This window comes from Uloborus diversus, chromosome 8, assembly GCF_026930045.1.
Source record: "Uloborus diversus isolate 005 chromosome 8, Udiv.v.3.1, whole genome shotgun sequence".
NCBI classification, from domain to species: domain Eukaryota; kingdom Metazoa; phylum Arthropoda; class Arachnida; order Araneae; family Uloboridae; genus Uloborus; species Uloborus diversus.
This window is the reverse complement of record NC_072738.1, coordinates 69,751,172-69,808,666: the sequence shown is the minus strand read 5'-3', so window position 1 is coordinate 69,808,666 and position 57,495 is coordinate 69,751,172. Positions and strand designations below refer to the sequence as shown.

The window sequence follows — 57,495 nt, the reverse complement described above, 5'->3', positions numbered from 1 at the left end:
GAATCAGACATTTTTCGAACGGTTTAGTCGCTGTTAAAACTAAGTTGGGATGGACACTCATGGGAAAGGACTCGAATAAAGCTAACGTAGATAATTCACTGTTACTGTTATCTCTTCATGTTAATGACGCTAAAATAAATGATTTGTGGAATTTAGATTCTTTGGGAATTCTTGATCCAAGTGAGAAAATAAATAAACAAGAAGCCCAAGAATTGGCGTTAAAGCATTTTAGAGATACAATAAGCAGGCAAGAGGATGGGAGATATATTGTTTCTTTACCGTGGGTAAAAGATCCTCATTTGCTAAATGATCATAAAAAATTAGCTGAAAAACGTTTGAAAAATACGGTAAAAAATCTTAAGTATACAGGAAACTTAGGGGATTATGAAAAGGTCTTTTGTGAATGGGGAAACAGAGGGAATAATAGAAAAGATTCCAATTTCTGAAAATAAAACTGAAACTGCTTCTCATTATCTCCCACACCGTGCAGTAATTAAGGAAAATTCGACTGCTAGAATTCGTCCAGTTTTTGACGGATCCGCTCATTTACCAGGAGGTTTATCTCTTAATGATTGCATAGAGAAAGGGCCTAATTTGATAGAATTGATCCCTACCATCTTAAACCGTTTCAGGATTGGAAAATTTGGAGTGGTTGCTGACATTCGTAGAGCTTTTTTACAGATAGCTTTGCAATCAGCCGATAGGGATTTTTTGCGTTTTTTGTGGTGGGCAGAGGGCAATCCAGAAAAGACACTACTTTATCGCCACGCTCGTGTCGTTTTTGGCGTAAGTTGCAGCCCTTTTCTTCTGGCCGGTACACTTGCTTACCATCTCGATCAAGCCCCAGATGAACTTAAAGAAATTGCTCAAAAACTTAGAGATTCTCTTTATGTGGATAATTGTGTGGCCAGCGTAGACAGCGTAGCAGAATTAGAAAATTTCCGTGAACATTCTTCTAGACTTTTGTCATCTGCAAAATTTGATCTTAGAGGTTGGCAAAGTAATGCATTAATTCCTGAAATCGCTAACTTGGAAAATAGTGAACCGGTGTCGGTTTTAGGACTTTTGTGGAACACCGCTGAAGACACGCTGTCGTGCGATGTCAGAAAAATAACAATTGATGGACCAATCACAAAAAGAACTATTTTGTCCGTTACACATCAAATTTTCGATCCGATTGGTTTTACTTGCCCAATAACTTTGATACCCAAAATAATTTTACAGGAATGTTGGAAAATCAAAGCTTCGTGGGATTCTCGGCTTCCCGATGAATTAGTGAAGCGTTTCGAAAAGTGGAAAAATGAGATTACAAAATTGTAGTCTAAAAATTTCCCGACGTTTATCCAAATTGCCATTTACTCTTAAAGACATAACTTTACACATTTTTTGTGATGCTTGTCAGACATCTTATGCTACGTGCATATATTTTAGAGTGGAACAGGTTGGATCCCCAGTAACTTGTCAGTTAGTTGCTGCTAGAGCTAGAGTTGCCCCTTCAAAAAAGGTTACGATTCCTCGTCTTGAACTTTTAGCTTGTTCGATTGGAGCTAGATTAGCAAACACCATCATATGCGACTTACGTCTCGAAGTCGTAAAAACTGTCTTTTGGTCAGATTCTATGGATGTGCTATTTTGGATAAAAAAGGAATGCCCGTGGGCAACATTCGTAGAAAATCGTGTTCAAGAAATCAGAAGACTGACAAAAATTGAACAGTGGAGATTCGTACCAGGAGTAATGAACGTAGCTGACATTCCGTCCCGAGGATGTATGTACCTTTAGGAAAGCTATTGCGTACGGAATGGCTGTGCGGACCGGACTGGTTGAAGAGATCTGCCGAATATTGGCCGAAAGACGAATTTCTGCCTGACATGGAAGTAGTGAACGCAGAAAAGAAGAAAGTTATAATCACAGCTACTAACTCCGAAGATAAGGGAAAATACTACTACAGATATTCTTCTTACGTTAAACTACTACGAATCACCGCGTGGATTTACAGATTTGTAGAAACTTGTAAAAAATCCAAAAAAGATAGACGATTTGGTGTTCTTGACAGTAAAGAGCTTCAAAATGCTGAACAAGTAATTTTAAAGCAAATTCTATCCGAAGCTTTTGGAAGAAATCCTGACGCAAGATTAAGATCGATCAATACAATCTTAGGCGACGATGCCTTGATTCGAGTGAAAACGAAGATATTTTTTAGAGATGATGACATGCATTTTCGGCTTCCAGTTGCACTTCCCTCCGAACACCCGGTTGTCCTTAGTCTCATTCGGTGGAAACATAAAGAGTTAGGACATTGTGGCGTACAACTGCTTATGTCAGCGCTTCGAGAAAAGTACTGGATTTTGAAGAGCCGGAAAACCATTAAGAAGGTAATCAAGTCCTGTATTGTGTGTCGAAGATTCAACTCTAAACCGCCCGAAGTTCAGGAAAGTGTTTTACCGGAAAATCGTGTAAAAGATGCATCAGTTTTTGAAATTCTAGGAATAGATCTAGCAGGACCCTTGATCCTCAAAGATAACTCAAAGGTTTGGATTTTGATTTTCACCTGTGCTGTTTTTAGAGCAGTTCATTTTGAGATGTTGACTTCAGTGTCTACAGATAACTTTCTTTTGGGGTTGAGGAGATTCATCGCGAGAAGAGGCAGACCGTCAATTATCTATTCCGATAACGGTAAGAACTTCGTTGGCGCAAAAAATCAATTTAGTAGGATTGATTGGAAAAAGATTCAAGATGAAACTACTGCTTCTTCTATTGCTTGGATTTTTATCCCCCCTTCTGCTCCCTGGTGGGGAGGATTTTGGGAGAGGTTAGTAGGAGTTTTGAAGAGAATTTTAAGAAAAGTTTTGGGTCGAACATCGTTGAATTATGAAGAGATGTTAACAGTCCTCTGCGACTGTGAGAGTATCATAAATTCGCGACCGTTGACTTACGTTAGTGATGACGTTCAAGATCTTACCCCGATTACCCCTTCTATGTTTTTGCAAGAGATTAGAGAAATCGATGTTCCAGACTTAGATGCGCTGGATCATCAGAAATTAAATAAACGTCACGCGTATACACAGAAAATACGAAAAGATCTCCGTTCGAGATGTCGAGTGGAATATCTCGGACAGTTGCGACAACCTGTGACTAATAGAAATAATTCTCCAGTTCTAAAAGTTGGTGATTTAGTTATAGTGTGGACAGATAACTGTAAAAGAATTGACTGGCCACTCGGAAAAGTTCTGGAAGTGTTCACTATTAAGGATGGATGTGTGCGAGTTGCTAAAGTCAAGATAAAAACGGGTGTCTTCATTAGTCCTGTTAAAAAGTTGTGTTCTCTGGAGTTGGGAGCGGTGTCATCTTGTGAGCTTCAAAAGTTAAAACCCCCTCCTGTGACTGTTCTTGAGGATTTGTGTTGCACCACCACCAGTTCATCACCTAGCCTGACAGCATTGAATTTGAGTTCCGGAGTATTGAGCCCTGAACTCAAGGTGGGGAGTGTGGAAAACGCCCAAGAACTGAACTGAACTGAGTAGTTAAGTTTCGATAAATTAGCCGGACTCGCGCACCTCGTAGTAGTTCTTATCGCAGTTATCAGTTCTTCACATTTCGCGCGAGTTCGTTACAGATATCTTCATTATGTTGTGTTTATTAATTAACAAGTTTTTATTTGCAACTAACATTGTAGTTTATTTTGCTATAATTAAATTTTTCTAAGTTAAAAAGTTCAAGTGTTTGTGTCACAATTTCTACACGAAGGAATGTCTGAAGACTACAGTACAAATGATTTCATTGCCCCGCGACTTTTGGAAGCGTTGAAGAGGTTAAATACATGGTAAAAGTTTTTGAATTTAGAAACTTACTTTGACGCGCAACACATTTAAATGAACATTTCATTTACTGTAAAATATTTTTAATGGGAAAATGTACGTAGATTTTTTTTTTTTCATTTAATCATTTTTTGGTTTGGGTTGATTTTCTTAAAGGGTTGCCTAATTTTATTTTCTATTATCCTATATTCCCACTCGTTCTCATAAAAACCATCTCCTATTTTTCGTGCCTGTGATATTTCCAGATTGCAAAAGTTCAAGCTAAAAAAATCCAAAAATCAAAAATAAATACATATAGTGTACAAACACATTCATTTATATGTATAATTTTCTTAAATAAGAAAATAGCTGCTTTTATGATCGTGTTCTTGAAAATAATAAAATAGTTAATGGGATAGTTCATGATTTTATTTTTCTTGTTTAGAACGTACTTTCTTCTTCTTTTCAAACTGTAGTGTGTTTTAATTGTTCTTTCAGCGTCATGGCATCTTCAAAATTCTACGAAATACGAAAAATGGGATAGTTACTTTTATCACTTCTTAATTCTCTTTCTGAAAGAGTACAGTCGTTTTAGAATAAGAAAGTCCTCCAAAGCTATAGGTTTTTAAAGGTTAAGCTAACTTTCAGCATCTGCTTAGATTTTTCACTTTCTTCTCTGACAGATCAATTGAAACACCCAGCTTTTCTGCATTAGTTTCGTTCGTAAATGATCTTATGATTTAGTTCTGCTCTGAAATTAGTTCGTTTACTTTTTTTAACAAAATTAACTTTATAATTACTATTTTTCATTGTGTTTGGTCGCACTTAAAAATTGTATTTCGAGTATTGTTTAGTTTTCTCGTTGTCTGTAGTAGATTTTCTTCATTTAAATACGCAATTTTACGGTGAATATGCCAAAGTCAGGCACAGAAAGAACAAGAGCGTGACGAGAGTGAAAATATACGTGTGAAGTGACAGTTCATACTGAAAAATATAACATGTGTTTCAATTCTTCACGTGTCTTTACGATACACAATGTTTTTTCTTTTTCTTTTTTTTTTCCATCTTTATCTGTGATGTGTTCATCAAATTAATCATTGTATCTAGTCATAAAATCGGCAGACACTGTATATAATTTTATGTCATATTGTCGTACATGACTACATAAAATTGTATATGTTTGTGTTGGGTGTATATGGAGTGCCCGTTAAACTTCAATGTAATCAATCTCAAAGAGGACCATCTTGTGTCAGATAGGGTTTTACATCCAACTTTTTAAAAATAAATAAATAAAAAAAAGTAGCACTGTAGCAGAGCCAGGTGGTTTTCCTTGCATTGACAGTGCCCTGACAGAGAAACCACTTGTACAAAAATCATCTTGGGGGGGGGGGGGGAGAGACTGAATTTAACAAAGGGGCAAAAATCGACGACCGACGTTTCAAGAAATTCCCTAAAACCTACTGCGCGTTTTCCTTTCCGTTTCGATAGTCACCGACTTTTATCAGTAACCCTTCAAACACAACATGTTCTTTTTATGTTTGTTTTTAATAATATCCCTCTCTCCGAAGAGTAACTTTTTCCTTTACATTTCTCAGATACTGGTTCTCTGAATTTTAGGTAGTTTTGCTTGGGTTTATTTAAACCAAATGTAATAAAATAGAGGCATCATTTTTATTTATATTTTGACATTATGCTTAAAGTTTTCAGAGCAGATAAATAAATACCTTTGGGTTGAAAAGTAAAGTAAGAAATAACAACGTCAAAAAACACAAATTGCAGATTACTGCAGCAGACACGTGTTTCGGCATTACAAGGAACGCCTTTTTCAAAGCAAAGAGTAATGAGCTTATGGATGAAAAGCTTTTGTCGAATGTCTTTTCATCCATAAGCTCATTACTTTTTGCATTGAAAAGAGCGTTTCTTGTAACGCCGAAACACGTGTCTGCAGTAATCTGCAAATTGTGCTTTTCGACGTTGTTATTTCTTACTTTACTTTTCAGGGCACTTAGCTTTTGTGCACAGTGATACCTATACCCCCGGTAGCAAAAACAGCGCGACGCTGCGACGTGCATCACAGATTCTTGAGATCTGCAGACTTAGGGGAGAAAAAAGCTAAAATTTTTAAATAGAAAAAAGTCTTACATTTCAGCTAGTGAAGATTTGTATCGTGTTTTCTGGGATATTATCCATAAGTAGCATGTATTTTTTTAATGTTATTGTTAAGCGTTTCTCAGAGCTGATTTGAGTATTTTATTTATTTTTTTTTTTGCGTCTTAGACTCCTGAAAAAAATTCTGCTGCGGACCCATACCAACAACTACTAACTCCAAATTACACACGAATAAGAGGAGGATGGTTCATCCGAAGGATTAAAATAAGACTTCACAGCATGACAAATGTTTCATTGTCAAAGAAAACATGCGAAGGGGTCGCTGGAAAATGACCAAAGTCCAATATTCGAACAAAATAGCTGTTTCTACAATGACAATTTCAAAGGGGATACAAAAATTTAAAGATAATTTTCGATAAAAGTGTGCTTAATTATGAATATTAAATTTGTTAAAACTAACATTTGTATTATAAATAGAAGAGACCAAACAAAAAACAAAGTTTTCATAAAGAAATGGACAAAAAAGTTTTTTCTCCGGACCTTTCAAATAGAAAATATTGAAGTTAATTTATGATTTTTTTAACGAATTGATTTCTGCTTGTAATAAAACTTCTTTGCGAAAAATTATGACGAAACTTACTTCTGAAGCATCTCTCTAAGAAATTGCAGGTAAAGCTTGACCACGGTTACATGGCGAATGACCTTGAAGCGAAACATTATTTGTAATAGGTAGAATCCATAGACTAATAATAAGAATAGACCGAGCTATGGCAACCCTTTTGCTGCTTATAAACCAAACCATGTGACTGGTGGATATCCTAGCAACAGCGGGCGTTGATAGTAGCAGACGATCGTAGCCGGCGAAAAATAAAATAAATAAAATTGATGAAACACGGAAGAATGATCTTTTATGGAGTCTGATTTGTAAATTTGTTATTCTAAGTTGTAAATATTTTGTTACTATAGTGAGTTTTTCGTTTAGATAGTATTGTGCATTTTCTTTATTCAATTTCAATAACTCTCTAAGCAATTGAAGATGCAAGCGCACAAAAAGAATCGGCAAACGGTAAGATTTTTACCTACAATTTCAATTTAAGATACTGATTAGTACATTTTTGCTTTAACGCAAAACGTTTACGCCATTACGTTTACGCCAACGCTGACATGTAGTTCCGAACGAAATAAAAGTTACTGAAAACTGTGATCAAAAACTAATTACTAATGTCAAAATCATGCATAACTGAAAGAAAAACAGTTCAATCTCTGCACCTGGAAAAAAAATTATAATAAAAACACATTAAATCTTAAAATACATGTCGAGTGCCGAACTATAGATAATCCTGCCATCTAGCAACCATGCCGAAAAAGTTTTCGCCAAGCCTTCCACTAGTCACATGATGTATCCATGAACCAATTTTTTCATCAGCAAGTCTGGGAAAGCTCTGTCTACTCTTATTACTAGTCTATGGTAGAATCAGCCAGAAAGTACCGAATAGTAAGAGGTACGGTTCCGCTAATCTTATAGCTATTCAAAATAATGCCAAAAACCTATTACAAATGATATAAAGAATGTTTTTCCTTCAAGGTTATTCGCCTTCTTTTCGTGGTCAAGCTGTATTGAAAGTTAAAAACAATAAGAATCATGCAATATGATATTGTTTCATGAAGTGTTTTCGAAATTTTTGTAGTGTTTTTGAACTTACAGTACAGTTGTTCAGGGAATCTTTGAGCCAATTCATAATATTTATACTATACGCAGTACATTTTAAAATCATAGAGGACAGAATTCTTGTTTTATGACCTCGCTAGCAAGAATGCATCACTGGGACTTTTAGTTTTTTTTTTCTTCTAAAGCCAAATAAAATCCGATGAATTACTTTATACAAGAAACAGAACCGAGTCTCACTAAACAGTCTTTATTTTAGTTCCGTGTGTATTTTAAAACAGGCCAGTTCTTCATCTGTTTCGTTTTGCTTCAAGCGAAACTCCGTCCTATACTTGCCCTAAAAAATGGAAAAAAATGTCAACATTTCAGTCAATTTAACGATTTCTTTATTTAGTACAACTAAAGCCTTGAATCGTTTAATAAATCACGACACGTCCATCATCTTGGGTGCTAAACGGTACTTTCTTCTTGTATCTACTATGGTGAAGTAGCTTGTTTTGCTTCTTGATTGTGGTTTCTTATTAATTCTATGTGAATTCACAATCAAGAAGTAACACAATCAAGAAGTAAAACACGTTACTTTATAGAGACAAAGGAAGAAAGCTGTATTTAGCCCAAGATGGCGGACGTGTCGCTATTTAAGCTACGATTCGCAATATACACTATCCGTTTGGAAACTTAAGAAGTTCCAGAGAACATTACTTAATTCGAGGTCCAAACGTTACATGCAACCCGCTAAATGTTCCATATCTAATCTGAAATCATTTAAAAAGAAAAACCATGCAAAAAATTTAAATTATGCACTAAAATGTAAAGTTTACACAAAAGTGTAATTTACATCTAAATTTAATATCCCTGACCCCCTAAATTTAATGTCCCTAAAAGTAGTAAGAACGCAAAACTTACTGTCTGCCTCCGACAAGTTGAGCTATGGCCTTGAACAATTCCACTTCTTTCAAGAGAGCAATCAGTCAGAAGAGGAATTGTTAGGTGCAGAGTTGGGCTACCATTGCAACCCTTTTATTTGGCGAGAAAATCCTGTACCGTTTATTACTTCATACCTGAAAGTAATATTGTTCACCAAATGGGTTTTATTCACCCCTATTTCAACTAATGGAATCGTTGAATCGGCCGGGCAGCGGAGCTCAACTTACCAGAGGTGGACATTCATCCCAGAGTACAGAGTTTATGGAGTAAATAGATAGAACCGCCTAAATGTCGCATCAAAACATCAGGGAAGATGAAATTCATAACCAAATATTCTTAATAACCTTCCACGTTGCAAGAAAAATGAGGGCCGTCCAGATGAGTATTCACTGTGACATCTCAAAAACTCTCCTCGGCAAATTGGGAGACAGTATTGCAATATTTCGATTTTTTCTTCCTTTTTCAATGATGCTTCGGATACCATCGCATTAGATATAAAGTGGATACGGTATGTCTGTATGCTAATATTTTCACCTTCGATAAAATTTAGAATTTCATTTGGTAAAAAGAGAATTCCCCTCCCTCTAAAAAAATTAACTTCGGGACGCCCCTGAATAAAACTATAGTTGAAACCAGTTACTTTGCATTAGGAGATCCAATGGCGAGGAAAAGAAAGATCACTAAACTTTAAAAACAATTTTTCTTTGTATCATGTTCAAACAGTTATGACGTCTATAACATTGTTTAGGAACACGTGGAACTTTTAGTCTTCACTCATCAAAAATTCAGTTTCAAAACTTACAAATGTGGTAATAAAGTTTGTTTTCACCAGTCTAAGTTTTCTGTTCCTCCAACTAACCCTAATCAAATTAATTTCTCCTCACATTAACTATTTCTATAAACAGGGCTGGATAAGTATTTTTGAGGACTCTGGGCTCTATCTTTAATTTCTGCCTCCCCCCCCCCCAGACACCCAACCCTCTCCCTGCCATATTTTACAGCGAGGTGAATTATTGTCTTTCCCAGTCTGCGCTCCTTTTGATGCATTTTAATTATTGTATGCACGCTTTTTATGCATGTTCGCCCCTTTTTTTACTTTCTTTTTCAAAAAAGGAAGTATTGCATACGCGAAAAAATTTTCACTCAAAAATCGACCTTCATTTCCGTTTTACTTACTCCCGAATGAATATTGAGGGTTTTTTTTTTTTTTCGACTCGATCACACGTGGATAAGTGCCTAGGAACGTATAGACACGCAAAATATCCATTTTGATGATTCCCGAGTAAATTACAACGAATTTTGTCATGACGTCTGTATGTACGTATGTATACAGGGTGAGTTCGATCGAATCTGCCATACGAAAGGGGGTGATAGAAGAGACCAAGCGGAGCATAGAACCACCCATTATCGTGTCTAATCCTTAACCGTAACCGAGTTTTGGTAAATTTAAGGAAAATGAGTAAAAAAACAAAATTCTGAGAAAACGACTGATTTCTGAAATTCCTGTAGGACCTACAAAGAAAATAAGTACATATTTGGAAAGAGCAGACTAAATCCTACAAAATGATACCTTTTGCATTAAGATAGTACTTATATAGATTTTACTGTGAGCTACAAGCTTTGAAACATTGGACACACTCAGAATTAAAATGGTGCCAACGTTTTTAATCGACATTTTCAAAAACAACCGTAAGAGCTACAATCGGGCAAATCTACCAAAAACTGGCCCATTTTATTGGCTTTCAGATGATACAACAACAAATCATATTGGGCTTCAAGTTCAGCTGAAAGTCAGCTTTTGTTTGAAACAGTGTAAAAATCTGCATTCGTTAAAAAAGGAAAACCAGCAAAGAGTCGCACTTTTCTGTTTTGAATTTTCTGTTTCACGATAGCATGTTGCTTTCTTTGTTTAAGAAAATGATATTTTTATATAAAAATAATAGTTTTAACATTTAATTTGGAGAAAAAACACATGAGATAACGATTCGTAGAAATAAAAGAAGCATTACTTTCCCGTGCTTTTCACAAAGGGAAAATCAATAACAAAAAAATGTTACACCAACATCGATTAGTACATTTAATAAACCTGCAAAATTTACAATAGCTGCTGAAATTGGTCGCCGCCACATCTGATACATGCTCTTGCCTTTTTGCGAACGGAAACAACCGTTGCTCTTAGAGAAATTTCATTCCTTAGTTTCCCTACTGCTTCAACAAGCCGGTCGCTCAATTCTTTCAAACTTGCTACTTCTGTTTTGTAAACTTCTTGTTTTAAGAATCCCTAAACAAAGAAGTCCTCTGGCGTCAGGTCTGGGGATCTAGGGGGCCAAGGGATGGGGCCCATACGACCAATCCATTGGGGATACTGTAAAACATACGTAAAAATCAGCTCTCGGAAAATAAGGAAAGTTCTAATTTTTTTGGGCACATCCAACCCCTGCTAGCAAGCATGCGCATATTCAAAGTGCATACTAACTCTATTCTATCTCTTACAATTAGTTAGAAAATAAGTATGGTCTGGCGGGCCTGAACTCTCCGACTATCAGATTTCTTTCTTTCTTCACTTTTTCTCCACCAATTTCACCAGTATTGTTAAAAACTGCTTATTATTGCGCATCAACCCTACGAATTGAAAGAAGGTTCATTTATGGGCATGACCAAATTAGAAACAGGAGCATGGGTAACGGCCCCTAAACCCAAGTCTGTGTTCAAAGCTTTTTAAAAATACTTTTCAAAACCTTTATTTCCAATTTTCAAGACATTTTGAAACAAAATTTTTTTTAAATGGCATCACTTTGAAGACCGCTTTTTTCACCTTTTCAATTGAAAACGTCCGATTTAGAGTGAGTGAGTTGATACGAAGGGCTGGCGGCAAGAACGTGATAACTTTTGAAAAAATGAAAAATGATTTTTTTTCTTCTAAATGTTGCTTTGATGATTGAAATAAACATGATAATGGATTATGTCATTGACAGAAAAACTTATCTGGTTTTAGCATTGCAGAATATAGAATGTATAATATCTGTAAAACAATTTTTAGAATTTTTTTCAAAGGTTGAAAATTGGCCTACCGGAAAAAAAAAAAAAAAACTCATGTGCCATATCACATTCTTGACCCGAGCCCTTCATACGTTTCGTTCATTGTAAACTATAGTTCAATTATGGACAGAAACAAGATGATGTGTGCATCACATGACTTCCTTTTATTCCAATTAAATGTCATTTCCCCATTACTGGCAATTTTAATGTGATTCATATGTCACACACACATATGAAACACATGTTCATATGAAACACATTAAACCATATATAATGTGATTTAATGTGTTTCTCTAAATATCACCAACAGTGGCCAAATTGAAACCAAATTTAACATTAAAAAAAAAAAATCGCAAAACAACTTGGAGACCAAAAGACTGGTGATATATCGCCAAGTGTCAGCCAAATTATAACACCACTTGAGTTTACATCGAAATTAACAATGATTCTCCTCCCCCCCCCCAAAAAGGGGCAAAAGACCACTTTAGAAACACTCGAACGCAACCAAAAGGGGGAGGTGCACAACGAGACCCCACTGGGAGTCTACGTAACGAATTTTCACTTTCTAAGACTTACCGTTCTTGAGTTATGCGACATACATCCGCACATACACACATACATACATATACAGGGTGAGTTCGATCGAATCTGCCATACGAAAGGGCGTGATAGATGAGCCCAAGTGGAGCATAGAACCACCCATTATCGTGTCCAATCCTTAACCGTAACCGAGTTTTGGTAAATTTAAGGAAAATGAGTAAAAAAAACAAAATTCTGAGAAAACGGCCGATTTCTGAAATTCTTGTAGGACATACAAGGAAAATAAGTACATATTTGGAAAGAGCAGACTAAATCCTACAAAATGATACCTTTCGCATTAAGATAGTCGCATTTTACCGAGAGCTACAAGCTTTGAAATATTGGACACACTCAGAATTAAAATGGTGCCAACATTTTTAATCGACATTTTCAAAAACAACCGTAAGAGCTACAATCGGGCAAATCTACCAAAAACTGGTCCATTCCATTAGCTTTCAGATGATACAACAACAAATCATATTGGGCTTGATGTTCAGCTGAAATTCAGGCTTTTGTTTGAAACAGTGTAAAAATCTGCATTCGTTAAAAAAAGGAAAACCAGCGAAGAGTCGCACTTTTCTGTTTTGAATTTTCTGTTTCACGATAGCATGTTGCTTTCTTTGTTTAAGAAAATGATATTTTTATATAAAAATAATAGTTTTAACAGTTTAATAAAAAGAAAAAACACACGAGATAACGATTCGTAGAAACAAAAGAAGCATTACTTTCCCGTGCTTTTCACAAAGGGAAAATCAAGAACAAAAAATGTTACACCAACTTCAATTAGTACATTTAATAAACCTTCAAAATTTGCAATAGCTGCTGAAATTGGTCACCGCCACACCTGATACACGCTCTTGCCCTTTTGCGAACGGAAACAACCGTTGCTCTTAAAGAAATTTCATTCCTTAGTTTCCCTACTGCTTCAGCAAGCCGGTCGCTCAATCCTTGCAAACTTGCTACTTCTGTTTTGTAAACTTCTTGTTTTAAGAATCCCGAAACAAAGAAGTCCACTGGCGTCAGGTCTGGGGATCTAGGAGGGGCAAGGGATGGGGCCCATACAACCAATCCATTGGGGATACTGTTCAGTTAGAAATTCCCGAACGGCATTTGAAGAATGTGCAAGGGCTCCATCGTGTTGGAAAATGATTTCCGCTCTCTCCTGAACAGGAATAGTATCAAGAAGGTCAGGCAAATGATGTTCACTGAACTCTAAATATGAACTTCCTGCATTATATGACCTTAAAACGTATACAGACCCATCAAATGACTTTCGATTACGATTTATGATTGTGAAAAATATCGTCTGAAAATAAAAAGCATTTGTTTAACAAAACAATTAATGATAAAAACCAAACAGAATTATTCATTTGTCATAATATTTTATGTATCGTTTGCTTCTTTCTGATATTTTGTAAATGTGTTTTGAAAATTGCTAGAATTATGATTCTTTTTACAGTAAGTCAGTAGAGAGTGTGTTTTTAGTTTTTGAAAGTTTTCGTTAAAGTTTCTAAAGATAAGTTGCTATATTCTTTTCTCGATTTTTACTTTCTTCTATCTATATATATAAAAATCTTGTGTCACGATGTTTGTTCGGGGTAAACCCCGGAACTACTGACCCGATTTTAATGAAATTTCACAGCTATATGTATTTTGGTCCAACTTAAAAGATAGGCTACTTTTTGTTATTTGTTATTGCAAATTAAAAGCTAATTATGCAATTATCGTGTGTATTGATTGTTTAGTTGCATGAATTCTTAATAGATGGCGCTCTAAGTTAATTCATCCTCAAAACTTTTTATTCTTAAGTTAATTAAAATCTACAAATGATTCTATGTTACGGATATCGATGGTTATCAATAATATCGCCGTAGAAAGGAGGCGTATACAGGTCACACTTTTCAATGTAAATGTCAAATTCTACAAATCAAGTTAAAATTGATAAGCAGCGGGTCGTTCCATACTTACCACTGCTTTTAAAAACGCATGAGGCTCATATAAATGTCAAGTTTTGCAGTTCCATGAGATCCATTACATACTTTGTCAAATGAACGTTAATAAACGTCATTATTAGGTCGCATTAGAGGTACGAGATATGGACAAACTTGACGAAATAAAACGATGAGTGGATATATAAGCAGCAACGACGCTATCTGGCATAACTTAGTTTCCCCGTAATACGAAAGAGATCCTTCTGTACAGCATCTTGCAGTACTATCACCAAAACGACCGTGATTTTTTTTTTTTTTTTTACATTGTCAAAAATCTAATGTGTATGGTCCGATTCACAGAAAAAAAAATTATTTACCATTGTTCCATGCTACTTTACATGCACTTTAAACAAATCCGAAATGTCACTGATTATTTCCGTGGAACACGTTGGGATTTCACAAGTCCTCAACAATTTTATTTAGAAATCAAGTATCTGCTTCAAAAAGTTTCCTGAATTGCAACAAACGTCATGAATGCAGACTTCTCACTATTGCGCAAAATATTTTAATTTCCAGTTTAAAGATTAACTGAGCGTATTTATTAAGTGCATCGGCTTCTGTTCGATTACGTTGAGTCAACATTGACTAAGCCCTCAATGAGAGTGAATGAGCCTTTAGATTCCGTAACGTTGCACGAATCGTAGGCGAGTTTGACTTATGGTACTTGCTTGCAAATCTGTCTTATCTTTCGCCATGCGTGCAGCATTATTCTTGGAGCTTTCTTGGAAAAATAAAGAGGTGTCAAGCTTAGTATTCAACTTGCCTAAGTATTTTCTGAAGGTCCATCGACACGACTGGCTTTTAGCCAGGGAGATTATTGAATTCTTTAAAAAGATTCCAAGATGAATTCAGGAAAGTTAATGAATTTTAGTGATGAACTGACTTTACTACCGTCGTCGCTTTTAGTACTTTCTTGGTGAGTCGAGAAATGTTCCAAGCTATTACTTTTAATCTTACTTCGGTTCTCTCTTAAGGTTTCAGAGAAATGATTGTCTCGAATCGGAGAGGTTTCGGAATTCTTCAGAAAGACTTCAGGATAATTTTAGGAAGGTTTCTGACTTTTAGTGGGATATGTTCCTATTTTTGAAAGATATGTTACTGGCAGAAATTGGGCGTATTCGCTGCTCATTATTTTTCAGAACGTTTATTAATTCTTTTTAAAGTGCTGAATAGAATAAAAAAAATTATGGAAGTCACGCAAACAAAACACACAACATTAATCAATCTCGGGCAGAATTAAAAATTTAAGCCAAGACATTGGGACTAAAACTCCATCCAAAACAAAACTGCATCCAAAACAAAGTGAATGAAGTTTTTGCATTTGTTTCCGTTAAACATTCCCGAACAGATGGAAATATTTGCGAACCGTTAATTGTCGAGTGTTTAATACATATCACGATGCCTTTCGCGAATTGTAATTATTGGTAGCACACAATCATTGGGAGTTACATTTTCTAATGCAGGTTTTGCATAACGAGAAACAGAATTCGTCAACTGTTTAAGATACTTTTGACGACATAATATCCAACACAATCATCATTTCTGTGGGGGAAACTATATAAATTTTATGCTTGAAGATGTAATCCATAGAGTTAAACAAACACACCGACATCCAAATCTAGATTTTACACCAAAGATGTATAATGAAGCTTTAGTGTTGATTGAAGATTTATGCATTTCAATTTCAAATTTGTTGTTTATTCATTATGGTGTAATATCACTTGATCGATTGGTCATCGACTTAGTTAACATTGATTTACAACGAAAAAACAAGTGCAATGACGCTGTCTTAGCTACAATGATTGTAAATAATGAGCCATTACTGACAGCTGAAAAAAAAAAATCAAAATCAGATTGTGCTGACCGTTGACGCTGAACAAGACTATACAGTTGTCGATGAAAACAAAGCCGTAAACATTCCAACTGAATTTCTAAATTTCTTAGATGTACCAGGAATCCCACTATACGATTTTCGGTTGAAAATTGGTTCACCAATTATTTTTCTTCACAGTTTAAACCCACCTAGATTATGCAACGGTACACGTTTCTTTCAAAATTTCAACAATTTTGACGGAAAGGTTCAAAGGAGAAATTTTTGTGTTGCAATGTAATCCATTAATAGCGTCATAATTTTCAAACACATTTCGGAGGCTTCAATTTCCGATTTGTTTAGCTTTTGAACAGACCATAAATTGACCTCAAGAACAAACAATGTCTACTTTCGGTTTGGACTTGAAATATGCATGTTTCTCTCATGGGCAACTATCTATCGCCTACTCACGAGTGGGAAAGTTATCATACCTATTTGGTTAGCAAAAGACAGGTTAAGCAAAAATATTGTGCACAACTTAGTGCCTAGATAATTTTCAGTTTTCAAATAATAGAAACTATAGATCAAAGTCAATATTAACTACCTCATTTATAAAATTTAATTTTTATATGTTTCTAATTTAGTTAATGTATTTTGTAAAGAAGTTATTGATTAGAAACTATAGAGAAATCTGAAATGAATAAAATGTAATGTACATTCTAAAAAGTGTATGTCAGTTTATGCTTAATTTATACTTTCCGATATTTTACTATCAGTTTCGATATTTACTATCACTTTCAACTTATTTTGCTTTTATTTTTGAATGAAGTCATACTTGAAAAATTTACTAAGCGTAGATATAGTGCTTTTAAAATTGAAAATTTAGTTAGTTCTTACTAAAATCCATAAGTACTTAATTCAGCCTAACACTCCCATTATCAATCTCACATGTTTTAAAATTGGCTATAATGTTTCTGTACCTAAGAGCCAGAAGGGACGTAAGTCACATTATGATAATTTTACAGAAAAGGGGAAAAACTTTTTTCTGGCTTCTGCAAAGGATGGGACAAGCGCTCTTTTAACCCTGATAAAAAATTAAAAATGATTAAAGAAATACGTTCACATGGCTCGATTTGGAATAGGCTTCTACATACAATGCACTAATTAACAGAAAATCGCAATTTTTGAACTTACGTCACTTTGGCTCTGAGGTAGAGAGTTTAAGCTTTACTAAAAATATTAATTAGATTCGATCAAAATATTGAGCAAAAGAATATTTTAATCTAACTACTTCTCGCCACAGCAACGCGTGGCTGGGTCAGCTAGTATCTAATATATAGAAGAAAGTATTGGATTCGTGCAAATTTTCGAATTTAGAATTTTGACGGATTCGAACGTTTTGAGGTGTGCTGAGTCCATTTCGGCTATTTTTGGAAAATGTCTGTCTGTCTCTGTGTGTGTGTATGTGTGTGTGTCCGTGTGTGTGTCACGTCTGTGTGTGACCAGTTTTTTGTGGCCGCTCTACAGCAAAAACTACCGCATGAAATCGAACGAAATTTGGTACACATATGTGCCGCTATGTGAACTTGTGCCCATTGGTTTTTGGCGCGAATTCCTCGAAGGGGGGGTGGAGCAATGGGACGTTTTTTGAGTTACGCGTGCTTGCTATTCCTCAGGAAGTAACTGGCGGAATCAAACAAAATTTGGTCCATATGTTGCCCCTAACAGGAGCAGGTGCTGATTCAATTTTGGTGTCAATAGCTCAAACGGGGGTTGAGTTATAGAACGTTTTTTGTCGTCAATTGTGACTGCTGTATCTCAAGAAATAACGAACGGAATCAAACAAAAACTTTTTGACAAGTAGCCCTTAGTGGGTTTAAGAGCTGATTTTATTTTGGTGGCAACAGCTAAAAAGGGGGTAGCGCAATCGCCCGTTCTTTTTTTCCATTGTGAGTGCCCTATCTCAAGAAGTAATGCTACGTTCTGGTTGAAATTTGGAATATATGTGAATCCATACGTAAACAGGCTTTGGTTCAATTTTGACTCCAATCGCTCCAAGAGGTGTTGATTTTTTTTTTTTTTTTTTTGCGAATAAAAAAAAATAGTTTTATTAATGCAACAATAAGAAAGATAAATCGTAATAGATTGTCGTCTGCGAATATCTCGTGATTTTAATTGTATGGAAATGATCGGAAATATTATCTCAATGATTTAAAATTTTTAACTGTTGCCATCTTATGTTTGTTAATAAATAAAATATTTGTAATTAATTCAAGTAAGGCTTTTAAAGTAACTTTCAATTTTCGCTCTTTGTTTTGTTTTTACAATAATTCAGGCATTGGGATGGTCGTCAAGTTTTTGCATGTGTAATTTTGTTTTTGTTAGGAATATTGCTTCCTCGTCAAGCATGGGGGGGGGGATCAGAAAAAGGAAAAAATATAGAAGAAAGTTTCGTGATGGCCACAACATACTAGTTGGGTATGTCTCGGTTTTTTAACGAAGAGTATGCTGATATGCATTTCGTGTACGGATTTTGTGATGGTAATGCTCGCAGAGCCGAGAAAGAATACCGGCTCCGTTACCCAAATCGTTCTGCATCTAATAGATGTGTTTGCCTCTATACATCGAAAGCTCAGAGAGACAGGTTCATTTGGTACGTTGTTCGAGAGGGGGCCAGGATCACCGTTCTGCCAATGTTGAGGAGTATGTGCTGGACCGAGTAGTGGAAAACCAAAGTGTGAGTTCACGCTCGATTGCTATAGAAGGTGGACTATCACAACGCAAAGTGATGAAAACATTGCACCAAAACAAGTATCACCCGTATCATTTTACTCTAGTACAAGAACTGCGCAATTCAGATTTAGAAAAGCGGGTAACATTTTGCAGATGGCTACTAGCCCGAGACACGGAAGATCACCATTTTCTAAGAAAGATATTGTGGACAGATGAGTCGTTGTTCACTAGAGGGGGCATCATATATTTGCGTAACTGGCATCATTATACTGAACATAATCCTTTCTTAACCCAAAACTCATCATTCCAAACTCGATTCAGCATAAATGTTTGGATTGGCGTAATAGGAGATCATTTAATTGGTCCGTATGTGTTTCGAGGTAACCTAAAAGGAAACAGATATTTAGAGTTCATTGAACATCATTTGCCTGACCTTCTTGATGCTATTCCTGTTCAGGAGAGGGCAGAAATCATTTTCCAACACGATGGAGCCCCTGCACATTCTTCAAATGCCGTTCGGTACAATACTGGTGAAATTGGTGGAGAAAAAGTGAAGAAAGAAAGAAATCTGATAGTCGGAGAGTTCAGGCCCGCCAGACCATACTTATTTTCTAACTAATTGTAAGAGATAGAATAGAGTTAGTATGCACTTTGAATATGCGCATGCTTGCTAGCAGGGGTTGGATGTGCCCAAAAAAATTAGAACTTTCCTTATTTTCTGAGAGCTGATTTTTACGTATGTTTTACATCGGTAATTCATTAAAAAAAAAAATACTGCCAGACACTTCCAGTGACCCGAAGTTGCTGCCAGATCCTCAAAAGTTCGCAAAAATAGCGTATGTTTACCTATTCCATTCCAAGTAAATTAATGCCCCCCCCCCCCCCCGCCCGACTATCTCCGAATTGAATGAAATTTTATAGAGGTGTAGACATGCCTTTGAAATCAACATATGCATATTTCCAACTTCCGAGATCCAAATTCTGAAAATCCAGAATCCTTTAAATGAAGAGTTCCAAAATGGCGGAGCTATGAAACGAATTGTCATGTCTCGTAGTCGTAGGAGGGCATTAGTTTACTTGACATGGAATAGACACGCTATATTTGCGAGCTTTGGGGCAGCAAATTCTGTCCAAGGAAAGTGTCTGGCAGTATTTTTTTTTATTAATTATTGACAATGTTCTGTAAAACATACACAAAAATCAGCTTTCAAAAAATAAGTCCTCTTTTTTTTCTTTTTTTTTTTTTTTTTTTTTTTTGAGCACATTCAACATAATACCTGAAAAACTGACCTCGGCTCAAGCTAACAGGCATGCGTATATTCAAAGTGTATACTAACTCTACTCTATCACTCAGGATTAGTTACTCAAAAAATAATTAAGGTCTGGCGGCCCTAGCCTCTCCTACTACTAGACATGGCAATTCGTTTCACTGCTCCGCCATTTTGTAACCCTTCATTTAAGGAATTCTAGCTCCTCAGAATTTGAATCTCTGAAGTTGGAAATTTGCATATGTTGATTTCAAAGGCATGTCTACTTGTATGAAATTTCATCCAAATCGGAGATGGTCGGGTGGGGAGCATTAATTCACTTGACATAAAATAGGCAAACATACGCTATGTTTGCGAACTTTTGAGCGTCTGGCAGCAACTTTGGCCCCCGTGAAGTGTCTGGCAGTATTTTTTATAAATTATCGATAATGTTCTGTAAAACATACATGAAAATCAGCTCTCAGAAAATAGGTAATATTCTTTTTTCTTTTTCTTTTTTTTTTTTTTTTTTTTGCGTACATTTAAACCCCTGATACCTGTAAACTGGCCCTCGGCCCAATCTAGCAGACATGCGCATGTTCAAAGTGCTTACTAACTCTATTCTATCCCACACAATTAGTTACTCAGAAAATAAGTAAGGTCTGGCGGCCCTGGGCTCTTGTACTATGACTACAGTTGGCACAAATCTAACCTGGCAGCGTCTAATGTTGTGATAAGGATCTGCGTAGTCTTCACAATGCCGCCAGGTTAGGTGTGTTCCTACTATAGTAAGTCTTAAAAGAATTTTTATTTCTCACCTTAGTGATAAACCTTGTTAAAATAGATGTGTCTCCAAAGGGTACTTCTACGTCCTGTCCCCCATAAATACCAGCTTTGACCGGACAGTCGCAAGGACGCTCTGGTGGATAAAACTGACAGGATGCAGATTTGAATCGTTTAAGATACTCGCAGAGAGGAAAAGTGCTGGGGAAAAAAGATTCGAATCAAAGTTAACTTGCACCTGGTACTAAAATATATATTGGTTACTCGCATTGAGAGTCATCTGGGAAAACTGTTATTAAACGCTGCCTCAAAGCTTAAAGAATATATGAAATGAAATAGTGGTTGATCTTATACGATTTGCAGTAAAGCAGTCAATAATTTTATAACGGAATTTTTCAATATGTAAGGCTCAGCGAGACTGCTATGCTTAAAAGACGTCGTAAATCTAGATGTGGATCTTGAATTTAACCCTCTTTGGAAGCACCAGTCTAAGATTTGTTGTTTCTGACTGAGTTATCCTCTATGGTCTTGAGAAGACGTTCAACTACCCTACCTTCTTTGGTTTTGAGAGAACGTCTAATTAAAATTTCTTTGGTCCAAAGAGGGCTTCCTATTGGTGCATTCTAGTCTTATCCTTTGAATTTCCTTCCACTCTTGAGAGAACTAGAGATATTTCTAGCGTAAACACAGACCAAAAACCTGAATTTACTACTTCTTATACAACTAGATCAAAATAAAGGTGTCCCAAAATAGACTTCGTTTTCAAAATTTATAACAGAAAAACGGTTAATGGTAAAAAAAAAAATTCTTGCAGAAAATTCATGTGGTGGGCCGCAAATTGTTTTCCACCGTGTTTTAAGTTTTATTTCAAAAAGTTTTCCATAGATGGCGCTGCAGATAGTAAACCTGTAAGTCAAAAGGAAGAATTTGAAGTTCACTGATTTTTCCTTCGATTGCGACATGTGATTGCAGGCGACAACGGTCGACAATTTTAAGAAAATGTTTTGTACTTTTTTTCATTAAAAACATTCTTCGAAAATTATGATGTTCTGTTCAAGTTTTGTTTGATTCACGGGCTTACTATTTGCAGCGCCATCTATTGGAAATTTTTTGAACTAAAATTTTCTACATTGGAAGGTAAAAATTTACAGCCCGCCACATGAATTTTCTGCAAGAATTATATTTTTATCATTAACCGTTTTCCTGTAATAAATTTTTCAAACCAGTCTTTTTCAGGGCACCCTGTAATTATGTTTTTGTCACCGGCTATGAAATAATGATTCATATATTTTTAGAATCTCGATCAGGAGACAGTAATAGAAAACAGCTGTGATATTTGGTAAATGAATCAACTTAAATTTATTTGTTTTCTTAGAGTTTTAAAATCAGTATTTCTTTTTAAAAAATCTTACCAAGAACCGAATCTTCCGAAGATACAGGGAATAGGGATTTCGACTTGCATTCCAAGTACCTTTCGCAAACGATAGTAGCGTGTTTCTAAAACCGCCGAAGGAGGTATGTCTCTGAACAGGACACCTTGGGCGGAGATGCTCATATTCTTCGTCATGTCCACTGGATCTGGATCTATGGTAAATGCAGATACTCTGAAAACACTCTCTTCTTGGCCTGGAGAAATAACAATGTTGCTATTTAGAGAAAATCAGCAAAATAACCTGGCATTCAGCACGACAATGCTATTGTGAGAATAAATTCAGCTATACGTGTTTGGCAATCAATCGGAAAATTTTATTGTAAAAATCCCCTGAAAGCGAAACTTAATTGCATTTTTTTAAAAGTATCCGGTCTTTTTGCTGAGTAATATACATCAAAACAAGCACATATTTATGTATCACAAAGTAGTATTTCTTATTACAATCACAAGGTTTGAATTTAAAATACTAATGCAAACAAGTACGAGTGGGCTTGCCAATTCACATTTTGGAATGAATTTGTGAAAAAAATTAATGCCTCCATTTTAATACCTAAGCACCTACAAAGCTTAGTAATATTAGTGTGTTTTAAAAATTTTTTTAGTTCCACTGAATCGATCAGGAATTGTAGAAATATCTTCGTCTTCAGAGGCGGCGAATGGGACTGAAAAGTGGGGGGGGGAGGGACAAAAAAAACGACAACTAAAAACCATAGTATTTTCAGCGGCAGCAAAAAAATAAGGAAAAAAAAGTACAAAGCTTAACTCGCGTTTTTCTTAAGATTTCGATGAATTATGTACACAATAACTTTCCCCAAAGAAACACTTGGACATGAATTAGACTTACGTTATTTACCCCAATGCATTTTGAGATGTCCCAAACACTTAGTAATCATTTCATTAAGCAAGTGTGGCTTGTTTTAGTTAAACTATTGATTTACTAATATCTAAAAAATGAATACATAAACTAAAAGTTGCTGCTTGGTCTAAATAATGTTTCGTAAACAGATATACAAAGTAAAACAAATAATTATTATCTGAAAGTTTTGACACTTCTGCTTTTTTATAATTTATAGTTTTGGTTTCTAAATTGGAAAAAAAAAACTTTTTAACAAAAAAATTGAACCGCCGAAAAAACTGAAAAGCAAAAAATAATAAACCATTTTAATTAAACCTTAATAACTAAGTTCTTAAACTGATGTAAGTATACCTAAGTATATATTTTTTAAATAATTTAGAGTTTTTAATTAACCTTAATAACTCAGTTCTTAAACTAATGTAAGTATACATAAGTAAAGTCAGACCAAACAACGTAAGTAGAAGCACAAATTTATAAATTACAGCAGACACGTGTTTCGGCGTTACAGGGAACGCCTTTTTCAATGCAAAAATAATGAGCTTATGGATGAAAAGACATCCGACATCTTTTGTCGGATGTCTTTTCATCCATAAGCTCATTATTTTTGCATTGAAAAAGGCGTTCCCTGTAACGCCGAAACACGTGTCTGCTGTAATTTATAAATTTGTGCTTCTACTTACGTTGTTTGGTCTGACTTTACTATTCAGCACAAAGGTATTTATTTATCTTATACATAAGTAGTTTTGAGTCGGTGCCAAACAAGCAAATTAATTATTTTTGTAAAGCGTGAGGCGCAGCGGTGGCGTATGGCGACACGCCCCTTCGCCAGAAAATGCCGAGCGTTCACGAAGTTAAACCCGAACGTCGTCGAGTGGTCTCGAAGAAGCACGTGTCGAGTATTTGGCTGCTACTGAGCTTTTGCCTCATATACAACAGTCAAAATGTTTATATCATTGTTCATCATACTGAAGAAGGATTTCTCATCTTGTTAAAAGCTCAAATAAATGGTTTTGTGGGTCATAGTATTATTCAGCGTAAGTATGGCATAACAACTGTAGCCGTTAATTGCATACATGATCCTGAAGATTTTTCTCACTGGTTGTTTGCCTCTCTCGTGCGAGGTCCCAAAGGTTTCAAAGCTCCAACGAGAGGTACTTTTTGTTGTATACGATCTACTAGTATTCATGATTTAATGATGGCGTGTGGAGGGAGCATTTTTTGAAACATTTATGTTTATCGCCGGACATTTCACATTACATTGCTAATTTTATTTGGTTATTTCTTTAAATTTAGGTAATTTAGGGATCTTTGTTTATTTATTGTTTGGCACCGACTCAAAACTACTTAGGTATACTTACATTAATTTAAGAACTGAGTTATTAAGGTTAATTAAAAACTCTAAATTATTTTAAAAATATATACTTAGGTATACTTACATCAGTTTAAGAACTTAGTTATTAAGGTTTAATTAAAATGGTTTATTATTTTTTGCTTTTCAGTTTTTTCGGCGGTTCAATTTTTTTGTTAAAAAGTTTTTATTTTATAATTTTTTGTGGCTATAAACTACTAATGTGGCTATAATCTGTATGCTTATATTTTTGATTACTTTTAAAATAGCTACCTACCTTACTTTAGCTGTTAACATATATATATATATATATATATATATATATATATATATATATATATATATATATATATATATATATATATATTATATATATATATAATCGTATTTTAACAATTATCTGTTGTGTTACTTCAATAATTTTAAAAAAGCAGGCATTATGTACTAACATTGATAGGCCTACAAAAAATGCTGCTCGGATGAGGAAAAGATGTTTAGAAGAATCTATTAATGAGAAAGAAAAAAGGTTGGAAGCAAACAGAAAGAGAATTACATTAACACGTTCACAGGAGAGTTTAGGTCAGCGCGAGGAAAGACTGTCGAGAATGAGAAGCTACAATAACGATAGGTTATTGCAAGAAGGTGATAAGCAGCGCGCTCGTCGTTTATATATGATAAGAGAGCGACTTTCAAATGAGAGTGAAGAGCAACGCGCTCATCGTTTAGATCTGATAAGAGAGCGAGTTTCAGATGAAATTGAGGACGAACGTTTGCTGCGTTTGGATGCTGCTCGTAACCGTTCAGCAATGGTGGTACTTCACGAATCTTCCGAGGAGAGAACTAATCGTCTGAGCGCCATGCGACAAGCAGCTCGCGAGCGAAGAAACCAGTGTAACGCAGAAAACTTTAAGAAATCAATTAATGTTTATGCTGACTTGTCGTGTTCAATATGCAAAAAAAAATTTGTATCCTCAGCAACGTAGGAAATTGCAAACTAAAAATTTAGGCTCTGTTTTGCCTAACGAACTGGTAGCTTTAGGTAATATAATTACTTGTTCACGATGCTCAAACAATATTAAAAAACATAAAACTCCACCTCAGGCCTATTGGAACAAAATGTCGGTAGCTGCAATACCTACAGAAATTGATGAGTTATCGGAAATTGAGAAACGTTTTATTTGCAGAGTAGTGCCATTTCTTAAAATAATAAAAGTTCAAAATCGTTTGAGCCAAGACTGGTGCAAAGGGCAGGCAATCCTTTTTGCTCAGGATGTGGTCGAGCTGGCGGAACAACTTCCGCTTGAACCTAATCAAACTGGATTAGTGCTCGTAGTAGAAAGTCGTGAAAATTTAGAACATTCTAGGGAGTTTCAAATTGATATAGGTAAACTTCAAGTGGCATTGCAGTGGCTCCTAAAGAATAATGCACTGTATAAAGATGTTCGTGTGCATTTTCCTGTGATTCGAATATTGCCGACCGTCAAACAGGTTGACGAATACAATGATAAGATGACAGCTATGAATTCAAAACGAAATCGTGTCTATACAATCCGTTCCATAGATGAGTCTCGTGAAATTGCTACCTATGGAAAGAAACCTCCAGATAATGTTGTCCCGAAAGATGTGAACAATTGTGGTGGACTTTTATCAGAGGTAAAACTTGCTGCCGAATCTCGTGTGATGTTGAGACGTAACATATCAGTATCTGACGGCCTCGTCAATGGTGCAATGGGTATTTAAAAAAAAATAAAATGGCCATCACTACGTAGGGATCAACTAGAGGAAGGAGAATTACCGGACTGCATATTAGTTAAGTTTGACGATGAAAGCATAGGAAGCAGACTAAAAGATAGCGATGGTTGTGTCGCCATACCTCCAGTGGTTGCAACTTTTCAAGGAACGAAAGGTTATGGTGACATTGAGCGCAGGATGTTGCCAATAATTCTATGCTGGGCCGTCACGGTACACAAATTGCAAGGTACGACCCTTGATAAAGCTGTAATAGACCTCGGAAAGAAAGTGTTTGCTAAAGGACAGGCATATGTGGCACTGAGTAGAGTAAAAACACTTGAGGGTATTGCTTTATCTGATCTAGAGCCAAATAAGTTACTACACAAACCTCACGATGAACGAGCTTTAGCAGAAATGCAGAGACTGAGAGCTCTAAATCAAGAGACTGACAAATCAAAAGCTCATTCATCGTGAGTTGTTTTTTTTTTTTTTTTTTGTAATACACAACTCAGTAATAAAAAATCTGTGAGCGAACAATAAATCACTCCTAATATCTCACCTTTAGATAAGGAATTTTTTCAAATTTACATGGGACCAAATTCTAGGTATACTCTTTCCAATAAAAAACAACTATCGAAATCAGACTATTCTGTAAAAGTTATGCGTCGTCTTACACGAAAAAAAGTAAAAAACCTGTGAGTGAACAATAACTCACCCCTGTTTTCCATCCTTTAGGATAGGAAATTTTTTTCCAAATTTATATGGGAACAACTTCAGGCTATACCCTTTCCAGTAAAAAAAAGAATATTCTAAATCGGACTATTCTGTAAAAAGTTATGTGTGGTCATATATAAAAAAAATCTGTGAGTGAACAACAAATCTCCCCCTTTTCCCACCCTTAGGGTAGGAATTTTTTCTCCAAATTTATATGAGACCAACTTCAGGGTATAACCTTTCCAATAAAAAAAGAATTATCAAAATCGGACTATTTTGTAAAAAGTTATGTGTGGTCATACATTAAAAATCTGTGAAAGAACAACAAATCAACCCCCTTTTCCCACCCTTAGGGTAGGAATTTTTTTTCAAAATTTTTATGGGACCACCTTCGGGGTATACCCTTTCCAATAAAAAAAGAATTATCAAAATCAGATTGTTCTGTAAAAAGTTATGCGTGGTCATACATTAAAAAAAATATATATACGTGTCGAATTGAGAACCTCCTCCGTTTTTTCGTCGGTTAATAAAATAAATAAATGAACCATAAAAAGTGCTTTCTCCCCCCCCCCCTCATCGCCACCCACTGTTCGCTTTTAAAGGGTTGAATCTCAAGGATGTCAAGGTAGGAACTCCAAACCAACACTTTTTGGATATGTTTATAAGAACACAGTCATCAAATCTAGTGAAATGAGCTCGGAGATGTTGAAGTGCGCTTCAGAGTTTTGGTAGGCAATTAAAATAATTACAATGAATGCCGAAATATCTTGTAATAATCATCTAGCAATTTGATTAGTAAACCTTTGAAATGTACTTTGAAATTTTGACAAGTGATCTTAACAAATCACGCAGCACCTCTTGGAGCCAAAAGAACCCGAGCTCGAGTTTCATCGTTTTTTTAGTTGCTTTTTGCAATGAGATGGTGACTTGGTAGTTTCCTGGTTTTCCCCCCACTAATAACCCAAATATAAAGCATCTATAGCTAGAAGCCCTTCAGGAAGCTAGTTATCCCCTAATATTAGATGCTTAAAGTTACAGCTTTAGAAAAGTTACATGACGAAGTAAACTTACTAATTGAAATAAAATATGATTACGCTCAATTTCCATAGAATTTATCAGCCTCAGCTGTTGAAGTAATTCTTTTAAATTATTGATATCTGCTCAATAGCAAACGGTGAGGTTAGTCACGTGGTGATTTCATTTTCATTACGGCGGTGATGCAACTCTTGTCTCAAGAAATTTCCTTCGTTGCTGGTATAGTAACAACCGCATCTGAAGAAATGTTTTTGACTATTTTGATAGTTTTGTATATATTTTAGCATATATATTTAAAAATTAAGTACATTAATTTTACATTCAATTACGGAAATAATAATCTTTACTATTATTATAAAGAGAGAGGGCGGATTTTTGTGTGTTTATATGTTCGAGGTAATCTCCGGAACCACTGCACCTATTTGAAAAATTCTTTAACTATATGAAAGGTGCTTTTTTACTGAGTAACATAGGCTATAATTCGAAAAAAATCCGATAAATAGTTCTTTTTTTTATTCAAATTTAGGCCCGAATTTCACGTAAATTGTATATTGTTGGCTATTAAAGGGGTGAAGAATTACTTGCACATATAAATATTATATATCGTTAAAAAGAGTAGAATTTTCTGCGTTCAAAACAATTTATTTCAATGCTCTAACTTAATTATGGCGGGAGTAATTTGCGTTTTTAACTCAAAATTTTTTAGGCTTAGCTGAAATTTAGGCACTGCTTTCTTCATTAAATCTATCAATAAAAAGTGAAGGAATTGTCCCACAGTTTTCTTTTTGACAGCATTGGAAAAAGCGAGATTTTTTACTCCAGATCTCTCTCGACCGTTGGTCGAAAAAATTAGCTTCTATCTTCAAAGAAAAAAAGGTTACAAGCGTTTTTAAATCAATTTCGAAATACGTATGTCATTTTGATTCAGGTTGTCAACCATTTTATTTTCGCGTTTCCATGGTTACGCTTTTTGAATCCATAGTGTATTTCCTTATTTTGCATCTGATTTCTTAAACTTATTTCATGTTTCCATGGTTACGCTTTTAAAATCCGTCTTTCGCATTTTAATTTCTTAAAAGTATTTTAATATCTGTCGTCATTGTTTGGAAGGGTAATTTTGCATAGTGTTTTTTTATCTTTTATTTAAGTTATTCATTAAGTTATTGAGTTATTCTTTTAATTAATTGTTGAATATATGTCACGGGGATATTTTGATAATTGGGAATCTGGCGATCTTTCTTCATTGGCATCAATTGTTTTAGCTCCAGCGCCTCTGCGCGAGAGGTATTTTTCCTTGCAAATTTAAAACAAAGAGATCGAAAACATCTATTCACACAGGGTTACTATAAATCAGCAGGGTTACCCAAATAAAATTATTTACGCCAAAAATTAAGCGACCGCGCCAGATTCTCAATCATCGAAATATCCCCTATGTCACTTGACACAATTTTTGTTCTCAAGGTAGACCGGGCAAAGCCGGGCAACGCAGCTCTTAATATATACAGATTTGAAAGCTACTGTTAATATGATTTTATACCTTTTGTTTGTTTGGCGAAACATTTTTTAATGCCAAAGAAAAAACATCCGCTTCACTGGCAAAAGGGCTGGGTTCCAGTAGCGTGGTCGCTTGGCACTTTAAGTGCTGAGCAGTTCAGTCTAGGATTATTGTTTTAAGGCAACCGTTAATGTAATTCATTGTTTTGGCGATTTGTTTTGAAAGAAAAGAAATTTTTGATTTGTTTTTTTGTTATGTACGACATTTTCTTCTTTTCTTCTGACGATGATTTTTGAATGTTGTTCCACGGGATGTTTTTTTTTTTTTTTTCGTTAGACGGATGGATTATGATAGCGTGGTTGCTGGGCAAGTTTGGCGATAAACAATAAAGCTACGGAATTATTTTTACATTTAAAAGATATTATTTGGTGTATTTTTTGTTTATTTGGCGAAATATTTTAAATTGCCGTAAAAACCGCTTCACTCACTAAATAGAGTTTTAAAGCAACTGTAAATCTAATTTAATGATTTGACAAAAAGTTTTAAATTCCAAAGAAACTTAATTTTTTTTTTTTTTTTTTTTTTTTTTTTTTTTTTTTGAAAAGGTTGTGTACGCATTTTATACAAAGAAAAACGATCATTTCACATCAGATGAGGAGGGGGCGTCAATTTTTTTATCCAACGGACTTCCATTAAATTTTCAGCATGGGCATCGCTGTGCGGGTACTGCTAGTGTATCTATAATTGATGAAAACCTAACCTGGCGGCATTGTAAATGCTACATCGATCCTAATCACAGCATTACGATGCTGCCATGTTAGGTTAGCACCAACTACAGTAAGAAACATATGATAGTGGAGAGCCGTACAGGATAACAACTACATACGCCCCTGTTTTTTTTTTGGGGGGGGGTTAATTTTATCTTTCCAAAGTGGTCATAGTGACCTAACCATTGAGGATGAACGAAAACAGATCATAATAACTAAGACCAAGGCTGTGAAGTCGAATGATTTTGAGGTAAAGGAGTCGAAAGGTTAAAAGTTTCAAGAGTCGGCGTCGGAGTCAGTCATTTTCCCTCAAAGTCTGCAACTCTGTCAGTGTTTGCGGAGTCGGACTGATTTTAGGGTACAGAAGCCGGAATCGGACTAATTTTAGGGTACAAGAGACGGAGTCGAAGTTGGAGTCAGACTGATTTTAGGGTAAAGGAGCCGGAGTTGAAGTCGGAGCCGAAGTTTCTAAAATTCCCGGAGTCGGAGTCGGTCATTTTTCCTCCGGCTCCGCAGCCCTGACCTTTCATGCCCGCAGCCTTTCATGACCTTGTCATGAAAGAAAAGCTAGTTTACATCACAATGACCTACTAATATGCGTATAAGATAGGTATATTTTTCATTTCGGCTGCATTTTAAGGGTTTAAGACCTGAAGAAGAAAATCATGTGCTTCAATGTATCACTTACGAGCTGTATAAAACCAGGAATGCCCTAAACTTTAATTTTGGGGAAGGAAATTCCCAGTTTACCAAATGAAAATCTAAATTTTATCGAATCATAAAATACGTTCATGTTCGCATACCTACATCAAATAAGAAGCGACATCAGACATCATTTTTAACAAAATAATAAGAAGAATACTGTTTCTGCAATATTGCAATACTGTTTCCAAATTTGTCGAATTTTCAGAAAAAAAATTTCTGAATAAAGTAATTTCTCTCCCATTGAGGCGTCCTGAACCTTCAACAATTGCAAGTATCAGAAAAAAAAGAAATGCGAATAATAAGTTAGAACAGGAAGACAAAGAACTTGTGAAACATAAAAAGTTCATAAAAATGCATATTTAGAGGTTATATGGCAGGCAATATCACAAAAAGTTATTAAGACTTGAGATCTAATTAGTAAGACCATAATCAGCTTTATCATTTACACCTAAACCTGTTTTTATGAGGTCTATCTCTCTCTATCTTTTTTTTTTTTTTGAGCAATCACATTGCTTATTGTTCTCATTTGACTGTTTTGAATTCCTATGATTTTATTTTCCCCCCGCCTCCCTCTGCAGCACCACCGTTGACCGGCCCCTCCCGATGCTGCTCCTCTAGCCAAAATTCTCCAGGTTGCGTCCATATCCTACACATACACAAGCATGCACACACACACATATGCACATACACACACACTCATGCCTGCACACAGACACAAACACACACGCCTGCACACAGACACAAACACACACGCCTACATACACACATACACACTCGTGATTGCGAAAAACATAATATGAATTCTAGAGGTCAAAATTCCTTTTTTTTTTTTTTTTTTTTGTGCGGTATATAAAAATTTCAGTCAGATTGGGAATTAAGTGGCAAAATTAGTTTTAAAACGACAGCGACGTAGTATCTTCCAAGTGGTGACATAGGCACCCCGATGGGAAGTTACTGTGATCTCCCAAAGATTTAGTCCAGTCAATAGGTAGAAAAAAACGGGCTTGCCTTACAAAAAATGGGGTTAAAGATTTTTTTTTAATTTGTATATACTAATGCCAATATGAAAAAACCAAGTTATCCAACACGAAAGACCTCGGGAGAAGTTTTGGGGGCCGAAAAAACCCCAAAATTTGTGACTTTGTGTTATTCTCAAAATATCTCAAAAATGGTTAAAATTACAAAAAAACTTCCAATACAAATGTTAAAGAGCAGTAAATTTCCTTCAACTGTTGTCATTACAACATTTTTGTAGCATGAAAAGCAAGCGAGTTACAGTTTCTTGAAAGTCACACTTTTTCTGAACATTTATTAGCGAAGTGCGTGAAAGCGCATCGGATAACGGAGGAAAAAAGGAGAAACGCCGGCAATCTGACCTTGGAAATCATTTGTCTTTCGCAGCTGAGGGTCAATGCCTCTGTTCCGTTTAACTTAAACAAAACACCTTCATTCTATCCCCCCCCCCCTTTTTTTTCCAAATGCGATGTATCGACTCAATAGTTGCTACTCATGTTGATCACTTCAGAGTTCGAGCAAGAGTATGTTTTATCAATCTGTGTGTTCTGTATTACAATTTTTTTCCAGAAATGATTACGCCTGACCAAGGTTTTTTTTTTTTTTTTTTTTTTTTTTTTTTTTAAATTTGCGAAATCAGTTTGAATGAACGCGAAATAAAGATTGTCAAGGAGAAGGGAATAGAAAATCTTCAAAGATGCAGCGCAAAACGTCAAAATGAAGAACATCAGCGTTTTTTGTAGGACTTAAAAGAAGTGACAATTCACACTGCCTGTCACAAATGCTATATCAATGAGCAATCAATCTCTTCCCTTGAAGTAATGGTTAAACCTAACATGTTAACTAAATTCCTCAAAAAAGATTTCTGACAAATTATAACAAGAATCGTCTTATTCAACTTCTTGAAACATATGTATTTCGAAGAGTGTGGCATTGAAGTCAGGCAGACTCAAGAAGATTCCGACTTACTTACTGTTCTTTCAAAGGCGAAGGAAATTGAAAAGGTTGTTATAGTGGGCGAGAGGATATAAATCTGCTGGTGCTGATGACAGCTTTAGGACAGCTTTTCAGCAACTTGTTCTTTTTAAAACCTGGAAGAGAGAATGCTTGAGATTTGTTTTTTTTTTTCCCCCACTAAATCCTTTAAGTTTGACACCAGCAATATTCTTTTCATCCATGCATTTAGTCGGTGTGATACGATTTCGGCAATCTTTGGCCAAGGGAAAATTAAGCTGTACAACATAGTCAAAAAAACTCCTGAAATTAAGGAAGCTATTGAAGTATTTATGAACCCAATCAGTCATCATGATGTCGTAGCTGCAGCTGGAGAAAGCATTTTGAAAATATTATACACAGGTGACTTAAAGTATTTGAACCTATCTTTGGATACTTTGCGATTTAATCATTTTATAAAACTAGTATACAGGGCCAAAATAAATCTTGCAGGGCTACCTCCAACTTTCGAGGGGGTGGGGGATGCTGGAAATTATCACTCATATCGGTGCTACCACCAAATTCAAAGTTGGTTGAGCAACATAATTGATCCAGAGAAATGGGGTTGGGAACGCAGAACGCAAGGTCTAATGCCTGTTGACACGAAAAGGGATTCAGTTCCTCAGACTCTTTTGAAGATTGTACCTTGTACCTGCAAGAAAAATTGCACTGGAGCCTGTTCTTGTCGCAAGGCAGGTTTAAAATGCTCCAGCACGTGCAAACACTGCAGTGGCACAAATTGTGAAAATGTTGCAGAAATTTCATCTTTGGATGAGATTGCCGAAAAAGATGATTTGTTCCAGGAGCTTTAAGAATCACCGCAACAAGGAGATGAACAATTAAAGGGCCACAGCTTCTTTCTACCCCCTACAGATTCTGAACCGGGAGAACCTGGACCTTCAAAACGACTTCGAAGAAGATAAACAGCGTATTTTGTTGTCATTTCTCTATTTGCTTTAAGGTCGAATGAATCTCTCTGTAATTTAGATATATGTATTAATATTCTACAGTTGAATTTTCATTTTGTAAGGTAATTCTTTTGGGTTTTCCATGCCTGAAAAAGTCAGTTTCTGCAGAATTTTTTCAAAGTGTTCATTACGTATTACTATTGTACCTTTATTTATTCATTATTATGTCTATTGTTTGCTTATTATCACCCTAATATTTATTCATTCACATTTATATTCGAATATTGCATTTTCGCTTGTAATAGAATAGATGGTACGAATTATGTGCTTTAAATGAATGAGAAGATTATGTAATTCAATTACAAACTGCAATATAATCATATGTGATTGGAGTCTGACTGAAGACTACCTCTGTCAGACTAGAAATATTAGTTCGTGAGCGGTGGGGGAGGGTTTATTATTATTATTGTATCAGAGCATAGGATGCATGACTGTGTTGATTGTTTGCTTATTAGCTGCCTAATATTCATTTCTTCACATTAATATTTAAAAATCGCATCTTTGTTTGCAATAATTAGACTAGAATGTACGAATTATATCCCTCAAATGAATGTATATATTGTGTAATCCAGTTACAAACAACAATATATCATCTTTTATTGGAGTCTGATGAAGACTACCTGTGTCAGATCAGAAAAGTTAGTTCGTGAGCAGTGGGGAAGTTTCTTTTTTTTATTATTGCATCGTCGTATGTGCTTTAAATGAATGCGTATATATGTATTTCAGTTTCATAATACATCGTTTGTTTTTGGAGTCGAGTGCGGACTAATCTGTCAGCCAGAATTGCTACTGTGTCCAGCGGGGGGGGAGGGGGGAGCAAGAAACTCAAACTACTCTAACTGTCGATAAACTCTCTGAAACTAAAGTTTCTATTCAAGTTCTAATAATTATGACGCCTTGCTTTCAGTGTGAAAGCTTTTTTTTTCGGAGTGGAGGAAAACTGCCTATTTTCAAAGAGCTATAGCAAGCTTGTTATTTGTGCTACAAAAAGTTGTAAATACAAAAGTTGTAGGAAATTTTATGTTCTTTAAACTTTACATTTAAAACTTTTTTCTAAGTTGAACCATTTCGGAGATATTTTGGAAAAAACAAAAAAAATCATAAATTTTTGTGGTTTTTCGGCCCTTAAAAGTTCTCCCGGGGTCTTTCGTGTTGGATAACTTGGTTTTTCCATGTCGGCACCAATATGTACAAATTAAAAGAATAAAATCTTTGACCCTATTTTTTGCAAGGTAAAATGTATCTATTGACTGGACTAATTTCCTTATTCGGGAAATTTTTTCCTACTACTCGGCAAAAATTATCACTTGGTTTATTTTGATTTCGTTTAAATATTACAATTTTGTAAGTTTTTGAGTTATTTTCTATGTGAGACTTTTTTTATGCGGTCCCCATCTACCGCATAAAAAAAAATTTTGTTAACTGTGTTGCGAAAACAACTTTTTAAAGGTACTCGTGAAGCTTTTTTTATGCGATTTTTTTATGTGGTCCCTATCCACCGCATAAAAACAGGTTTCGGTGTACATAATTTCAGTGATTAGCTTTTAAATTTTTATTATGCGCTTCAATATTTGCTAAAACTGCATGATTAGAATTTACATTTGAAAGAAAAACGACAAGAACAGCATTATTCAGATGAGTGACATTATGGACGATAAATAGTTTTTATCAGGGATGCCCACGTGGGAGAGACACATGGCGCATACTGCACAGTTAGATGTTTCAAGGGGGTTATTATTAGGAAGACTTAGTCTCATTTTTGGGGGCATAGTTTTGGAGCTCCGTTGCTTTTCAGGGGAAAAACCATAACTCCTTTAATCCGGACCTTAATAAACCGGACTCCGCTTAATCCGGACAATCATTTAGATGTACATACTTTTTGTAAAAAAAAGCAAGGTAGCGCATCAAGGAATTTACTTCCAGCTCGGTTATTCAGTTTTCCAGCCTGATGAGCCATAACAAGGATGAATCTGCAAGCTCTTTATGTGGTAACCGAGCTATCGGCATAATGCACGCATTTGGTATTTTTGTAATTTTCTCTTATGCAGTTTTATATTTCATTCTCTTGTGTTCAAAATACAATTTCTACTTTCTGCAGTAGTCTGTTCATGTACCTTGGCTCAATTTATAGCTTATTTTGTTTTATTCGGCTTTCACTAAAGGGGGTCCGTGATACAAAATTGTCAAATTTTGGAATTTTTTTTTTTAATTAATTTTTTTTTTTTTTTTTTTTCTGCTTAAAAGGTTGTTTGAATCTTGCTTCTATCCTAACTAGAACGAAAGATATAATCATTTTTTCTGCATACATTTAACTAATATTATACTAACTTTAAACGCGATTTTCTCATTGATGCAATGTTTCCCGATTTTTTGCATTCAAACTCTTATCAGTCAAGAACTGATAAAGATAAAGTAATGAAATTTGAAGTATATCTTTTTCAAACAGTTTACTTTAATTTTTATTCTGCAAATTTGAAAAAAAAAAAGACGTTTACTGCAAAAAATAATTTTTTGAAAAAAAAGTATTTTCGAATTTTTCTTCAAATATTTTCTAGTTTTTATCGGATTAATAATTTTTAAATCGTCGAATAAAAGTTAAAGCTTAGCTATTTAAGCACAATTTTTTTTTTTTTTTTTGAAAAAACTTTGGAAATTGACCAAGAATATTTTGAGTTTCAGCGATTTAAAAACATCTTTTTTTTAAATAAATTAAATTTAAATAAATTTTTTTTAATATTTATGTAATGATTTTGCACAATAAATAGATGGTGTGTCAGTGCAAAAAAATTTTAAAACTCTAAACTCTATTATTTATTTATTTATTTATTTATTTTCAAAATGTGTCCCGGACCCTTTTAACCGGTTTAATGAGGTTCTACTGTAGGGGACAGTGTTGTACCTTGGGACACTTTTCATATTTTAATTTTTCACGTCAACTATTTGAATCAAATTTAAAATCTAAAAGTCACATTAAAATACCCCAAAATACTTCCATGCAATCTATTTTTTAAAATTCAGACCGTTTGAAAATAAAATCTTGCAGCCATTTTTAAAGTAAAAGGTACAACATCCTATTGTACCTTGGGACACATCCTGTTGTACCATGGGTAAATCTTCATAATTCAGAAAACAGCCAAATACTTAAACCAACTTTGCACCAGAAAACAAAAAAAAAAAAAAAAAAAATTCATGGTAGTGAATTAAATTATAAATACTTAATAATTAATTATGAATTATTATCTAACATTAAATGTGTTTAAAAGAATACATAAGATTAGAACATTGTTCCATGTTCCTGAACATATCTTAATTATTAAGAACATGCATATGTCGTATTTTGGAACTTGTCCTAAGGTGCAAAATGTTTGGCTGTTCCAAGGTACAATCACCACGTGATTTAAGAAAAACCAAAATAACGGTCAATCTAGAAGCACTATCTTTATTTTCTCATAAGCAAATTATTTAAAGTGCTTCTCTTTTAATATAAAATAAAATTCAGTTGATTAAATTTACAAATACAGAGACAGAAAATGAAATAAAAAGGTAGAAAATTTTTACTTTTGAGTCATGAAATTTTCTTTCTCTCACAAAATTGTCAATTTTACTCATTTGATGCTAATTGTTACTATGACACCATGAAGGTTACTATTAGAGATTACAAAAACGTGGCTGCTAAAAAAAGGTTCTTAGAAATTAGCAGTGTCCCAAAGGAACAACAATCTCCCCTATACCGGCTGAAAGAACCAACTAATAAATTTGAACATCATATGAAAACTGTTTCTTAAATTTTCGAATCTCACCCATTTCGAATGAGTGCGACTGTACTTTACTTACAAAAATCTTTCTTCATTTAAATTCTCGCAACAATAATTAGTTTCTGGAGCAAAAGGTTAAAGAAAAGTATCAAACTTACCACAATCTTCAAACTTGAAGAATTTTGTTTCCACCATGACCAACAGAAAGAAAAACACGTTTACAGTATATACTGTTGATACCATTTCTACGACGATGTCGGAATTCAGCAAAATCTGACAGATGGCCTACTTGACATGCTCCCTCTTCGCTGCGACTTCTGCGCTTCTGAAACAAAATATTCCTTCTTACAATCTTCGTAATTATAAAAAAGCTAGCTTATTTTTTTCTGTATTCATTTAATGAAGTAGTGAACCAGTTAAAAGTCATCGGAAGATGTTTGCGTTAGAAATGAAAAAAAAAAATGTTTCATAATGTAAAAGAAATAAGATGAGTAAAGCGTAAAAAACGTTGACACATTTATTTTTGATGAATGTAGGGTATGTACTATGAATGCAAGTTAGGACAAAGGTTGTGCAAATGTTTTTCATTCATTTATTTTTAGTTTTTTCTTTTTTGAGCAATCACAAGTTCTGTTTGCTCTCATTTGACTGTTTTGAATTCCTAGGATTTTATTCCCCCCCCCCCGCTTTCCTCTGCAGCACCCCCGTTCTCCTCCCTATGCTGCACCTCTAGCGAAAACCGTCTCCAGGTTGTGTCTACATCCTACACACACCGCGCATGCCTACACACACACACACCTACACACACATACACCTACACACACACCTATACACTCATACACACAAACACACACACTCGTGATTGCGAAAAATATAATTTGAATTCAAGATGTTAAAATACAAATTATTATTATTTTTTTTTTTACATTTGTTTTGGTTTGTTCATTTTTTTTTTTTTTTTTTTCGAAACTCGAGAAGGTTTTTATGTTTTGTATTATACTGTAGTAATTAATCACCGAAACAAAAACTTTACTTTATGAAATAAGAATGGATTACGTTTCATGATTTATTACTTGAGCAATAAATTGCACTAACCAGGGATAGTAAGTATCTGAAATACTACTTCTTTTCATTGCTTATGAAATCAATTAGTTATGTTTTTTCCCTATTTGGTGCCTTTGGCCCATTTAGTGTTTTTACTGTTTGCCAAGGACCCAAGCAGTTTCAGAAATTTTTCGTACGTTTTAGGGGGGGGGGGGTTAAGAGGCACTAAGTCACAGAAATAAACTTAGCCAGATGATGAGATTAAAGTTGTTCTTTTGTGATGATTTGCAAAACTGGGCTATCATTAATGGGTTCAGACAATGAAAATTTCTTTGTCAAAATCTCAGTGCTTTATTGTTCTGGATGAAGTATAAAAAACTGAATAAGATGGTGTTTAAATCTCGATTCTGATAAAAATGCTTGTAACGGCTTAAACATCTCTGGAACAGGTATTTTCGAAAGAAAAACTTGCAGAAAATACACATCGGTGTAGTTTTTCCCGTTAATTATTCCGAAATGCTTCTCATTAACTGCACAGAAAATCCTAGTGAAGAAATGTATGAGCATTGCTTCAGGTAGCAGATTGGGTTAATTATTATTTCTAAGATTTCCTCAAAAATAATGTATTTATACGTATATTACTGAAGATTAATTGCACCAAGGTACAGTAAACTCCCGATTATCGGCGGTCGGTTTATCCGCGGCTCGGATTATCCGCGGGTCTTTTCACTATTTCTTTTCAACAGTCGTTAAATGTTTTTTAAACTTTTGATTGGGTTATTGTTCGTTTTAAACTTTTACATGTGTATGTTTTTTATATCCCATATTAGTAGATGGAATATAGCAATGTTTTTTGCTATAATTTAAATGTTTATGTGAGTGTTTTTCATATTTTTTAGCTATTGCATACAGTAGTAACATTTTTTACCTATTATTCGGATTATCCGCGGTTTTCGCTTAACCGCGGTTACCGTGCCACCCTATTCCGCGGATAATCGGGAGTTTACTGTAATACCAAATTCAAGTCAACCATTTTTTCCCTTCCGTCCTTAGGGTACCAGCTTTTAGTGCTTTGTTTTTCATGTGGGTAACTACCAAACGAACTTTTATCGATTAATTATATTTTTTTTAAATCTTTTTTAGTTTTAATTTAATTATTTAATCATTTATTTATTATAATTAAGGATTTATTTATTTATTATTAATAAGGATTTATTTATTTATTATTGATAAAGATTTTGTTATCATTGATAAATATTCAGTAACTTCATGTAAAATTAAAAAATTTATTGCATATAATCCGCTTTTTTACCCCCAATTGAATTTGAATTTAATTTTTTCCAACTTAAAAAGCCTATTCTTTCCAACATAAAGTATAGCAATCATGCATAGAATCATGTAATAATTTTTTTTCCCTTCAAAACTTCAATGTTCCCAAAGTTCCTGCTTTCCTCCAAAATTTACGGGGTTTTCCCCCTAATTTCCATTTTTCCTAAATTTTTGTAATGTTTTAAGTTAAGAATATACTAATCTAAAACTTACCACTGCGAACATTCATTCGGGCAGGCTATAGTCCCTTCAACCCATGAGCTCAAGTAATAGTGCGTTCCTTCAAAATGTGCGAGAATTCTCTACAGATTGAGGCACAGAGCATAAATGCTGTTGCTGAAGCAGCTCTTTGAGGCGAAACTTGGCAACTCCACCCAAATAAAAGTTGTTTGGAAAGAAAACAATGCGTGACGAAAGCAACGTCTCAAGAGAACGTGCCTTTTTTTCTTAAAAAAAAGAAGAGCTATTGAAAATGTTTGGTCGTTCCTTATTTCTCCACTTCACGCCAACATTTCACATGCTCGGGGGTCTTATTCTGGTTTCCCCCACAAAGTATGGTTACACTGAAAATTCTCGGTGCACATTGGGCACATGTTTGGAGCACATTAATTCAGAAAAAGTGCTCTAGTTGCCTGAATGTACAATAATATTTGTTCCGATAAAAAGAAAGTGCACTGAAATATGCTCCGAATATGTCCTGCTTGGGATATTTTCTTAACTTAAACGGGAACACATTTGAGAACGGATTAGGGGTAAATTTGAGAATAGATTGCGAACACATTTGGGTACACACGTGAAATAATTGCTTTCTTTCGTACAACTATAATTTCAACGAGGAACGAAGCTAGGCTTCGGCCATTCCACCGAAGCTTCGATCTGGCCGAATCATGAGCTGTGATTCAGCAGCTTTAGCCTGAAACAATTATGTTGCAAATTTTCTTTTACAATTGTAACTGCTTCTTCAGCATATCTTTAGCTACCCAGCAATTCAGGCCAGGCTTCTCAAGATATCCGAATGACTTAGTTTTTTCAGAAAAGTCTGTAGAGGTCACCGAGGCTGTCTTCGACAGCTTCGGAGTAATCTAGTGCTTTTCTTTTGCACATCATGGACAAGACAACAACAACAACAACAACATTGTCTTTTACGTTCAACATAGTACTTTATGATAAATCATAACAGAAATGTATATTTAATTTTTCAATTTGCGTATTGAACCCTTGGAACCAAAATTAATTCAACAATAAAATGTTTATTAACAATGTATTCTAATGAAAGTTACATTACGTTATACTTAGTTTATCAGTTTATTAAAAAACATAAGTTTTAAAAAATGAAGCTGTATAAATATACTGCATCAAACATTCTTCAAATATTTCAATCTTTAAAACTTATAACAATAACGATGTTATTTATAAAAAACAAGGACGAATATGCGACTGATGAGCATCCTTAAGTAATTTGTTTTAAAATTATGTTTTATTTAATAGTTATAAGTACAATATTTCAGTTTTTTAAATAGATGCATTAATCTGTTAACATATTTTAACTTGTGACATTGTTAAATACTTCTCTAGAAATAAATACTAAATGATAGACTAGTAAGAAAGAATACTTGATAATATTACTTTTACAAAGTCGTCAAGAAATGAAGCATTTTGCTTTAAGAATGTTTAGGCAACGGTATTTACAGTAATATTAATACGTAATCTAATTAGTAGGCACTTTATTATTGGATAATTCTATGATTTAATACTTAATCATATCAGTTGATTAGTATAAACATTAACTTAATTGTAAAGCATGCCTTTAATATTCCAAATAATGCTTTATATTACTTATTCTGATGAAAAATTACAATAATGTGTGATTTTCTGGTACCATCAGTGCAAAGCAAAAATAAAATCTTAATTGGGTATAAATATTAATTTAAAGAGACACATTAAGCTGAAATGTTGAAAAAATGAAGAGTAGTTAAGTATATGGAAAATTACATGATATTAAATGCTTTTTTTTTGTGCATTTAATGCTAAAACTCAGCATACAGGGCAACCGAAGCTTCGGTCATTAGTTGGCCGAAGCTTCGGTATTCAGCGTTTCGGCCAAATTGCGCTTCGTGCTCTCGCAAATTTCAGGAGCTTTTTCTAACTACCAATTAATAGAATCGCTCGATATGATACTACTAGAAATTTTGCTGAAATGAATCGCTATCCGGTGGGGTGGCGATTGAGGCCACGGTGGCCTGATAAGTAAAGCATCGAACTTGTGACCGGAGAGTCCCGAGTTCGATCCTAGCCGGCCGAAGATCCACCGTCTTCGTTAATGGTGACTTGGGGACGTTAAATATGCTCGTGGTGACAAAGTCCTGCAAGTGAAACGATACCTCTGGGGGTGATGGACCAGGGATTGCTCGGTTTCTGGTCTAGATCAAAAAATCAAAGCTGTCTTCAGAGTCCCATCCGATTGGTTGAACCACAAAACAGTGGTGCATTACCCGGGCAGCAGTTGATAGCTGCCCAGCAAGATTGCTGCAAAACTAACACCAAAAACTACTGTTATAATCAAAAGAGAGTTCCGCAAGCGTTGTAAAAAAGTGTTCTAAAGGAAGGGACGTGTGTCAGAGTTCAAAAAATGTTCCCAAATACGCTCTCAAAAGTGTTTGAAAAATGTGCTGTGGCAAATAAGTACTCTCAGAAGGGTTCTCAAAACTGTTCCAAAAATTGTGCTTCAAAGTGTTTTTAATAAATAAAGCTATTGTGATTGTTCAAAAAGTGTCTGATATCTCTCTGTGGAAGGCGATCTGAGGGTGGGTTAAGGGTTGAAAATGGCTCATCATAATTTCCGGCAAAACTACGAGCCCTATCAAAAAAATTAAATGACAAAGTTGTTGGGAAAAAAGAGATCTTCAACTTCTGTGCATGCACTTTTTTCACATAACCTCAAGATTTATGCGAAAAATTCAAAAAACCGACTTTTTGGTTTTTTATTTTTATCTCCCACAATTTTTTTTCCACGAAATTTGGTGAAAGGTTACCTTTTTATGCCCCAAATACCCTGCAATTTTTTTATTCAAAATGTATTTTTTTTTCCTTATTTTCATTTAATATTAAAAAAGCATCAGAATTTTCAATCGAAAAATCCTACGTCAAAATATCTAACTTATTTAAAATACGGTGCGGGGTTTTTTTTTTCGTTAGAATTTTTAATTTCTGATGATGTAAATTATGGAAAATTTTCGCAGAAAATGAAAAAAGAAAAAAAAAGAAAAACTCGAATAAAAAAAAAGAATTCATCATTATGTAAAAGTTTAAGCTATTAATTGAAATTTACACTTTAATCATTCAAAAAATGAAAGTTTCCATGTTAAATTGATAAATTAAAAAATTGAAAAATCCACGAATTTAAAGAGATTGCAAAAAACCTTTGCAAAAATAGTTATAAATAGTCGACATGCAAGCAGTATGATAATGCACTTTTACTGCAGCTAAATTAGGCACATTTCTCAAACGATCCGTAACATTTTTATTGAAATCATTTTGTGTGTTTTGTTTTTGAATATGTTGTAATGTATTGTTTCTTGTATTGTTATTTTGAACCGATCGTATTTTTTCTTTTGAAATATTACCGAAAAACTCACCGTAAAAACAAAACGAAGAACAATGAGATTGGAAATTAAAAGTAAAACCGTCTTTATATATTTATTTTCCTTCCTTTGATTTTCTCTGTCTTGAAGTACGAAACGTAGCTATATTGCATTTCAACCACTGAAGTCAGACTTACAGGTCTATCATCCTGTTCGCCCTTTCTTGAAGAGTGTCGTGATCAAATACGTAAACTATCGCTATATCTTGCACTTGAAAGATCGATTTTACAATTGATTCATTCGGATATGTTTCCCGTTGTTGTAGAATATGATGCTGATCAATAACTAATCAGTTCTATAATCTGTTTTTTTTTTTTTTTTTTTTTTTTTTTTTTTTTTTTTTTTTTACCGTGGTTTGCTTTGTAAATGGAACTAAGCTAGAGAATTTACTTTTTTTTTTTTTTTAATGGCAAAGTGAACCTCAGATTATCCGGCATGCCGGAGAATCAGAATTTCCCATCATGCCCGGTCAACCTCTCCTATTTCGGCATGACGGCTAATGCAGAACGAACCATACATTTTTTTTTTCTGTGAATGCCAACTAAAAAGCAAGTTTGCAAAAAAAAAAGTTATTACAGATCGTGCTATACTTGAAATTGTAGCTAAAAACAAGAAACAAGTAAAGTTTACACCCCCTACTTCATTGGATAAGAGTGAGTTTTTAAATCATGCGAGCTATACCAGTTTTTGAGATAAAGATGCCGAATTTTGGATTGCCAGCAAGTGTAATATTCATTTGAACTCAGTAGGACCTAAACTCTTGCATTTCTTTCTTTTTTAATATAAAAAGTTTTAGCGTAACATTCAACTATAAATTATTACCTAACAGTTATCACTACAGTAACTGTAAAAAAAAAGTTATTTTCGAATTTATTTTCATCTCTAAGTAAGACGTTATTTCAAAACGTTTTGGTCTTATTTATCATTGATTTTGCGATGGAAAGCGTAAGCTTTCTGTTTTTCGCACGAACAAGAAAATTTCTGCTGGAAGAGGTAACATTTAATCCAGCTAATCAGAGAACTTTGCGAACAATTTTAGGTGAAAATTAAACGTAATTTTTTTTACCAAATTCTGCAGAAACTTTTACAGCACTCAAATGTGTATTTTTCATAATTGTTTTAACTGTAAATCTTCGATCACGTTTTGGTAACTTTGCCAGTTGGCCTTTTCTTACCTTGTTTTCGATCCGATTCGTTTCTTTAAAGCATTTTACCAAGCACTTTACTATAGAATGGTATAAATTAACTAATTTAGAGACATTTCATTCCAATTTACCGCTACTGTGAGGGGAAAAAATCAAATTTCTAATGGTGTTTGTTGTTTTTTATGAATACCAGCCATTTTAAAATAATAAGCAGAATATTAGGGAACAAATAAGCAAAACATTACAGCGAAATAACTTTACAATGTCAACACAATGCAAAAATAATTTTAAAAAAAGACATATGTAATTTTAATCACGAATTTATTCAAAACATTTCAGTGTACAAATACTTTTGTGGCGTATTATTTCTCTGTCTCTTCGTTTTCTGATTAATTTCAAGAATAAAATCAGGCAACATATTAAAAACAGTACTAAGTTTTATTTAGAATGGCATAGGAATGATGTGAAAAAAAAATGGACTTCATTTTCGAATTCAGTTTTGCGTTATTTTGGTTTTACTACAAAATTTCAAGGTGTATCGAATTTAGGAGCCACTGTATCTATACATTTCTTTTTAGATGAGGTAGTTCCAAAATCGATCTATTGAAGTAAAAATTTGGCTTCAAAAGCACGAGTTTATAGAATATTAATGAATAAAGGCAGTGGCTTTTATGAGTTTATGTGAACCACGTTTTAATTTTCTCCATTTCCTTGACTTAACCTCTATAGTGAAAGTAAATTTTAAGTGTAATAATGAATGTGTTTGTGCTATGAATAATTTATTCCAACCATCAGTTGTAGCAATTCTTTATAATATTATTTTTTAATATTCGTCTCAATTGCACTGAATTTTGAGAAAAACTTTTCTTGTTCGTATAACAAACAGTAATTTGTTGTCACCGGTATTAGCGTGCTGTTCTGTCTCGCTATTCAGCTTTATATCAAGCGAGATAATACAGGCGTCCCTCGTATAACACGGTACTTCTGCGGCACGATTTCGATATTACACGGTACGAAACTTACTTCATGGTAGTATTTATACTTCATTTTAATACTTCATGGTTTTGATATAACTCGAATGTTACATTTAAAAAAGATGGAATTTCATTTTTGCTTAATACATTCTATTAATGCTTGATAAATCTGATAAGTTTTTACTTTGTTTTTACGAAACTTGGTTTCGATATAACACGGTACACATCCCTTGATTTACATTATTTCTAAGTCTCATATAACACAGTTTCGATATAACACGATACATAGAAACCTGATTTTTATCATGCACATACATAATTAGTATAAAAAATAAGTAAAAATGTTATTTTTAAAAAAGTCTCGAATAACACGGTTTCGATACTACACGGAACGAATTGACCGTGTTATACGAGGGACACTAATACCTTGAACATTTGCAAAGAGGTAAGGCATAATCAGTTGGAACATATGTTCAGAAATTTACATAATTGTAAAGAATTTCTAAAAGAAAGCGAAAACGGGGGAAAAAAAAGAGACTAACAAGATCAAATTTATCTTAAATTTCAAACCAAAATGTTAATAAAATGCCAACACAATCGTATTTTGACCAATAGTAAAACGTTAAAGATGATGTTAATAGTGGAAAGAATTGTCACTCGAAGAACAGCTACTATATATTAGATAGTAACTGTTCAGCTATAAATGATAATGATTTTTTTTTTTTTTTTAACTAACCCATTATGAAAAGAAACACTCACACTCACAAAAATGATTTTTTCAAGACCAACGAGTTAAGGACCGAATTATTTGAAGATGAAAGACTTCCAAGCAACTACAGGAAGTGTATCGCGCATTATTAACAGTACAATCGGCCTGCGTGAATTCAGAGAATATTTTCTGCTGCAGGACATTTTTTTCACTAAAATGAATTAGAGACTTATAACTAAATACATATACATGCATTATGTATCTTGCTATTATTGATTTTTTCATCATGATATTTGTTCCTTCATTTTATGTTTGTTCATAATACGTAAATATTGCACTTTTTGCACAAAATTATAAAATATGACAAGGAAACATTTTTTTTTTTGGGGGGGGAGGAGATTTCTGATACCGGTATTAATACCGGTATTCCGGTATCACGTTTAAAATATGCCGAACACCGGTATTGTATTTTTGGTCCGGTTTTGCAATCCCTACTTACATGGTTTAATGTGGATAAAGAGTGGGAAAGATAGACAGAGAGAGAGAGAGTGGGGAGGGAACAGTAAATAATAATAAGAAACCTAAGAATGCAAGCTAAACCTCCCCCCCCCCTTCCTGTAGCCACGCAAATCAGTAAAATAATAAATGTTCCTGTTGGGAAGGAATGCGTCACATTATGAAAAGTATTGATAAATGATCAATGCATATGTTTTCAGAAATGTATCTGAAATTTTACTTCTTTTTACAAAAAAGGAAGTATTGTATATGCGAAAAAAATTTCACTCAAAATTTCGCCTTAATTTCCATTTTGCTCACCCCCGAATTAATGTTGAGTTTTTTTTTCAACCCGACCGCAAGCGGATAAGTCCCTAAGAACGTATAAACACCCGAAATATCCATTTTGACATTCCCCGAGTTAATTACAACGACTTTTCTCGTTACGTCCGTATGTACGTATGTATGTATGTGCGGATATGCGGATGTGCGGATGTATGTCAAATAACTCAAGAACGGTATGTCCTAAAAAGTTGAAATTTGGTACGTAGACTCCTAGTGGGGTCTAATTGTGCACCTCCCCTTTTGGTTGCATTCGGGTATTTCTAAAGGGGTCTTTTGCCCCTTTTTGGGGGGAAACCATTGTTAATTTCGATGTTTACTCAAGTGGTGTTACAATTTGGCGGACAGTTGGCGATATATCGCCAGTCTTTTTGTCAACAGGTAAGTTGGCGACAAGTTTGGCGTTTTTTTTTTTTTTTTTAAACCTTGTTTCAATTTGGCCCCTGGTGGTGATATTAAGAGAGTAAACTATTGAATCACATTAAAATTGCCAATAATGGGAAAATGACATTAAAATAGGAGTAAAAGGAAGTCATGTGATGCACACATCAGCTCTTTTAATTTATATTTTGTGGTAACTCTAATTGAATTTTGATTTTAGAAGATTATAGAAAGACGCTAATACTTTTCTACTTTACTGACAACCTGCGTTGCAGAGAAATAAAGAATTCCTCTAAGAATGAAAAAGATTCTTAATAATATTTGTTCAAATAAAGGAAAACAGTATAAATAAAAATGTATGCTTTATTTCTGTATTTACATCGGAGGTGCGTTAACAACATGAAAAACAAGAAGGACGTTTGGTTCATTGGTAATTTTTAGGGTCGTGCTTTGCCGGTGAAAATGGCACATGCCAGCATTCTGCTCTTGTGAACAACTTTAACTTCAACTCGGAATTCGCCCTGAAAAGCAAGAAAAAAAATGACTACAATAAATAATAAATATTACCTAAATAACTACAAATTTATATATTCAGTAAATTACCGCCCAATTAGCCAGGGCTAAAGCAGAAATACATCGCCAGCTCAGTCATTTCCAGTCGAGGACTGCAGTTTCGTGCTTGTTAGCACTCATCAGCCCGGCATAGGAAAGTGACTGAGCTGGAGATGGAAAACCTCTTAAGGAAGCCAAGAGTGCGAAACAAACTGGTAGCATTTCTGTTTTAGCCCTGGCTAATGGGCGGTAATTTACTGAATATACCTTGCCTCGCGTTCAATCTTCGAGTTGAACCGAACCATTGCTTCGGTCACTCGTCTGGTCTACTAACTCTATATTGCTACCAGTTTGTTTCGCACTCTTGGTTTCCTTAAGAGGTTTTCCATCTCCAGCTCAGTCACTTTCCTATGCCGGGCTGATGAGTGCTAATAAGCACGAAACTGCAGTCCTCGGCTGGAAATGACTGAGCTGGCGGTGTATTTCACGTACAAATTTATATTTAGATAACACTGGTAATTATCTACGATTACCAATGGTACCTTTGGCAAACTTTTGGTATCGTGTGGCACTTAATTTAAGGCAAATATTTGTAAGAGAACTGTATGCACATCTTTTGAATCGGTAAGAATCCATTCTTCAAAAAATGTAAAAAGTGAGAAAAATAACAATATAATATTTTTTTCTCACAGCTTTACTTTCAAGTACTGCCGTTGCCGTTCGAGATTCCTGTAATCTCAAGACAAGTATCAGAAGTCTGAAAATTTGTGACTTAAAATATTGTTCTATAAAAACATTGATTAACTGTTTTATTTTTATTTATTTACTTATAATGAGCACTGTTGTGACACAGTTCCTGCAACTGTAAAATTATATGTTTTCTCATTTCATCTATGACGTTATAAAAATTTAAGGACATAAATTGATTTCTTGGAAGAATTTTCAATTCGAAAGTGGTTAAGACTTCATACGCTCCAATAGTTTTTTTAACCCTCCTATACCAGCAAGACCACAGGCACGCAATGTTAAACTCCATTGGGATGCCCGGAGAGTACTCGGGCTTGCCACCAGGAAGGTTAAATGTTTCCATTTGTGTCAATAGGTTTAAACAAAAGTTTGTTTTAATCATAATTTTTTCATCAGCAGGGGTCTTGTTGCAGTAGTACCGCTTAGCAAGCCGCATCTGGGGACCATGTCCCCCTCTATCTCACGGTCGCGTTAACTTCCTCACTAAAACGTAGCTTTTAAGAGTACATTTACACTATGAAAACTAACGTAAAACTACAGTATAATAACTATCAGTATTCGGTTCATTTTAAACAGAAATCATGGAGGTCCAAACAGCACAGCAAAGTTGAAACCAGCAGCAGATGCCTATGTAGCACAATTCCAAATTAAGGACAAATGTCTGCCCTTGTTTGCTTCATAGACCTGTAAGATTTAGACGGAGCTACGAAGCGACGATTACATCTCAGTTTCCCAAGTGACCTGTAAATGCAGATTACATGACGACCTTTCAGTTTCCACCAATCCGAAGCTTTAGTATGCTATCAGCTCCGTCAGCGATTAATGTCTAGTTCTCTCAAGTTTTCGGTTTTCATCGTAGGCCTACAAAAGTAATTTGAAAACTTTCCATGCCGTTTTGGAAGCAATCTTTCAATGAAATAAGGTTGTTCCGTTTTATCTACTCTCTCTTATTCCTCCTATTATACCTAAAAATTTTCAAATCTTCAAAGTATTTTCCAATTTCAATTGTTCATTTCTATCAAAAAAAAATACAGGATTTGTTGAAAGAAATTTTACTGTTTGATGGTGTGAACTGTAGCTCGAACTACTTTAACAACAAACTACAACTCACCGACGCGATGAATTTGATGAGACCTCCCAGTTCAGGCATAGGAACAGTTGCGTTCTGTGCTCCGTAATGGCCAACAGTGATTGGGCATCCATACTCAGCACCCTCCTTGTAAAATGGCCGTCCTTGGACTTCAAACTTCTTCAAGAAATTGCAATGCTCATAATTACTGAAACGAAAATTTTTCGTTAGTATTAAACGATGTCAAAACCAGAAATTCACTGGTTATGTAATCTTTTTTCTTTTTTGCAAAAGATGCGTTGAATAATCTGCCAAAGTAAAATGTTGTCAAACAGGCAGTGGAAGCTATCGTATAGAAAACTATCACGATGTTGCCTTTCGTTGGTTGTTGGAACTAAAGTTGCAGCATATGTTCGTGGACACGAATAACCTGAAGTTTACACTTGGTATTTACCCCCCTCCCCCGCCCCCATACAAAATTAAGACTTTATAAAATTTAACCGCTCCCCAATATATCGACAGCACGAATATTTTGAACAAGCAACATCAAACGTTAACGGTTAGAATTATACGTATGCTATATTTTTTATTTATGTTATTCAAATAACACATGATGTTATTTGTTCTTTTATTCACCTGTTGTAGGAAATAGTGCTTGCACACACTTTCCCACAGTGTTGTGAATAACGTGATTCTCCAGTGCAAGCAATACTTCATTGCAGTACTGCACTTAGCGCATCTATTTTGACTAGTTTTTGACTTTCAGACATTATCTAGATTACGGGCGGAAAAGGATAAAGCATTGCAGTACTGAACTTAGCGCATCTATTTTGACTAGTTTTTTAACTTTAAGACATTATCTCTATTACAGGCGGACAAGGACAAATAATTTTTGCGTCAAAAATATGTCTCGAGAAGCTGTTTCGACTGCTACCTATTTGAACTTTTTTTTCCATTATTTCGTGTGATTCCCTGGTAAGATTGTAAAGGAAAGTACTAGATGCTTTTTTCAACTTACCAGGATCCAATGCCGGCGAAACATGGGGCTGGAAGTTTGACAGGGAATCCAAACAGGTTGGTGACTTTGTACACCTTCATCTTAACCTGAGTGCCGGCTGGGATGTCCTCGTTCAGATCAATGTCCACCCATGCGGTCACATTTTGACTGAAGGAGATGGGATCTGGAGCTATTACGAACTGATGGATGTCCGCAATTCCCTTGCCCTGACCTGGAGGGAAAAAAGTTAAATTATACTCAATTTATTTAAACCAAGCAATTCAAGATAGTTTTAATGTGTGCCTCCTTATGTGCAGGGAACACTAATCGAACGAAATTCTAAATTTCAAATTTATGTCTTGAAATTTAGTTAAAACAACCATGTTAGTGTGAACAGATAAAAATATCGTGTGAAAAAAAAGGATTGAAATCTCTAACTTTCCAATAATTCTATATATATATATATATATAAGCAAAAAATGTTTAATTGTGGGACTAAGCTTACTGCAGTCAAGTACAAGAAGTAAACATAGAGTAACAGTAGAACAAGAGAGCGCTTTAGAGTTATTTTTCAGCTATACACATGAAAGTGGTTTTGACTACTATCATTTGGTAATAGAAACTGTCTATCTTTCAACCAAGTGTGTGAACCTAGTTTCACACGTAATTTCATTTATCTATGATATGGCCAAATACATTCTCCACCCTTTTGACCACTAAACTCCTCCATGTTGACAGCCAGTTTCTAACTTGCAAAAAAAAGTAACTCAGACTCTCGTGTTTTATGAACTCTGTGGAAGTAAATTAGGGGCTAATTTATCCAAAAAAACTCAAAATTTGCATACTGCAATATTTGAAATTAAGAAAAATTTGCATTTGTAACTCCCTTCTTCGATTCTATTCAAAAAAAAAAAAAATATTTGCTAATACCTTTTTTGTACAAAGACTTACAATATCCTTTAATTGTTTTGAGCAGTGTATTAAGCTAAGCTATCATACAGAGGCAAAATCTGCTATTCTCCATTACGCTAAGAAAACCCGTTAAGTACCAACAGTTTCAATATATAATTTAATTCACAAAATGCCCTAAATGTAGAGTCCTGAAAGAACAAAACGGCTGTTTTTTACTTCACTCCTCTCCATTATAATAAAATGTTTCAAATTTTCAAGAGCAATTAAAATAATTTTAAAGTATACAGTAGCCCCTCGTTATATCGCGCCTCGTTATATCGCTCATTCGGATATATCGCTCTTTTCTTCTGTCTCCCGAAATATTAAAGTCTAAAATAAGAAAAAAACTTTGCTTTAAGTTTGAAACCCTTTCTGAAAACATATGGTATTGCACAGAAAAGGTCTCTTTCTTCTCTATTTTGTCAATGAACAAAAGAAAGCAATTCTTCTGAATTCGCTGGAAAAGCAGCAGCAATTCCTGTCATCCAAATGTACATACCCGCACAGTATATTTCAGTTTAAGATGGTCTGTAAACTACTTGACATCTTCTTTTGTATTGATACATTGCCTTTACATGGAGTGAGAGACATCAAGTAAGTGTCATAGTAGCCCATGTAGAAGAGAACATACGCCCTTCTTTTAGTACAGAAAAGATTTGTACTTGGTTGCACAAACCAGGATTTGCATCAAAGAAGGGAATAATGATCTGGACGGGCGAAATAGTTTCCTGGAAACAATCTGGTTTCTTTTACTTTTCACATCCTTCCTACAGCAAGTAAAACGGATTAGAAAACCTACTCGGAATAAGAGGGTATTGGAGTGCTCATTCTTATCTCGCAGTAGCTCAGAAAGATCGTCTTCATTCGCCACTTGATGATTTTAACTTTCTGACGGTGAAAATTTACTTAAATTTCAATCTTCTTTAAATTTCAATAGGTGTGATAGTACCCATATCGAAACCATTAGAAACTAATGTCAAAAAGAACGAATGCCAATTTACTTGTGTATTAGACATAACTATTTTTAATGCCCTCCGTTATATCGCGCTTTTGGATATATCGCTCTTTTTCTTTGTCCCCCGAAAAGCGCGATATAACGAGTGGTTACTGTATCTCGATTTCCCGTATGCTTTGAGTTTGAATTGAACGAGTTTTGTTAGTTGCCTACTCACTTATAATACAGACTTTTCTGTATAAAACTAAACAATGTGCTAGGCACGTAAGTGTCAGTAACAAAAGAACACGAGGTTTTGTCAACTATCAGCAGCTGGCTATAACTTAAGGTTACATTCACTAGCTGATTCGAACCTCTATCAGATACCGAACTCCATAGGATCCATTAAACTCAATACAACGTTTTGAAAGGTCAACCAGTTTATCTTTAAACTTTTTAAGTTCGATTTTGGGAATGTCTAACACCTACGCCAAGCTGTTTGAATGGTTGAAATATCACCCTGAAAAGTTCCTTTTCATTACAATTATTTAATTTCGGGAACAGAAAACCAATTTATGTCCTCAATCACCTCCAATATTCGCCAGGATATTCATTATGTGACTATTTTCTGTTCCTAAAACTGAAAACTGCAACGAAAGGAGCTTTTTACGATGATGTTCTACTAGTCATGCAAGCAGCCGTTGACACAAATGCTAAAGAACATTCCTAAATCTAAATTTAAAAATCTAAGGATAAATTAGTTGACCTTTCAAAACGTTGTATATTGAATTGAATGGATCCTATTTTGAATAAATTATTAGCTTTAAAACATATTACCACGCTTATTTTATACTACAGTGAAACCTGTGTAAGTTGACCACTTGCGGTGCACTACTTTAGTGGTCAACTTAAACAGGTGGCCAACGTACAAGGGTGGTCAACTTTACAGGTTTTACAGTATCATTAAAAGGTTCGGTTATTTTTAGACCTCACTGTGTATTTCCTTTAATAAATACAAACAGCCACTTACTACAATCTTCAAACTTGAATTGTTTTTCGGCACAGTTGACGAACCCCGCCACCAAGAAAACCGCAGCAAATGATACAAACGTCTTCATCTTTCAAACAACCGGGAGCTCTATGCAAATGAGTACCTGTTGTTAACTCCCCTGATGGCAGATGGTGTTGGTATATTTATAACATATGCTATCAGTGTTGGGAAATAATCTTGAGAAAGCGACAATGATATTAAAATGTTTCTACTCTTTTCTAATGAGCCAGCCGATCTATCGCGATAAGGTCCAATGCCGAGACTAAAGAGGTGACTTCGATATACTAAACAGTAAAAGATACAAAAAGAAGCGTCATCGGAATTGTTCTTTCTGTTATCACTTACTGTTTCAGTATCTGTGAAGGTTACTGGGTTTCTAGCTATAATTGATAATATCCAAAAGGGTTTTTTGAGCCCAATAATAAACATTTGTTAAAACTTAAAACAAAAAACCGCTATTATTTCTACCCATATAAAAACCAGAAACATGTTGGAGAAATGGTAACAGCTTCACTCAGTAAAAAACCGCTCTAATTTCGCGTGAAATATCTGCGACTTATAAGGTGGGTGTACGACCAATTAAAGGCCATGTAGATCAATAAGCGCCAACCCCCCCCCCCCCCCATCCCCTTTGAACTTCTGCACAAGACTCCTTGCTACCCCATATCACTTGATGAATAATTTAGCATTTTTGATGAAGAGTAAAATGTCTATTTTATGGAGATTTTGGGGTATTGAAAGGAAACTATTTAGACAATACTTGCTAGCAATATTGCTGTTGTAAGGCAAGACTCATATAAAAGGTTTATTCAAGAAGTTTCATGACTGCGTTAAAAATCAAAACCCTTTATAAGACAAGTTTTCAGGTGGGTCTGTGTGTGTGTTTCTCTTTTATTTCCGTCCCTCAGCACGGTACGGCATAAATAATGTTTTCTGGATGACTAAAGTATGCACCACGTTGTATTGGTTAAAGGATCCATCATAACACACTTTACGTGGTCTTTATAGCATCATATAGAATTCCATTCAATTCTTAGTTCCGTCTTTGTAAGAGGGGTTTCGTTTTATAATAAACAACACTAGGAGCATATATCGACTTTACATATTCGGCTAACGTGTCTAAATTTTGCTGAAGGCCACTTGCTATGGGTTGTTGTGCCATCTGTTAGCAAGAAAGTTTTATATAATCTTTGTGCCAAGCTTTCGGAACATTTGCGTTAATTATATAGCCTAACATATATGAAACAAATATCTCTGATCTTTCAGATTGCTTTCAATAACTTCAGGTAAATACTATTAAATTTCGGCGAAGTTCACCACGTTAATTATCTTATATTTTAACATATTTTTACCAATTGACGAGAAATTCCAAGTGAACCGCTTTTTGTTTAATCTAAATGCTCAAAAAAGGATACACATTTCCTTGCAATTGACAAACAACTCGTATTTTTCCACGTAATCTCCCCCCCCCCTTCCTTAAAACCCGTTATGATAACTGTACCAACACACGAGGGCCGTCGTGGCCTGATCGGTAGGGCATCGGACTTGTGACCGGGGGGTCTCGTGTTCTATCCTAGCCCGTCGATGAACCACTGTCTTCATTAATCGTGACTGGAGGACGTTAAATATGCTCGTGGTCACAAAGTTCTCCAAGTGAAACGATACCTCTGGTGGTGAGAGACAGGGAATGCTCGGTTTCTGATCTAGATCAAAAATCAGAGCTATCTTCGGGGTCCCATCTCACTGGTTAAACCACAAATAGTGATAGGTACGGGGGACCCTCCTGGAGTGAAAAGTGAAAAAAAGTACCAACACACGCGATGGCAATTGCCCACATTAGTGCTTTCACTCGCTAAATACCAATAGAACAATACTTGATTTCTAAAGTGCTCAGTCAAATGACAACTTTCGTTCCTGGAACTGCATACGAGTTACAGTAAGATATACTACATCACACCACAGATGTATGGACAGTTAATAAATTCGTAGAATAAATTAAAACATTCAAGTCGTGTCTCATTTAAATAAAAGCTGGCGTTTCCTTAGCACAATATCAACGTTTCTGGCGTTGGGGCGCCGGAAAGAAATGTTTCACAACTTTCAAATTTTGAGGGTGACCTACGAGCAATTTTTCCACACCATTACGATTTGATTTTTAAAAAATCGTTTTTTCATTCCAGTCAAGTTAAACACAGTTTCAACGGTTTCCTTTGACATGTCTCCAAACTTTAACAACTAAAAACGAGTTAAAGAGCACCGTATGTTCTGAAGTTTTAACACAAAAGTAGTTTTTGGTTAACCCCTTAACTGCCGCGCATGTACAATCCGTACATGTACGCCTTGCTCGATATGAAAGTCGATAAACCACATGAACAGCTCAACTGCACCGATTACTAAAAGCAAACAGCTTAAAATGTGTCGACCCTCCCCTTTTTCCCAAATGCAAGCTTCAAAATTTCATCGATATTCTGTTAGAATTTATCTCATTGAAGTTTTAATCTTTTTTTTTTTTTTTTTTGATTGTTACAATACTAATCACAAACTACGGATTTGATAAAAGAATAATAGGAGAATAAACATGTTTCGCTTCTTTTGTCTGTTAAGATTTTATTTCTTCAGGATATTTATCAAAGCCAACACATTTCAGAGCATAAAGAATGTGTATCTATTTTTTTAATGTTTTTTTTTTTTTTTTTTGCATCTTTCTTCGTCATTGTAAAACATTTTTGAAATTCGTCGAAGATATTGTCCAATATCTTCTAAATTATTCATATAGTATCGATATAATAATTGATAAATAATTATATTCATCTCTTCAACTGCAGGCCACCTTGTCTAGCGGTCAAAGAAGTCTGACTGCTATGGGTAGGTGCCGGGTTCGAATCCCGGCTCGGGCATGGATTTACTTTCTCTCTCCTGTTCTTTGTTTGTGTGAATGTGTTGTTATGCTGTGAATGGATTCTTACCCTATAAACGGGTCCTCTTATGGCATGTGTGTACTGTGGGAGTCGAACTTCACACCAAATTACGGTACAGTTGGAAAAGTGAAGCAGCGCACCCCAAATTGCCAGCCTAGCTGGCACAAGACAACAACAGCAATCTATTCAACTCCAGATGCTATTTTATCCATGTATTCCCCTGTCGAAATATCTTTGTAATGAAGCTCTTAGTCAGAAAATCAAACAGATACTGGACAAAAGATGTGTCCGGAAAGTCGATCAGAAAGTCATTCATTGATCCGGCTGCTACAATACATGAAAAGGGTTCAAAACAGAATACTACTGACAGTAGCGTAGTCAAGATTTCCTTTTGGAGGAATTTCAATGAAATTTGCATGTTCTCAAATTGGAGTTTTTTATGGATACGAACAGGAAAAGCATGTGTGAAAAAATGGATATCTTCATTTTTGAAATTCCTTACTCGTTTTGGGGAGGGCCAGACCCCATAAACCCTTCCTTAGTTACGCAACTGCCTCCTGAGTTGATACTATCGTTTCCAGCGATATTTTCGGGCATTGAAGTAGCCGCAGTTGGTTTTTTCTGGAATGTCCTTTAAAGCCATGGAGCAAGCCAACTTTGTCAAATTTCTCAAAATGACAAGGACGTAGGCAAGGGGTGGGTCCATGGGGTCCGAACACCCCCC

General features: G+C 34.9%; 3 protein-coding genes across 3 annotated transcripts; 1 reads left to right on the top strand and 2 right to left on the bottom strand.

Annotated features, from left to right (window-relative positions):
* Positions 1-2,877: 2,877 nt before the first annotated feature.
* LOC129228417 (uncharacterized) lies at positions 2,878-3,513 on the top strand. The gene has a single exon (XM_054863096.1). The coding sequence runs from the start codon at positions 2,878-2,880 to the stop codon at positions 3,511-3,513; it is 636 nt and encodes a 211-aa protein (XP_054719071.1).
* Positions 3,514-7,807: 4,294 nt separating this feature from the next.
* On the bottom strand, positions 7,808-40,213 carry LOC129228154 (uncharacterized). The gene is made up of 5 exons (XM_054862807.1): positions 40,079-40,213; positions 37,651-37,817; positions 22,092-22,305; positions 20,715-20,880; positions 7,808-7,907 (listed from the first exon to the last, which is right to left on the bottom strand). The coding sequence occupies exons 2-5, from the start codon at positions 37,733-37,735 to the stop codon at positions 7,821-7,823; spliced, it is 552 nt and encodes a 183-aa protein (XP_054718782.1). The 5' UTR covers positions 37,736-37,817; positions 40,079-40,213; the 3' UTR covers positions 7,808-7,820.
* A 7,684-nt stretch (positions 40,214-47,897) lies between these two features.
* On the bottom strand, positions 47,898-53,998 carry LOC129228057 (ganglioside GM2 activator-like). Its single transcript, XM_054862692.1, has 4 exons — positions 53,833-53,998; positions 50,939-51,149; positions 49,963-50,128; positions 47,898-48,073 (listed from the first exon to the last, which is right to left on the bottom strand). The coding sequence occupies exons 1-4, from the start codon at positions 53,918-53,920 to the stop codon at positions 47,990-47,992; spliced, it is 549 nt and encodes a 182-aa protein (XP_054718667.1). The 5' UTR covers positions 53,921-53,998; the 3' UTR covers positions 47,898-47,989.
* Positions 53,999-57,495: the final 3,497 nt, after the last annotated feature.

Excerpts from the sequence above, each read along its gene's own strand:
- LOC129228417 (XM_054863096.1), top strand. The coding sequence starts at position 2,878 with ATGTTAACAGTCCTCTGCGACTGTGAGAGTATCATAAATTCGCGACCG.
- LOC129228154 (XM_054862807.1), bottom strand. The coding sequence starts at position 37,735 with ATGGTATCAACAGTATATACTGTAAACGTGTTTTTCTTTCTGTTGGTC. Across the intron at positions 22,306-37,650 it reads CTTCAAGTTTGAAGATTGTG|GCCAAGAAGAGAGTGTTTTC; the intron begins GTAAGTTTGATA and ends TTATTTCTCCAG. Across the intron at positions 7,908-20,714 it reads TAACAAGGTTTATCACTAAG|GGCAAGTATAGGACGGAGTT; the intron begins GTGAGAAATAAA and ends TCCATTTTTTAG.
- LOC129228057 (XM_054862692.1), bottom strand. The coding sequence starts at position 53,920 with ATGAAGACGTTTGTATCATTTGCTGCGGTTTTCTTGGTGGCGGGGTTC. Across the intron at positions 50,129-50,938 it reads TTCGCCGGCATTGGATCCTG|TAATTATGAGCATTGCAATT; the intron begins GTAAGTTGAAAA and ends TTTTCGTTTCAG. Across the intron at positions 48,074-49,962 it reads TCATCAAATTCATCGCGTCG|GGCGAATTCCGAGTTGAAGT; the intron begins GTGAGTTGTAGT and ends CTTGCTTTTCAG.